Source organism: Ixodes scapularis, unplaced genomic scaffold (assembly GCF_016920785.2).
Source record: "Ixodes scapularis isolate PalLabHiFi unplaced genomic scaffold, ASM1692078v2 ptg002705l_1__unscaffolded, whole genome shotgun sequence".
Taxonomy (NCBI): domain Eukaryota; kingdom Metazoa; phylum Arthropoda; class Arachnida; order Ixodida; family Ixodidae; genus Ixodes; species Ixodes scapularis.
Genome location: NW_024610263.1, coordinates 2,715 through 74,803, shown reverse-complemented (window position 1 = coordinate 74,803; position 72,089 = coordinate 2,715). Strand labels below are relative to the sequence as shown.

General features: G+C 44.5%; 1 pseudogene; it reads left to right on the top strand.

Moving 5' to 3' along the window:
• Window positions 1-20,600: 20,600 nt before the first annotated feature.
• LOC120848194 lies at window positions 20,601-48,201 on the top strand (annotated as a pseudogene).
• The last annotated feature ends 23,888 nt before the right edge of the window (window positions 48,202-72,089 follow it).

Genomic DNA, 72,089 nt, shown 5'->3' with positions numbered 1-72,089 from the left:
AAATGTTTCACGTGACACTAGTTCTCTCGGCACACAGCTCGTGCAAAAGCGCCTTGTTGTGACTGGCCTCCATTGCTGCCAGGGAACGCTTTTTTTCTCCCACGAAAACAAGGGTAAAAAAGAAGCTTTTTCCCGGCACTGTTTCTACAATCTATTGCGGAGCACAGATTGCTACCCATTGCAAAGGAACTTTCAACCTTGAAGCTGCGAAAAAATTATCTCGATCGCAGCCGTCCGGAAAGCCACTTCGCGGCTGCCCGAGTCGCTTGTCCGCCTGCACATGCGTGACTTACGCGGGTAGGGAAAACTAGGGATTTTTCATTGTTGCCAGTAGGAAGTCGCCTCCTGGAACCCTCGCAGCCGGCGTAACTTGAAAATTTAATAACTTCACGAAATAATTTCATTTCTTTAAAATATTTTGGTTATCAGTTAAGAAAGGGTTATTGATGCGGTCTGCAAATTTCCAGCCTAATCGAAGTCTACCAAAAAATCGGCGGAGTTCCCCTTGAAAACATCGAGTGCACGGAGTACACAATGGAGAAATTGCTCGCTAATCATTCTTAGAAGTGTGAATTGAGCCCCTTCGAGGCAGTTTGCTGCCGCAGCGTGCACTGTAATCCGCCCGAGAAGAGAAAACAAGATAAATGACCAGTAGGATTTCTTTCTTTCAAGGCTTCTTGAGGCAGAAAAGGCTAGGGAACCAGTATTTTTGCTCTTTACTACCCCGTACGAGACTCAGACCCGACATGCAAGGAAGTCGAGGCCTCTTCATGTGCCCTCTTTCTGCTTCCTTGTGCCTTGGGTTTTAACTGTGTTCACAATTCACGCTCGCCTGCATGCCTACTCTTTTGGTCTCTTTTTGTTCACTGTGTTACTGAAGTTTTCTGTTGTTGCTGTCCCAGAATTGCTTCGTGGATGCACAGAAATACCCAAGGTGCTCGACGTCTGCAGCTCATCGGTATTGCCTTTCCCGGTACCACGGCAGGAAGGAGGTGGCCTCTCTCCCTTCCAAGCAGCTGCGATATACTGCAAGCACTGGGTTACAACTGCTGCTAGCCCATGGGTACCGTTCTGCATCCTGCACTGCATGTAGTTCAAAAAGCCATGTGAAAGGCAGGTGTGACCTTTTTAGGCACGGTCACTTTGTTTTGTGCATTTTCTGCGGCTTTTACGGGGCAGCTTCTTTTTAAGATTCAATAATGATGATATGGACTCGAGTGAGAGAGGGGGTTTTCTGAGAAGACCAGCCTCTGCTAAACCATTGGGACTGGTATTATATCTATAGAGTTCATGTACGCCTTACGTTATGTACTTTTTTATTATTTTTATTTTACATGTTAGTTATACTTCGATGTTACACGACAGCCACTAAAAATGGGGGAAAAAACAAAAAAATGTTGACTTGTCGGATTTTTTTTTTCAATGTGTTGGAAGACGGAAATAATCTCTGGAGAAGGGGAACAAGAGGAACAAAGGTCAAACACAAATCTCCAAACACAGCTAGGTGACTGGTGCGCGACCGAAAAAATCCGCCTGGTCCGGGTATCGAACCCGGGACCTCTCCATTACAGGTAAAGCGCTCTACTAACCAGGGGTTAGGTGTTAGACGTCAGTAGAGCAAACGGGTTTTATCAGCTGTCACCGGTCTAACACCAATAAGGGTGAAGCTTGCAATTCAAGGTTATGATTATGATGCAATCAAATGCAAAGGTGCAAGCGAGCTGGACAAGAACGACGAAAATAATCCCTGGAGAAGGGGACCAAGAGGGACAAAGGACAAACACAAACGCACGGTCGCGCACCAGTAACCTAGCTGTGTTTGGAGATTTGTGTTTGTCCTTTGTCCCTCTTGTTCCCGTTCTTCAGGGGTAATTTTCGTCATTCTTGTCCAGCTCGCATGCACCTTTGCATTTAATTGCATTATAAAAATGTTGAAAGAGTCAATGATGTGGTCGGTCATTCATGTTATTTTTCCTACACGCACGTCCAGCCTATGTTTACGTAAAGCCCCAATTGCCCCTTAGCAACGGAAATAATTTGTGCGAGAGACTAGGCGGCAGCATTGTGGAAGGAAACTGGCCTGATTATATCGGCCATGTTTAGAGACTACATTTGATGACAGGTTATGAATTCAGTGGCAAATTCCCCCCAAAAGAATCTACATCAACTCCGCCAGCCAATCGCTGCCGTCAGTTGTCGTGACGTCACGTCCAGCAAAGAAACTACAAACTAGTATTTTTTTTTTTTTTAGTGGCAGGTCTTTGCTGTTGATGCCACATAGCACGTCGACACTCGAAGCAATTCTTCCGCTCTTGACCTCTCCGGTTTCACCTTGCGAAGTCGTGACGGTGTCTGCTTTTGTTTGCGGTATTTCTCGTGTGTCGACGTGAGAAGGCAGGGGTTGTATCGCCAAGGAAGTAGCAATCAATCTGTGCATTTGCTCCAGTGACACAGTGTTACAAACCGGACTTTGCCCTTCGCCAAGGGCAAAGTCGAACGACTGGCCCTACAGTTGCCAGCATCGTGCATTATGATTTGTTACATGGGTCCATACCAGTCATGCACACGTTACTAAAAATAAGTAATCGATTACAATTACTATTACTCTTGGCTAAAAAGTATTCGATTAGATTACTTGATTACTCGACAGCAAAAGCAACGGGACATTACTTTAAGAAGTAATCGTTACTTTTCCGATTACTTTATTGTGTGAAGACTTACAACTTTAGCGCTCATAACAATGAATTACCTCCAACCTCGAAACCTTGCTTGTCGCAAAGACCACGTAGGGGAAATATGGGATCTTGACGTGTATTTGAACTGGCTTTGTTATATTTTGCATCCGCTTTAGACATTCTTCGGTTCTGGCTCTCCTAGCGGCTGCGAGTAGGTACCGTTAGCAGGATTTTTTTTTTCGTATTTCTGTGTGTGCGCGCGAGGGGGCTAGTTTGAACGAAGGACTTACAAAGCTACATTCTGCTCCCTCAAACTTCGTCCTGAATGGCCTTTGTCATGCACTGGTGCTTTCCTGGGGCTTCCCAATCCCCAATCCCAGCTAAAAAAAAAGAAAAAAAAGAAAACCTGACATTTTACAGAAACTATACATACAGAGAGGTTGACCTTGTTTCCTAAGGTCCGTAATTTTTTTTTCTTTTGGAAAAAGACGCAAATTTTATTTCTGTCATTTCAGAAAAAAAAAAAAAAGGTGTGTGCCGGGGGGGGGGGGGGGGGGGGAGGTCCCGTGGAAAATTAGTAACGGTTACAAGTAATTTTTATTACTTCAAAAAGTAATCAGATTACTCTTGTGATGACTGCCTAATAAATGTAATCAACTGATTACAAAATTACTCCAAAAAGTAATCGATTACAATTAATGTGATTACTTGTAATGCGTACGGTACAAGTATGGTTCATAGAAAGCAGATTTTTGCCAGTTTCGTCTACGTAGGCCTAATTATAAGCAAGTACAGGCATAACACATTGGTGAAAGAGCTGTGACATTAAGTTTATTCATCCGGCAAACAAGTTGTCGATTGTGGACTGTTTAGACAGCACATACAATCTCAGAACAAAATTTTCAATACCAGCCAACGCAACTAGCTCTTTACAGGACTCTTCCTTTGCAGACAGAAATTTGTGGAGTTGAGCGATGTGCTCAAAGCTGTGGCTGTGACAGCTGGTAGCAAGTCATCCCTTTCTTCATCGTCATCTTCATTGTCACTGCTGCACTGTGCTGGCATTACTTCTTATACTATGTCCTCTAATGAGTCATCACGACAAACACACGCATCGTCGTCAAGACTAGCATATTCCGCCAGCTCGGCGTTCACATTATGTGCTTCAAGGCCAGAAGGCATGATGCCATTGAGCTGGTCCTTATCCTCAATATCGTCTTGGTCATCATTGCAAGTCTTGAAGCACATAATGTGAATGCTGTTTTCCGCTAATGTGTGCCCGCTTGAGCCCCATTGAGTGCGCATCTTTCCGAGCACCAATGCACTGCAGAGAAGCAACACTGGCAAAAGCAAGCTCCGCAGGTATTGCTTCTCTGCGGTGCACCGGTGCTCGAAAGAGGCGCACTCAATGGGGCCGCGAGAACAAAAGAGTATGAATTAAGCGAAAATGCCGTTCGAATTAGGCGACTTATAATTACATTAAAAACATAGTGGGACAACCAAAATTTTCAAATCTGTTTGAATTAACCGGAAGTATGAAATATCCGAGTTTGAATTTTCGCTAGCCTATTGTATCAATTACTTTCTGCAGCAACTTTGTACTTAACATCGCAATAAAGGATTTTTAGGCTACCAGAAAATACCGGCCAAGCGCTCACTCAAAATTTAGAGATAATCGAGAAAAAATGGGGGTGGGCACTTGTCCGGTCATCAATTTTACATATAAATGCACTGTGCATACTTTTTCATACCTTAGAAATTTGGATATGGGCGCTTAACGTGCAATGGACGGATGCGCGGTATACTACGATGAATTCATTTTTTTCGGACTGCTAGATTAATCTGAGCTTTGCGTGATCCCCATTGAGTCCGAAATATTGGTCGGTGACTATCAACAAGGCCAAGATTCCGAGACATTCGGGCTAGTTTCAAAACTTCCCACCACGCGGCGCTCAAAGACCAACCTGCAGAATATTTTTCAACCAGAAAAAAAAAAGTTCCCCTCGCCACACTTCCCATTTCCTCCTCTCCCACAGTTGACTTGACGGCGGGGAGACTCCTTTTGTTGCTGCATCTCGGGGCCAGATAAGCCAAGATAAGCGCATAATGGGCGATTTGCGGCGGGAGGCACAGCGACCCCTTTCCTCCGGCGATACCAGAGAAGCGCCCGAAATCGAACTCTCCTTTCTGCAGCATTTCAGAGCCTAGCCTCTCGGTTTTGTCTCTGAATTTTTGTTTTGTTTTGCGATAAGCATGCTTGGCTACTCCGAGCATTTGACTGCTTCTGCCGTCCATGTAAAGTGACCCAAGGCCATGTGAGGATGGGCATAGGCTAAGGGCCATCGTCCAAGAACCCTAGAGTTCGAAGGAACTACCGCATTTTCCGGACTATAGCCCGGGCCCGGTGCATAGTCCGCAGGGAAATATTTTGCGTCAAAAATAAAAGTGCTTGCTTAGATAGTCCGCACCCGGTACACAAACGGCACCCATTGCAAAGCCCGCACTTAGCACCTAGTCCGAACGTAAAAAGTATCATACTCAGCAGACCTTGACAAACGCCTACTGTATTAGCTCACGGTGAAGCTTTATCGTACGTAAATCAACATTAGTATAGTCCGTTACTCATAAAATCCTTCATGATTGTCATAGTGAAGGATCTAGAAAAATTATATCATTGTATTGTCCGCACCTGTAGATAGTCCGCATCGGGTGAATTTTCAACTTTTAAACTTATATAGTCCGGAAAATACAGTACTACAGAGTGTATTGTGACCCTTGGGTACTTGAAGAGGAAGTTTCGAGCCTTACAAAAAGTGTTTACGGGACAGGAATTCATGCCAGCGTGCGTACTCTAACATGTCCGGTGCTTTTACCCCAACCCACCTGGTGTTGCCTAAATGGGACACACGTTGAAATAAACAGTGCTGGGGGCTGTCAGACCGTTGTTTTTGTTCTGAAATTTGACCGAAACTCCAAACATTGAAATCTGCAAAAATCCATAATACGAAGCAGAGCCTTTTTTTTTTTTTTCGGTTCCTTGCATTTTTATATTGCGTTTTGAGATCATACTAGTGACCAGTGCCGCGTTTAGACGTCATATTGCACGTGGCCACACCGGTGACTAGAACTCCACCTTTCCTTCCGTAAACAAAAGTTTAAAGCACAAGTTCACCCGTCAAATTTTGGGAGTGTAATTACAATATTGCGTTAATTTTTCTCAACTCATTATCTCTTCTCGAAATGGTTAATCACTTTAGTACAGTCGCCCTCTTGAGATTTCTAGGCGAGAGATGGCAAAAGCATTTTCCAAAACTAACTGTTTTACATTACCGATTCCTTTCTAAAAATCACTAAAATTTAATTATATCACATTACAAATTACTGATTACTAAAACTATGGCCATTCTCTTCGTATTACATTTAATTTTTGCAGGTAGAGTTTGCTTGTCGATAATGAAATATCAGTCTGCTGTTGCAAACAGTGCAATGTAGGCGCAATATAATATATTACTGTCATGCCGCAACCTTGTTCAGGAAGCCGCCGATGACAACGAGGTTTTACGATGCGCTAGTAACTCCAAAGTATCTGAATCAGTGGTGTCGCCATGCTGTACTACAGCGCAACATATGAGATGAGACCATAACCGTGCTCTCGCAAGCTCGTTCTTAATAAAAAAAGATAATATTTTTCTCTTTAATTCTCTACTTGTGCTTGTAAGTTGCAACACAGCAAGAGCTACTCAAGTCTATTGTAATGTATGACTGATATCCGATAAGCTGAGGTGGCGTAACCTGTGCAGCATAAAATGCTTTGACGGAATCGTTTGTTCTTAGGTTCACGCGTGAGGTGCGAGCTAACCTAACCTATACCTACAGCCAAGAATAAAGGCTCCGAGCATTAATTGGAATGCGACGGAAGCACTTCGACTTTCCGGACTGCCGTGACTATATCTGGAATGACTTCTCTAATCGAGGTGAACACACGCACACATATACCGGAGGCACTGTTGAAGTCTCAGGGGCTCGGGTTTGCGTATAGATTATCATTTGCGCCGATACCCGGTTTTCGCTTTGCTAAAATATTTCAACAACTGCCAGTCTTGAACGGGTCAACAAAAGAACTGATCGTTTTCACGTAGTTGGGTTAAAACTATGTGGTTAGGCTACTGTATGGGTGCACTAATAAAACCAATTATAATGACATCTAAAGCGACAATCTTTTTCCTGTGTACTTTATCTTGTAAATAACACTTTTGCGATTGACATGTACTTTTGCGCGCGTGCACCGTCGGCAAAAGTCGCACCATTAAATGATCTCCCTTCTTTTTCTTTTCTTTTTTTCTGAGCGAGAAAAAAAAAAGGGGGGAGGGGGGAGAGAAGGTTGTTGAGGGTAAAAAATGTTGGAGATATGTGCTCTGATTGTCATGATTGTGCATTTTTGATCACCCAACCTTTACTGCTCCCACACGAACGCGACGTCCCATGATGTCAACCGCAAAAACAGTTTGATCACTACTCGTACATCAGCCACTGCATTCGGCTTTCAGGTTATTGTGTACCTTCGTGCGTGTGTGCGTGCGTGTAAGTTTGATATTTGTATCTGATGTTTAGGAGTGCATATCTCGTAATATTTTCTAGATATAGCGTTGAATTTTTTTTTTGTATATTCTTTCCGGAACGGTAAATCATCTAAAAATATTTTTTTACTCGAGTTTTATAACTGGAAATATTTACAACGCTTCAAACGTGCTTCAATGTGAAAAGTTCCCCAACTTCAGCGTGCAATTAAAAAAAAACTTCGTTTTTCTTTTTTTTCTCGAGGAAAATATTTTACACTATATCGCGTGGTGTTCCATTAACATGTTGCATTATTTTGTCTCCATGCGAAATGCAGCGCTTCAAAATACACGAACTAGGCAACTTTGACACTTTTACCCAATATTTGTGAGTTGTTATCTGGCAATGTCTTCAAGATATAGCATTGAACTATTTCTGATATTTTCTTCCCAAGAGGGCCTATCACCTACATAAAAATCATTACACTCACTAATAACTGGACAAATTTACAGTGCGGCAAACAGCTTCCAGGGCCGAACTCGGTCCCAAGCAATAACAAAAGTTACAAGTAAAAAAAGAAAAACGATACCGACATTTTCAGAAGCTTTTATTTCTACGCCACATAGTTTTATTGTGTCCAGAGTTTGCGAGCTCAGGCTGAACTCAAGCAGGATTTACCAGTGAACCACTCTAAGCGATCCATTATTCCCAAACACAAAGCAGCGCACTCTGTTACGATCCGTTCTACCTTAAAATGGACCGCAGCGGACGCTACGAGCCATCGGAGGTAAATCAGTTCCGAGTGTGTGACACGTGACATGCGCTGAGTGTGGCACGAGGCCAAATGAAGCGCTCGCAGCGCTGCATTGGCTGGAACGACTTGCAGCGTCCGGTGTGGTCCATCTCTGGGTATACAGAACATAATCTTGTACCAAAGCAGTATGTCTGACTTCTCGGATTACCCCGAAGACATCTCCAAGCAGCTCACAAAAGTGTCATTGTATATTGTCAGAATGTCGAACCGGACAAAACCATTATCACGGAGTACCTTCCGCACAGGACAAGGCGAGGGGTTAAGTGGTCGCTCAAGCGTTGTGAAAGCCAGTCCTTTGAAGACAGGATATAAAGCTACGACCCTCGTGAGCCAGTCGGGGCATCGGAGCAAAGCACTTGACGATGTGCCATAAAAACACGATCCTCCCACGGAGAGCTGTCTCGTGCGTCGCTCCCTTGCCCTGATTGGCCAACGGGGATCGTAGCTTTCGCCGTTTACCAAGTTATGGTGAAACGGAGATACACTCAGTCCGTGTAGCTTTTCTATCTGATCGTTTTTTCCGTTCCACGTATTTTTAAAGTTCAATGTCACGGTTTGAGCGGAGAACGTAACGTGGCTTTTCGAAGCTACTGGAGAATCCAGTGCATGTCTGTTATCTGTTTCAACGGTCGTTTACTTACAAAGGCAAGCCGGGTCTTCCTGACAGAATAAAGTGCTCCTCGCCGACATTTACGATTCTGCCCCATTCCATGATTAGTTTAAGAAATAATCCAAATCCGAAAGCCCCGTTTCCATACCCCTGCCGCAAACCCCCGCGTTTTGTCACACATCTTCAAGATCCCCGGCTTTTAAAAACCAACGCCCGCTTAACAATTTTCCAAGCTTCTCCCCTTATATTGCTATCAACGCGTTTCTTCCTACGCATTGTATACATGATTAAGCAAGGGATGGAGTTGACGGTTTCCGGACATTTCATCGAACGCCGTTTCGTCGAACGCCGTTTCATCGAAAAAATGGACGTTTCATCGAACGCCGTTTCATAGAACGCCGTTACATCGAATCGCTGACGGCCGTTTCATAGAATGTATTTTATACAAAAAGTGTGAAAGGTGCTCTTTTACGCACGGATCGAGTGCATTTTCGTGTCATTTACCCATTTCACCGTCAGGTTTTTTCATGTCCAAACTTGTAGCCGTTACAATTTATGTTGATGCAAGAAACCCATGAGGATGTTTGTACCAATTTTTTTGTTTGTTTTTCATATTGTGCTTATCTGTTCCTCCCTCTGTATTACCCGATGGGCCTTGAGGGTATATTGTAACAAATAAATAAAAAGTCACACTCCCGGTAAGAACGCACTCCAACTCATGGAGGCCAGAAGGCGACTTAGGTTTTGCGCAGACGCAACAACCTTAGCCATGTGAGCCTCCTAGCCTCTCATGTCTTTCTAGTGATACTTTTTTACTGCCCGAAGCTTGCGGTAGATAAAGCTGAGGTGCTATTTATGAAACTACAACGAAACATTTTTTTTTTTAGTTCTAAGACTCAATGAAGTAAAAAGTAAGTACGTCACTTCAAATTTTATTTGAAAACTTTCGGGGGTTCATGTGTTCGTGCGACAGCCATTCACCGTTTTAAACGATGAGCAATTGCTCCCAAAAAGTCCCCCTCAGCCATGCTCGGTCGGTTCTCATGAAAAAGGCGGACCTTCTCATTTCTTGCCGATATGGCCTTCTTCTGGCGAGGAGGTCCTTGGGAACTCAGCATCGCCTCCAGTTTGTCTTCCGTCAGATGATGTTCTGCGGCAATGCAAGTCAAAAACTTCCAGAACCCGGGATGGGCACCTCCGACCAGCTTCAGGAAGCGGGAATGCCACCCTGGCGTTCGATAAGACGGCGTTCGATAAAACGGCGTTCGATGAAATGGCTTCGATGAGACGGTGTTCGATGAAACGGCGTTCGATGAAACGGCATTCGATGAAACGGCGTTCGACGAAACGTCCGGTCCCAGGAGTTGACAACGCGACCACAATTACTACTTTTGTGTACTTGTTTATTGAATGCGCTCTCGTGGCCCGAAGTCGTTATAGAGCGGAAGGTAAATACACTGCCAAAATAGTCTGTACATCTGTAACAAATAATTACTAATAATAAACAGAAACAAAGAAGCAGGTCACGGGCCACCGCAAAAACGTCACTGATGGCATTTATAATAAAGTTAGGTCATTGATATTAGCAACTAACCAGATGAGGTGGTTTTATCCGTGGACTGAGCAAGGTAGGAAAGATTAACTCGTATTTCAAATTAATGCTGGTGATTGGGTCCGGACACTTCATCGAACGCCGTCTCATCGAAGCCATTTAATCGAACGTTATAGAATCAAACGCCATTTGATCAAAGCCGTTTAATTGAATGCTTTAAAATAGTATTTGGAGATCGTTTCTCGTTTTCGGAAATAGTTCCTTTTGCATCGAAGGACAACTATATTCTATGCCATATTTTCAATTAAATGTCAGGACCAAGAAAAGAACTGCTTTTCTATGGCAATATAATGGTAGTCGCATGAGGACAAACACGCGTACACTATGCAGTGCTGACTACCCCGCGACAACCAGAAAGTTTCTGGCTCAGTTACTTGGTGTGCGCCGCCTATTTGTGTCACACTTGTGCTACTAAGCTTGTCTAAAGTAGGGAACACCCAAGATCACAATTGTTTTAAAGATGTCATTTACGCACGAGAAAACCAGAAAGTTTTAGATGAGGCGATGAAAGGGATAAAAAAAGGGTACAAATATTTTCGGACATTTCATTATGCACGTAGTTCGTAGCTCAGGCTCAAATCAATCACGATTTCCACAAGAAGCTGTCTGGTTTTCGAAGCTTGCTCCCAAGCCTCCCCGTTATTTACAGACTTGGGCTTGAAACATTGAACCCAAACACAAGAACGCAGTGGCGACTCCTCTCCCCCCCTTCCCCCTCGAGCGCCTCGATACCATGAGACATCGGAGGTGACTCAGTGCAGGGAAAAGTGACACGTGGCATTCGGATTTGGTGCAGCGATGCGCGCCAAGGAGCGAGAAGTCATATAAAACCCTCACAGCAGTGCATCTGCTGGAACAGCTTCTAGCGTCCGGATGTCCTACTTCCATCAAGCCCCACCTCAGCGACCCGAAGGAATTCCGCAAGCAGGCTCTAAAGCGACCCATTGTGCGTTTCGAAAACCTTGAACGGGCAATAACGTTATCACAGAGTTGGACAAAGAAGAATGATAAGTGCACCCCCCCCCCCCCCCTTCCTCGCTTTCAGCATGAATCACACACACCCCGTACCGGTATTGCTTCTTTCTTTTTTTAATTCAATATTTCCAAGCGCGGGAGGCATGGGGTAGTGCGAGAGCGCCCTGTTTCAACGACTGCTCTTGTGAAAGATTGCATAAGTTTTGTTTTTATATATTATTATGAAGCCACCAGTCGCTGCAGTTAGGGCTTAAATCTCTGATGAACCCGGATACTTGGCGTTTTACAAATTTAGAAAAATACAAGGAGAGTCAAATGGCTCTGTCTTTATTCGCAAGGTTGTTGGATTCTTCAGAGTGGGGATCAGAACAATTCAGTGTAGGAAGTTTCGGTGTAGGTCGTTTCGGTGCCGACATTTCGGAGCACGGACTTTTCGGTGCAGACACTTTTTGCTGCATGGATATTTTTGTGTAAATACACGTTTGGAAGTTCAAATAGCTGAGCTTTCCAGCAGGCATTGCGGACGGCTAGCGGACATTTCATCGAACACCGTTTCATCGAATGAATGGACATTTCATCGAACGCCATTTCATCGAACGCCGTTTCATCGAATCGCTTAGGGCCGTTTCATCGAATTTCTCTGTATCGAGTTTTGAGGCATAACAGTGCTTTGTAGATGTTTTACCTTACATTTATTAAGACTAAGGTAGTCACTTAAGAAACAGTCTTTAGGGTGGAGCCAAATTACTAGAAATAAAAACCATTGGTATAAAAACAAATGGGTACACGACTTACTGAAAAGTTTTACTCATGTACCTGTCAGAAAACATGATACTGGAGGTAAAGGACCGACACTTAGAACACTTTTGAATGTCTGCCATTTTTTTTTACCGGCTGTCCGGGGGTTTCGGCAATGTGCCATTCACACCAGCTCATTTGCACACTTACGCTTAGTTGAAGGTTTATTCACGAAAAGCATTTAACTGCCAGGGCAGCACGCTTATAATAAAACGATGCTCTGCCAGGAGAGCACACGAAATAAAATATAATGATACTCTGATTATCAGCTTTATGCTCAGATTGAACGTTTCTGCTTTTTTTTTATAAGTTTTCAAACTCTACAGAGTCGAAAGCTGCACAAAGTGTCAGCCAACATGGTTTCGGGCTACACCTGGACTGGAACCACCTCCCCTTTACTGTCAACTTTATTACCGACCCTTTTGCCTATTATGAATCATCTTCAGGACGCTTTCTTTGGAAGGCCAACCCGCACCAGACAATAGTAAAGCCCTGGGTGTACTCTGTCACCCTTTCGGATCCTCACATAACCCAAGGTTACAGGTACACGCTGTCAAACAATAAAACACTACCCGCTTCCCAGAAAGCACATCGTGCTTTCTGTTTCTTCTGTTGTTGTTTTTTTGTCTAATTTTTAATTGTTTAATCTGACATGAAGAGGGGTCATTGTTTCATGGAGGCTGTCTTCTCGAAGCAGGACATGTTCACAATGGAACTTATCTCGTCACTGCATACTGTGATTTAAAAAAATGGAGAATTAGATGACGTTGTGTATAAAAATCAAAATAAATTGCAAAAATATTGCAGGCTGTAAAAGCGTTCGATGAAAAGGCGTTCGATGAAGCGGCTTCTATAAAACGGCGTTCGATGAAACGGCGTTCGATGAAACGGTGTTCGATAAAACGGCGTTCGATGAAACGGCGTTCGACGAAATGTCCGGACCCAATATAAGGGATGTAATTATCGAGATGTCTTATTTGACTATGTTTTTCCCCCTAATGAAAATATACGATAGGTGTAATCAAGCAATTATTGGCCTGTGTGGTCCTGTGAGGACATGTTCATAGAAGACGTAAGGTACACGGATATTTCGGTGTAAACGGCCCGTCATTTCTGGCACTAGCATGCTTTAATATTTTGAAGTCTGAAGTCTGAAGTCTTTATTTCTTTCGGATCAACCGAAAGGGGAACAGAGACTAAAGGCAGAAAATGCCTGACGAAGGTCTCTGTCCCCTTTGCAGTTCGTACATAGGGTACACTGTATAGTAAACACTCATGCAGTTGTATAACAATCAGCAATTCAAATAATGTCATAGCTTTGTTATACATCATCATGAGGATCGCAACTAGTAATATAGATTGTGAAAGTAACTTTTTCACAAGTTCAAAAAATAAGAACCATCAAATTGTACATGTATAAAAATGGCTATAAAACAGTGTCACTGCCCACCAAGAGTGTCCTCAGCTCTTTTTTAAATTTAGAAAAGGAGTTATTAAAATCCACGAAGGTCCCAATTGAATTTAATAATTTGGTCACCTGATAATCTTTAGTTTGCTTTCCGTAATTTGTTCGAATCTGTGGGGGTCGTCTTAAAGAGTGCCGAAAGGTGTATCTGTGCTCTACATCACTTGTATTTTTATCATAAAGTTTCTCAGTTTTGATACGTTGCATTAACTTGAAATCATAAATTTGGTTAGCCTTGAGTATACCATGTTTTTTAAAGAGTGGCTCAGTTTGAAGGTCTTGCATATTTCCCGTGTAACTTTCAAATAACCGCAAAATTTTCTTCTGTAATTTAAGAATCTTATTGTAGTTTGTGAGCGTGGTGGTGCCCCATACTAAAATACAGTAGCATAACTTTGAGTAAAAAAGAGAGTAATAAATTTGTTTTTTTAACCATGTAGGAATCAGGTTTCTTATTTTATACAAACATCCAACTGCCTGAGAAAGCTCAGCAGTCAACTTATTTACATGTGCATTCCAGCTAAGCTCCTGGTTAAACCAAACGCCTAAAAGTTTTTGTTCGGGGACTTGCTCTATAATCGTGTTTTCGAAATACAGAGTTATTGGAGTATTATCATGTTTGTTTATTGGAGCAAAAATTATATACTTGGTTTTCTTAGAATTTAGTTGCAGTTTATTTCTATTGAGCCACACTGCTAATTCAGCGAGATAGCTATTTGCCATTGACTCTAGGGATGCTTTGGAGGCAGAGGCGAAAAATGCGTTCGTATCATCTGCGTATATAATCAGTTCTGGAGATCTAGGAATAGCAGTAATGTCGTTTATGTAAAGGAGGAACAACAAGGGGCCTAGGATAGAACCTTGGGGGACACCATATTTTACTTCCAACGTGGTTGAGACAGAGTTGTTAACTTTGACAAATTGAAGGCGATTTGTTAGATAATGTTTTATTAAAGCCAAAGCTACTCCTCGTATTCCGTACAGTTGAAGTTTACTTAACAAAATTTGGTGTTGAATCGTGTCGAATGCTTTTTTAAAGTCTAAAAAAACTCCCAGTGTGTATAATTTATTTTCCATGTTATATATTATTTTATCTTTCGTCTCAACAAGTGCCTGCTCTGATGATTTGCCCTTTTGGAAACCATACTGTGATTTGTTTATGACATCATGCTTTATAAAAAACTGATATAATCGGCTTTGTATAACTCCCTCAAATATTTTCGAAAATATTGGCAAGACTGATATAGGTCTATAATTTTGTAGATACGGTTTCCCTCCTTTAAAGACAGGGGTAACTTTAGCAATTTTTAGGGCGTCTGGGAATATACCCGATTCTAGAGTACAGTTTATTATATGGGATAAGATGTTACTTATAATTTTAAAAACATATTTAATGGGAGTGGGTTTTATTTCATCTACGCCAGGGGCTACATTATTTTTTATCTTATTTATAAGACCTTCTATTTCTTGTGGGGTGGTTGGTGATAACATTATCGAATTGGTTATAGAGTGCGTGGTCATCATGCCACCGCGTAAGGGCTCATTGTCGGATTCTAAAGGTGCACCAACATTTACGAAATACTCGTTCATCGAATTACATAGTTCTATACCGCTCACATGATTCCCATCAATAATCACGTGATTTATATCCCGGGAATGACTATGCTTATTTGTTAAGGTGTTTACGGCTTCCCATATCTTCTTGGGGTCACTCTGAACGAGATAAAACAGGTGCAAGTAGTATTCTTGTTTGGCATTCTTTAAATCAGAGGTTAGTTTGTTTCTATATTTCTTGAATGCAGCAAGAAGTTCTTGGTCTCTACACTTAAGAAAGTCGTGGTACATTTTATTTTTTTCTTTAACGCGTGTGTATAAATCGGGAGTCATCCAAGGTTTGCGAAATTTATTTCTCCGCTTGTTAATTTGTCTCAGTGGGAAAGCTCTGTCGTAACAATGTTGAAATTTTTTTAGGAAACTGGCGTACGCAAGATTCGGGTTTTCTTCTAAATATTCACTGTTCCAGTCCATGACAGAAATGTTGTCGTGAAACCTTCTCAACGATTCTTCATCTATTTTGCTGTAACTGAAAGTTTCATTGTAAGAGGCACCTATATTTCTATGAAGAGCCGAGAGACAAAAAATAGGTAAGTGGTCGCTGAGATCATGTTCAAAAACACCTGATGAGACCTCATTAGTATTTAGATTTGTTATACAAACATCGATAGAGCTACACCGTTCAGAAGTCACTCTGGTAGGCAGTGTCACTGTATTTATACACCCACAAGCAGCCAAGACATTCTTTATTTCAATAGAGTCACTTTCATTTCCAAGTAGATCTATATTTACGTCGCCCATAACAAAAAATGGTTTAGCAGTCGAACCGAGAAAATCAAGAAGGTCTTCAAAAATCGAGAGAAAAACAGACTTACTTCCCGCGGGGGGGCCTATACACAACACTAATAAGGACGCTTCCAGCATGAACGACGAGACACTCTACATCTGTGGTGATCATAGAAAACTCATCAAGTACGTACCACGATATATCATCATTAAGGTAAATGGCAACACCACCTCCTCTTTTATTTTTTCTTCCCAAGCTCGCACATTTATAACCAACAAAACCAGGCGGTTCTACATCTTGAGGGACCCAAGTCTCCGTACAAAGAAGGACATCAAACTTTAGACATAATGAATTAAAAAACAAATTAAGGTCATCTTGTTTGTTGATTATACTTCTCGTATTAAAATGAATTAAAGAAAAGACATTTTTGGTATTTTGAAATGTTCGGTTAAATGATGACTCGTCATAGTAGACACAGCCTTCCGTAAAAGTGGAAGTCATGAGATAAGAGCAACGCTTATCGGAACTGTTTTGGGACAGTCCGATTACGCGATCATTTTTTGAATATCACTTTGGTTCGTGATTCTGATGACAGCCGACGTAACATCTTTCTTTGCATACACTTTCCCCCCCCGCTGTCCAGACAAATTTCCATCTAGTCTCGCGCTTGCGGGCGATTACCGCCCCAAGTAACTGCTTATTCTGCCTCGTCAGGTGCTCGTTTACATACATAGGATTTTCGGATCCCAGTGCATCAATATCTGAGGTCGTCAGTCGCTTTTTTTTGCATTTTTCAAGCAACGAATTTCGCTTGGATCGCTGAACAAAGCGTACTATGATGTTTTTTTCATTTCTTTGGGTGGGAACCCGATGGCAAATGTCAATATCTGTGTTCTCAACAGGTTCACCCACCAGTTCACCGATTTTCTTTACGATGTCGATTGGGTTGCCCATTACAGGGGCACCTTTGATCTCCAAGTTATTAGATCTCATATACTGTTCTAGCTCTTCCACCTTGCTAGTGAGCTGACGGTTTTCAGTTTGCAACTCCCTGTTTTGCAGTGTTAGGTTTTGTATCTCCCTGCGTAGTTCCCTGACTTCGTCTGGTATTTTCTTCAAATCATCACATGTGCCACTACAAAAGTTGACACTCTCCTTGAGTCCTCTAAGCTCAGCTCGTATTTCCCTACGAAGCTCATCTATGGCTTTAGTAAACTCTTTTACGTCTTTACTCATTTCGGATGGCAAAGTGGCTGAAACAGAGTTGGCACTATAATAGCCACAGAACAAACGAATGCTGTGTTCGGCAGCAGTACACAAAAACGTTTCGGGCAGATACTGACACCGACGTCTGTCGGACTCTCACCTGCACACAGGACGATAAAGTTAGAAGCGATGTCGGCGTGCACCGCTGCCGAACTGGATGAGTTGGGCCTTCGAAGTTCGCCTTTGTAGGTTGATGTGGCTGCAGACGGCGCTGATGTCAAAGACTTTGATTGGTCCTGATGCGACGCACGGCGAAGGACGAAATCGCTCCCGCTCGATGACAAAGGCCCGTCCGATCCGTTGCGTGCGTGGGAAACTTGAGGTTTTATCTGCACACAGGACGATAAAGTTAGAAGCGATGTCGGCGTGCACCGCTGCCGAACTGGATGAGTTGGGCCTTCGAAGTTCGCCTTTGTAGGTTGATGTGGCTGCAGACGGCGCTGATGTCAAAGACTTTGATTGGTCCTGATGCGACGCACGGCGAAGGACGAAATCGCTCCCGCTCGATGACAAAGGCCCGTCCGATCCGTTGCGTGCGTGGGAAACTTGAGGTTTTATCTGCACACAGGACGATAAAGTTAGAAGCGATGTCGGCGTGCACCGCTGCCGAACTGGATGAGTTGGGCCTTCGAAGTTCGCCTTTGTAGGTTGATGTGGCTGCAGACGGCGCTGATGTCAAAGACTTTGATTGGTCCTGATGCGACGCACGGCGAAGGACGAAATCGCTCCCGCTCGATGACAAAGGCCCGTCCGATCCGTTGCGTGCGTGGGAAACTTGAGGTTTTATCTGCACACAGGACGATAAAGTTAGAAGCGATGTCGGCGTGCACCGCTGCCGAACTGGATGAGTTGGGCCTTCGAAGTTCGCCTTTGTAGGTTGATGTGGCTGCAGACGGCGCTGATGTCAAAGACTTTGATTGGTCCTGATGCGACGCACGGCGAAGGACGAAATCGCTCCCGCTCGATGACAAAGGCCCGTCCGATCCGTTGCGTGCGTGGGAAACTTGAGGTTTTATCTGCACACAGGACGATAAAGTTAGAAGCGATGTCGGCGTGCACCGCTGCCGAACTGGAAAGGTTAGAATATACGTCTAGGACATCTTTATTAAGATTTGTCATAATTATGTCTGGATGATAGGTATGTAACGTGCATAAGCATACGCATATGAAGTTATTCGCATGTGTGGCTTGATAATAATATATTCCGGAAAGAATGCCAGTTTCTAGCCTTCCCACATACTATATATAACGGCCACGTATCACAAGTGAGTCGTCGTATACGTAATAAAGTCTGAGACCAGCTGCCTTCAAAAGAAATATAATCATGCACAAAGGGTAATGTGGGACCCTTTTTGTAATGTGGACCCCTGAGGGGTCCACATTACAAAGGTAATGTGGACCCCTCAGGTAGTCTAAATTCAACCGAGGGTTGAATTTAGACTACCTGAGGATTTTGTGGCCTGCATTGAAAATATTGAGCACATGCCGCCTAGAATAGGATGGGATTGTACAAGTATTAATATTGGTTTAAACGCGCAACAGGACAACGGACAGAAAGGAAGACGCAGACACAGCAGACACAGCACTAATTACAACTGAACTTTATTTTTGTTGTCACTCAATATATATATCCCAGTGCCATCAGAAACAAGTTAAGAAACATATACAAATACACATTGATAAAAGGCAAAAATTGTGACACCACTCATCAGACCATCTCAGACGTACTAGTCATCCCTGGTTGGGAAACAGTAATTCTCTGTCCGACAAAGATACAGAGGGTGTGCTGACACACTGCAGCCCCAATGTACCAATTTCTTGGGCCTCAAGCATATCTCGTGTGACTTTGTTTCTGTTTAAGCCAGCAGTTGTGCTTTTTAACCATTATGAAGCACCAACTCACCCACCCCTCCACCCCTGGCAGCTTCATTGTGCCATGTGCACCCTGTACAGTTATGGTGCAGCGCTACCAACACTAAAAGCCTCACCTTGTAACATTTGCTTTGTGCAGCTTGTGCCGTTTCATTATGAATGTTGAGTTATGCGCATGTGTGATTTTCATCAGGCCTGCAGAAAATGTAAGTCGCTGGCAGTAAGCCTCTGAGTGAGGATGTGTACTCATTGCTCGTTGTTTTTTCTCGTGACCCAAATTGGGTTCCTTTTAGTAGCATTTTTATTCTGGGGGAGAGCTACAAATCAGGGGAGCTATGTCGGGGGTGTAGGGAGCCTGATTCTGGTCAAAAACCTCTGACTCAGATGCAAGGAGAGAGTGGGTGCATTGTTACGATGAAACTCCATCGTGAGTAACTTCAAAACAAATTTTGCAGACATTCTACACAGAGTCAAATACTCTTTCAAAATTGAGTGCACCAAACCAGTATTTACTCGCACCTGAGCCGCAAGTTTTTGAATAGTGCTGCGAGGGTCCTGCGTGAACAAAGTCCGCACTTGGTCCATCACTTCATTATTTCGGCTTGCTGAAGGCCTTCAGGAACATACGTTGCTCTCCACCAACGTGCAGCCATCTTTGATCCGGTTGTACCACTCCGTAAGGGGAAACTGAAGTGGTTCTTTATTTGAGAACAAACACTTGAATCGTCTTACATTGTCTCCCAGGACCACGAATATCGAAATTATTTTTCAATCTGATGTGGGGAGCCATTGTAACAGCACGTTGAAAATAGCGCCGAAGCCCTGTCCTTTTTTAGGCAAGTGAAAGCCTGACATCACACCCAGAGTTCTCGGAACCTCCGCTGTTGAGGGCCTTCAGCGCCCGTCAAAGCTATGCACGCGCACTCTTGATATTTTTAGGAAGGTCAAAAGAAGACGTCACAACTGATGTCACATGTGAGGGAATATACCTGGAAAGCTTGCAATTGCACGTGCTGCCCACACGAGCGACACGCGCTTGGCGGCTGATAGCTCTGTGTGTGACGTAATGACTGGCCAGAGGTTTTTCGAGTTTCCTTGCGTTTAGTTACATCTTTGGAGAACACTAATGTGATATTCGGTTTCACGACATGAATTAATGCTCGAATCTAGCTCTAATCTTTTTAAGAACCTCTTTAGCATCTCTCATTCGTGTAATGCCTATGGCATCGTCATCGAAACCCTGCTGAATCCTTCAAAGTGTTTCCACTTAAGTGTCACCAAGCTTGAAACAAAATTCGATGCTAAACCTCTGCTCAAGCCGTTACATCTTTTTGCGGGGGGGGGGGGGGGGGGGATGACGAGCACCGACTACATTTTTTCACTCAGAGGCTGACTGCCAGCGACTCACGCTCTCTCCAGGCGTGACAAAATTCACGCATGTGCATTAATGTTCCCCCCACCTTTCCCCTACAGGACATTGTCCGCGCTTAATTTTTTTCTACGGAATAAATTCAGGTCGGACTCTTTTTGAACGCCCCTCGTGTAATGCTGATTACCTCATCTGGGGAATCTTTAAACTCGGGCAGCATTGAGCTACACTTTCAATCACACAAAGATGTCTGCAATGCTGAAGCAATTGGCCGACAAACATATTGGCAATGTTTCCAGTGGCCTAATAATTTGTAGGCAATATCCACTTTCATTCAGTTATGCTTCAGTAGCATAGTTGTTACTTTATTTTGTTTTAATTAGGACAGAACAATTTAGTAGACTTTCACAAAGCTTAAGTGCCATTAACCGTTGTCCTTTCAACCTTGTAGGTTTGACAGGTTTTAAGTGCAGGGAAGAGATAAATTGGAATAGAATTTGAAAACAATTTGCAGTCTGGAATATTGAAGGTAGAATATATGGTGCATATGAGGAAGATGAACTAAGCTGATGAGGGAGAACAGGAGGGCAGCTGCTATTGTCTGCTTTGGACACTTATGATTAGGAGGCTGCAACAATAGAGATGAAGAGTTCCATGGGCCCACTTGTGCAAATGAAATATAACTTATTTACCATCATGCTAATTAGGTACTGGTTATTTATTTGTTTTTAAGATTTACCATGCTGGCTTTGACACTGATGTCGACATGTCCGAAGATGTTGTGTTGGAGAACAGAGCACAGGTCGAGATCAGGATGGACGAGGCACAGTTCAGTTGGGTGAAAATGCTCACGAAGACTGAAGCGATGAGGTCTAGTTTGCTCAAGCCATGACGCTCATGGCAAGGCTAGTTGTAAAAGAGCTTGCCAAAGAGAGACATGCTTGACCCCTGAAAAGCTGTGGAAGGTGGGATTATGAAGGAAACATTATCACATGTTTTCATATGCTCTGCACAGCACGTGCACATTCTGAAGCTGTGGGGGCTTTCAATGGTTATTTGAGGCATCTCCAAGCGGTTTGATAGACTTCTGCTACAAATTACACTTGTTAGAATTTTCAGGCCACCAGACATAATTATTTCAGATAAGATTTAATCCTTTAGGCTAAAATGTTTGAGTGGAGGCTTTCAGAGGCATTTTTATGAGCTGGATTGGTGCATATACCATTTATGCTCGGGGGCAACTCAAGAACGCATGGCAAGGGGAGAAAGAAAGAGCACAATGAAGGCCAAAAAGGAGAGGAGGTTTTTCCCCTGCCTTCAGCTTTCCGTGTGCTTTCTCTTTCTTCCCTAGTCCAGCATTCTTAGTTGTCCCCGAGTATAGGTATCTATTTTGACAATATGGCTTGTATGTTCATCATTGTGGCATATCTAGGGTCATGGATGTCGTCAATCAGGAAGAACCTGGTCCATCTAGAGCTCCGCTGAGGGACCTGTCGGAGTACAGGTTCCCCCAAGTTCCGCTGGACATCAAGCAATCATTGGCAAAGCACAAGAAGGGACTCAACCTGAAATCCAGGAATCGCATAATTCAGTGGTTGTACCACGATTTATGCCAGTACACTCTGTAAGTTAATTTTGAGTTGAATTGACTTTCTTTCTATAAGACCCCCAAAACTAACTTAGAGAGAATTCTATTGGTCGTTTTGGTGCGCGCCGAGATTTCCTTGTCTTGACAGTGCCTGTTACACTGGGTGACGGGAGGGGTAGTGGTACTGAATGAATTGTGTGCGCCGTCGGGTTTGTTCCAAGGGCACCAGTAGTGCCAACGTCTGGCACTTTTTTTCCGTGAATGATAACTGATGTTCCTCAGCAATTTCGTCTGCTCTTTTTCCTACAGGTATCCAGACAAGCTGTACGCAGAGGCTGCCAAGGGGCTTATTAGAAATTTCTCCGTCCTGGAGGACACCACAGGAACCAAATGCGTGAGTGAATAAATATTGTAATGGGTTGCTTGCTGGGCTGGTTGGTTAAATGACATAGTGAAAAACAGTGCAAACAAAATACTAGACACTAGGTAGAAGATGGACACAGGACATACGCTGACTAACAACTGAAGGTTTACTGGAACTTCCACGCGAGCAGAGTGGCCCGTGCAAGTACATGCTTTAATTCTTCTTTCGACAGAGGTAAATGAGAATAAAGAAAGAAGAAATTTGAAAAAAGATTGTGAGAAGAGAAGAAAAATCTACAGCGGCACAAGAAAACCTTAGGCCCAAATGATGCATTCGCACCACAATTAGGACCATATTGGGACGTTGTTAAACACCCCGATATGGTCCGAAAATTAGTAGAAAAAGACTTGTAGAATTTTTTTTTCTTTTTAGAATGGCACGGAACATAATAAGCTCATGGACGGTGTTCACACCGCGTTCAGGACGCATTTTTTACCTTTACGGATTGCTTGTGACACTATACTAAGGACGTTCACAATTGAGAAATTGTAGTTCCCTGTTTGTCAGATGCACTGACGCGACACTGATGCAGTGATCGTGTTCTGGTCTACAGGAAAGTATACGTGCCGCTTCCATGATCTCTCTCTCCAGCTTGCCCCTCTTGCATCCCACCACCCGGGTGTTGTCCAACGCAGGGGAACGCCCATACTCCCTCCAGTGTATAGGTAAATGTGAACTATGGCCACCGCCAAGCGAGGCCGCTTGCACGTGCAGTCACTCGTTCAAACAACGACCGGTCTTTCCAAAGTAGACCCTACCACAGCTCAGAGGAATCTCGGAGACGACCTCCTTGACACAAGGCACAAACTGCTTGGCATGCCTTGTATCAGATGAACCATTCTTAGGTTTGGTCCTGCTTGACATCACGCACAGTTTGGACAGCTTGGAGGAGGCCGTGAAGACATCGTTGACGTTGAATTTCGCTCTTACGTGCTTCAGATTATGCAAGATTATGTGAACATAGGGCAGCACTTCAAACTTGTTTAGCCTTTTAATAGTTGCTGTGTCGGGATTTTTCATCTTCTTAAGCAGGGATTCAGCCACTCCTCTCACCAGGAAGGAAGGAAAACCCGAAAGTTCCAGGCAAAGTAGCTGACGGTCGAAGCTCTCACGTGCGGCGTGGGCGCAGGACTTTTGTAAAGCCGAGCGAAGGCATAGGTTGACGATACCCAATTTTACCAATTTAGAGTGCCCTGAGTTAAAAGGTAAAATGGTCTTTTTGGTTCGCGGCGCGAGTACATCCAACAGATGTGCTCGCCGCGAACCTAATAAGCCCAGAATACCAGCAAATCTCGGCAACTGCACCCACCTAGCATCTCCAACCCTCCCTATGTCCACCATTTTGGAAATCGGTGGCGCCACCTATAGACCGTTCACTTAGGGTCATAGCAGAGACGGTAATAGAGAGAGAAAAATGCCCTCCCCCTCTCACCCCGCATGAGGTCTGCTCCGCCGAGTGGGCTGTACCTAGCATCCGGCTGGCGTGCAAACTCTGTTTAAAAATGCGTCATTTTGGAAATTTAAAGGGCAGATGCGCAGATTTTGGTTTGCCAGTTATCGTGTAATACTATGCTAGATAAAAAGACTAAAAGGGTCAAACTGCGCTGTTACCTATGTGCAAATAAAAAAAAGGGAAAACTGTGTCAGATTGGCCGGTCTCCGGCGAAAAGTAAATTCGGTTGCTGTACCTTTTTTACAATGCAAAGTTCGCACTGGTGTAGGCCTTCAGCGGCCATGAGTGGAAGTCCAAAATGATAAATAAAAACGTGCTCTCCTGCCGCAATACACGCAGTAGTTGAGGGTAGTAATGCCGGCTGACTCAACTGCTATTTAAGTAACAGAAAAAAGATATGCTAGTTGATCATTTACCGAAATAGAACAACATATAGCCATAGGCTGATTTTGTAGTAGCCATAACTATTCTAAGAATGCGAACCACTTCACAACAGCAGCCACGAGCGAGAGTTCGATGTTTCGTACAGCCCGCCGGTACAGCCCAAAGATGGAGAATGGCAACCTCTCTGTTTGTCGTCTGCTAGCGGAGTCGGGCGCGTGCCCTCTCTCTCGTTTCACCCCGCCGAACCTGCTGAATTTCCCGGATGTATGGAGAGGGCGCTCCTGTGGAACAAATTGGTGCTGCCCAGAGAGTGCTAAATGGAATGGTCTATAGTTGGAGTCCCAAATGGAGGGCGCGGTAGTCGGCGAAAATGGCAGACGAAAGGAGGCCTGTTATACAGTTTCGGTTTCAAGTTTCAGCGTGAACCATGTGTGCTGTATATTTTAAGTTTATTTTATTATTGTTTTTTTCAGCTCTATTATTTCTGCAGCTGTTTGAGATTCTTTTTTTGCTTGTGCACGCAGGACTCTTGGCACGTTGCCTTGCGTTTCAAAGCAAAACGGGAGCGCAAGAAGCTCCGGGATCAGGAGCGAGCTGCGGTAGAGGGCGAGGAAGAGGCACCAGCGCGACCCAAGGAGCAGAGGGTGCCGAGGACTCCTTGCCCAAAACGCGTGATCAGGCCTGGCACGGTATGAAGGATTGTTTGAGAGATATTTTAAATTATATTATCAAGTGAAGTTTGACACAAATTCTGTGCTTCCATCAATTATATTGCAGAATGTGGTGCTCCCAGCGGATGGAGAGGACAGAGAAAGCGTGGATGGCCATGTCCTAGAAATGCAGAGAGAACTCTGCAAAACCAGGCCCAACATGGTTTATGTGGCCGACGCCATGGCGAGAACGTTCGCCTCACGGCGACTCTGGGTGACGACGGAGCAGCCGACTGTCGCCGCTGTCTTCTCTATGTACCCAGCATATCAGCTTGGTACCATCGTGAGTATTATTGAGTTTGAGAACTTGGGTGCCAGAGAGGAAGAGTGCCATAGTGTTGACTGTTTTTGGTTTGCTTTGGTCCTCTAGCTGCAGCAGGAGTTCACTGCTGCTACAGGGAAGTCAATCCAGGACAGTCTCGACAGCTGCCCTGGCAAGGAGCAGCCTCCGGATCCTGGAGGCTGCTTGAGGGAAACGTCATCTCGGCGAATTTTTTGAAGACCTTGACCGCAGGATTGCCATGGACGACAACCGTCCATCTGATGGTAGGAATTGATCAAAGTAGTCAAGGTGAACAGAATGGATATGGATTGCAGGAAACTGCAATGCTCAATGTCGCTACGTGCGAGTTTTAAGAACGAAGGAGAGGAATAGTCATTGGTCTACAAAATTCTGGTACCTGAGGCCAGATTTACAAAGAAACATCTTATCTTACGACATCTTAGCTAAGAAGTTTGTAAGTTACGAGCATTGTAATAAGAGGCGGAATCGGTATTCACAGACGCGTTCTTAGGGGAGAGGAGGAAGGCGCCGTTTTCGTTCAGGAAAACTACAACTTCCGGCATCTCGCCAGTCTCTGAACACCGCAAGAGCAGACTGTTGCTATGGTGAGGGCATCTTGAGCGTCCCAAACAGCCAATCAGGAAGCTTACCGTGCTGGAGCAGACGGGCATTTCGAGAAAAACAGATGCAACGCCAGTTGCGGCATGCTCGTCTCATTATGCTTGTTTGTTTACTGTGCTCATGCAGTATGATGCCGATACCTACCGAAGAGGAAACGGTCTCAAATGTTCAGTTTTATCGAGGCCAAGAAAAGATTTGTCACTGGCGCCAACAAATGACATTAAAGCAAAATGAGACGGGCCGCATTTGCTTACTTAGTCGCGCGCAAGGAAACAAATTTTCACAGTTTTCAAGATCTCGTGGACCTGGAAGGACGTAGGCGACATTGCATAACATGAATTGTAGAGCCGTAGCGCAAGGATAAATGCTTGACCTGCCTGCCCGTTTTTACGTACCACATGCTGCGAAAGAAATCTGTACGGCATTTATTTGAGCTCTATGTCAAACGAAACGACGCATCCAATGTGCGGGACCCTAATACCACTTTGCGAATGCGTCCACTACCAACACACATTTCCCGGGACGCCACTGCAGTCCACCTTTTTAGAAAATCACGACCGAGCGATGGAGGGGACACTTCTAATCACCAAATCAATACCACCCTATCCATACGAGAATGTTCCACCATGCAGGTCCGCTCAAGAGTCATGCGGGCGGCCCCTTCCGCTGATTCACTATGGCGCGTCTAGCCGTCTCACCCTTCTAGGCCTTGTAAGACAAATTTGGTTGTTAGGCCGAATCCTGGGCTGTGTCCTGAGAGCGTATTTTTGCATCCTCCTTTCTCTTCTCTCGCTGCTTGAAACCGGAACGCACGATAACATGCAAAACAAATGGCCCTCGCTTGTACCTTAAACTCTTCGGTTGTCGCGGGACCACGGCAAGGTATCCAATTGACGTGCAGCCATGTTGACTAAAAAGTTAGTAAGACACCTTGGAGGTTGTTGTAGGACTTCATCGCACATCACACAAATTTTACGACAATTTTGTTTGGTGAATACGGATTTGTTCTCAGGTTTCGTCGTGGAGACTTTTTTCATTGTGAGATCGTTTTGTGAATCCTGCCTTTGGTCTTAATGGAATTTCAATTAAGCCGATCTACTTGGCCTTAGATTTTTCATTAAGTCACCCGTATCTTGTGATAAAAATCCCCTCAAGCTACAGCCAGCTTATGCCACCGTTCAATCACTGTCATATTTGAGTCTCTGCCATATTGTGACAGGATGGATGCAAATGCAACAACACTGGTTTTATACCGCTCCCTGAAATTTCCCTGGAGCGTGCTACAGAGCCATTCAAAATCAAGTGTCGAGTGACAGGTACCAGCCGTCCTGAGTGTTTTAAGTTTTCTGCCCGTCTCCCGGCAGCAGCCGAACTGGCCAGGCTCCAATTCAGGTAGTCCAACGCACCCGCCTTAACGGACCTAATCAAGAAGTTGTAAATACACCATATCTCTCGGATTTGCAAGCCAGCAAACATTTTCAGTTTAGAGACAGGGCAAGGACTACGCTTCCTACCAGTCTGAATATTTCATGCTACAATCTTACCTCTGCGAGCATTCTATAACTTTGTTCTGAAAGCTCTTGGTTGGTCAGTTCAGCACCTAAATCAAGGCTGTACTATCAGATTTAATGCAGTCACTCATGTACACTTCTCACACTGGCAATACATTTTATCTTGCCACCACATCGTCCAGCATTATGAAAATGACATCCACTCTCCTCCGGTGATTGGTGTTACATTTTTTATAAAACATATTTTTGTCATATTGATGGCCTTTAAAAGTAGGTTTCTTACGGCAGCTACTGACAACATCCAGAAGGCATTACCAGACCTGTACTGTACATCTTAACTTTTACGAAAAGAGCACAAAAAAGCTTCCAGTGCGGCAAAGCAAATGGAACAAAATTTTGTCTTTTAGGATGGCACATGGAAAGGCTTACTTGTGGTTGTGGGGAGCATGGGACCATGAGGAGTGGAGCAATTCACGTGACTTCCAGCGTTCTAACTACACAAACTTTTTTTTTTGTGTAGACATTTGCAGAGTGCTAGTGATTGCACTTCTGGTTATCATCTTTTGAAAAGGTGCGACATCCCATCATACTGCATGAGTGCCTTGGTTTCGATTTGATATTTTTGTTATAAAAATATATATGTAACTGCAGTGAAAACTTTGATCTGCAATGTCCTGACATGAGGGTTTATTGTGTCGCACAAAGAAGCGAATAGTATCTTTGGTGTCTAAGCTAATATGACAGAACAGTTTTGCATTTCCACATTTCAATTTGATTGATGTATGCACAGAAAACAGCCAGGAGTTTCTAATTTAATTTTAACAACGGAACTTTTTTACACTGTTCGACTTTCGAAATTTCTGCAGCCTCATTTCTTGTTTGATTTGGTACTAATTGTCTTCGTGGCTTTTGTTATTGCAGAAATGTTGACCAAGGCCGCACTGTGTGCACTGCCATCTCTGGTCAAGGAAAGGAGTGTGGCATTCCTCCGGCCAAGTGTAAGTGTTGGAGACCTGCTTGCCCCTTCAACAGCAACCCTACTTCATTTTTCAATTTTGGGGATATGATGGAGTTGGTGATCATGATACACGAGATATGAGTTGTTTTTTGGTAGTGTTTTTAGCTTTGAAGATATCAGATGTCAAAGGTTTATGTCGGCGACACGGCAAAGCCAAAACAAGAGGCGTAGCACATTGACATCACTGATAACAAACTGCGCGTTTCCGCCATGACGTAATTGTCATCCCGCGGTACCCACGACTGGCTCCGTTACACGAGAACTTTTAAGACTAAGTAAGCGGCACATTTCTTTTTTCTTTTACCGCTCTGCTTCGTATAGACCGACACGCGGGCTTGAAGTCACGGCGCTGCGGCGGCGCTGCGATCGCGCCGGAGCCGCGGGGTGTGGGCAAAAGGGCGCACGTTTCGCATGGGCGTCATAGCATATCAGCATGCCGCGAAGCCGTGTGGCCGTTAATCTCAGCGAAATGTACAAGAAAAGTAGCGGAGTGAGATTCTACAAGCTTGGAGGCAAGTGCGGCTTCCATTTCAATCTCCGGCCCGAGGCTTGCTTATGTTCAGGGAAACCGTCGTCTGATCGAGACCACCCGGATTTTGTTCTCACGGTGTTCGCGCACAAAGCACCGGCCAAGCGCCCGTCGGAGGCTCGCTACGCCCGTACTACCCAGCAGAAGGGGATCGGCAAAAGAACGGCAGTGTTGTTGGCGTTACCGAAAAAAATAACGAACTACGTTACTCGTTACTTGCAAATCAAAGGTACGCGTTACTGAGCTACGTTGCCTAAAAATAAAAATGACGCGTTATCGCTACCGATAAAAAGTAACGCACGTTACTTCTGCACTACTTTTTTAAATTATGATTTAACACGTTTTACGGTTTTGACGATACAGGTATGCATAAGCTATCAAGAAACATGTTCATGCAGAACATGTTTCTGCATAATTAATTTAACATAATTAACATAATTTGAACATAATTAATTTATCTTTTTACGGTTTCACCTAAATACTTACGAGAAAAAACGCAAAGAAAAACATGGCTTGACGCCTAAAAATACGAAAAAAATTGAAGTGTAATTGTAGTAACGAGTAACGTAACTACGTTACTTGAAATAGTAATGCAAGTACGTTACCCGTTACTGTGTCGAAAAAGTAACGAGTAGTTTACTACGTTACTGAAAAAAGTAACGCGTTCCTGGTAACGCCGTTACTTGTAACGCGTTACCGCCAAGACTGAAGAACGGACAAAGCGTTAGTGCTTGTCATGCCTTGTGGTCGTGAGAGCAGGAAAAATAGCATACCTTGACTTGAAAGACGCTGTGTGTATTTATTTAAATAATAAATACACTTCCGCAGACCCACACTGTTAGCAAAAATAACACGCCCAGACGTGTAAACCGTTGTCCCATAGCGGACACGTCGAAACGTGTTCGTTTTACACGAAGCCATCTGTGTTTTTCGTCTACACATGAGGTGCTGTTTAAACTTAACACGATACACCGTGTTTTTCTTCTGCTAAGCACGGCTGAGCGTGTTGGCTGAGCGTGCTCATAAAACATGGCGGCCAGCAGCCGAGAACAGGCGAGAGACGAGCACATGAGCCGCGCGCCTTTCAGCTGAATTGAGAGCACACAGGACGGCGTTTGTACTCGTTCGATGGCTTTTTATACACAGTAAACAGTCTCCAAGCGGCGGACGTAGCTACGTGCAAAGGTACGTACGTGCGTCGTCGGCTACGATCGAGCCGCTAGACAAAAAAGCGAACTTAAAATGGACAAACAACTCGAGCAAACTATTTGAAATCGGGCGGTAACTTGCGCCACCTAGCGGGATTTCTAGCAGCCTATAAAAAAAAAAAACGAGTTTCTTAATTCGCTACGACAGATCACAAGTACACAGAACCCTACATACATCACAGACAACACCAATACCACGCACTACACATCACCGACATAAACACAAATACAACACCCGACACTGCGCCCGACACTTCCTATTCAACATGTTTTCCTCCCCGCGGCGTATATAAGCTTGACATATGCGGGTGAGCTCTGTAGTCGCTGACCGTTACAGATTTATAGAAGAAGACACAAAACACGGCGCAATGGACAGCCGTATGTAAGAACTGTTTGCATTTAAAAAGTATAGAGGCAAAATCTATAATGTTAGTCCGTTGCGAAAAATAACGAGGGGCCCTGCAATCATATTTAAGCGTCTACCTTTTATGCGGTTTCCACGTCTCTCGGGGTTCGGGCAAGCCAGCGGGCACGGAAAGAGTAGCTAAATATCAGTGCGCCATATTTTAACCGGACGACACGGAAACCTCCTCCACCGACGAGGGCGACCCACGGTACTGAAAGCGCGCAAAATGTGACGTCTTTGGTCCTGGGCTTACTACTGGTCTGAGCCACTAAAAACTGCTTTTTGGTCGAAATACAAAATATAAGTGGCGAGCACCGTTTCAATTATTTATAAAAGTAGTTTTTGTTCACTATTATAGATGAAAAAAAGAAAGAAATGCAGTTTATAAAGTAAGGAAACAAGAAATGACCCGTCAACATACCCGCCGCCAAGCGGTGGAAAAGGCGGCGCATACTAGAAAGGAGTAGTGGGATAAGGCGCCGACACGGAAAAATCCCGGATGTACGCGGTGGCGCTGCAGTCGTCTGGACAGGAGGATCCGACCGGCTCCGAGCGTTCCGAAGGCCTTCGGCGAGAGGCATTGTCTTGCGGTTTGGCCGTTTCGCGGTATGGAAGCGCGAAGTGGCTCCCATTCTGAACTGATCTTTACCCCGTGTCTGCTGTCGTTTGTGGCCAATGAAGTGTCATACCGAATTAGTGTTTAATCGCGCAGCAAACGCAATAAAAGCCGCTTTGGCTGCCCGCTGCATACAACCTATCCAGAACATGCTTTAGTGGCGCTCTCTGGCGCCGTCGACACGGAGTGCGGTGGTCGTGAGCGCTCAATGAGCTCACTATTCCTCCTCTAGTTCACGGCCACTCAAGCCAGGACCTACGACGTCATGAAGGAGGTTATTTTTTGCTTGTTTTTGTAATTCTAAATTGCCGATAACTTTTAGAATAAAGCGAATTTCGCGAAAAGAAAAGTTTCACTAAGTTACTACGTTCAGTGCGCTCAGGTTCGGTGCAAATTAAAGATCAGTAAAAAGTCCTTGCAGGGCCCCTTTAACAATAAATCCTAAAGCGGTCATGAAGTTCAAATTTTTGTTATTTTCATGCTAGACCAATGTTATGAGCAGTCCGACTAGCTTGAATCAGATTTTAAAAAAAATATTGGTATTTTATCATTATGTAATAATAATAAATGGAAATGTTCCTTGCGCAAAGCATTTTTTATATATTCTTGTGAAGGGCATCCACTCAACACTTCACTTCCGCTAGTTGCAGTACGGGAGCAGACGCCTTCACTTTTGGGTTGTGTTGATGCAGTTTGTTGTCGTCTGTCGTGTCGGTGTTGAGTCGAGCGGTGGGGCTCGAAAGTTGGTGGCCGGTGTTATTCGTGATGACTAGCGTGGGGCGCTAATTCGTCTTTTTTTTTTTTCTTATACTGCCACCACTCCGAACTTTGAAGATACACGGGCCCGTAGCACTGCATTATGCTGAATCGCGAGCTCCTTCTCTGTTGACGTCGCTTTCCTGGCACCACTCGTGGATACTGCAAGCGTTTAAACAGTGTGCACCGTCTCGCCTAAATCCCCGGTGACGTACTCGACCTGTTGAAACTTTTTGCTTCCGTCATTTTGGAGTACGCAAGGCAGTTATCTCGTTGCTCTGGTTTCGGTTATAAAAGCAAGGCAAAACGCTCGTAGTTCCCACCCTCAGTACACGTTAAACATCTTCCACACTTTGACACCGGATAACTGGATGAACGAGGATCTATATTCACTTCAGAGGTCACTCTCGCCGCTTCCTCACCGTTGAGCAGCAGGATGAGCTTTCGACAAGCCGCGGCTTGAGCATCAACAGCCCAAGCGCACTCGGTGCCGATGCGGGCGACGCGGGTTTCTGTCAACCGGGAGGCCAGCACAAACCGTGACCATTCCAGCTCTTCGTCATGACACGGTGTTGCAGAGAGCAGGGTAAAATACAGCTACACGGATCACCGAAGCAAACGACTGCTATCTTAAATCTTGGCTTGTGATTGCGCCTTTGTAGTAGATCATCTTATTCGTTTTGCTAGAGAGACGCAAACGACGGGCATAACAATGATGAAAATAATCCCTGGAGAAGGGGAACAAGAGGGACAAAGGACAAACACAAATCTCCAAATACAGCTAGGTGACTGGTGCGCGACCGAAAAAATCCGCCTGGTCCGGGTATCGAACCCGGGACCTCTCCATTACAGGTGGAGCGCTCTGCCAACTGAGCTAACCAGGGGTTAGACGTCAGTAGAGCAAACGGGTTTTATCAACCGCCACCAGTCTAACACCAACAAGGGTGAAGCTTGCAATTTATGGTTATTATTATAATGCAATTAAATGCAAAGGTGCAAGCGAGCTGGACAGTAATGATGAAAATAATCCCTGCAGAAGGGGAACAAGAGGGACAAAGGACAAACACAAATCTCCAAACACAGCTAGGTGACTGGTGCGCGACCGAAAAAATCCGCCTGGTCCGGGTATCGAACCCGGGACCTCTCCATTACAGGTGGAGCGCTCTACCAACTGAGCTAACCAGGGCTTAGACGTCAGTAGAGCAAACGGGTTTTATCAACCCGTTGATAAAACCCGTTTGCTCTACTGACGTCTAACCCCTGGTTAGCTCAGTTGGTAGAGCGCTCCACCTGTAATGGAGAGGTCCCGGGTTCGATACCCGGACCAGGCGGATTTTTTCGGTCGCGCACCAGTCACCTAGCTGTGTTTGGAGATTTGTGTTTGTCCTTTGTCCCTCTTGTTCCCCTTCTCCAGGGATTATTTTCATCATTACTGTCCAGCTCGCTTGCACCTTTGCATTTAATTGCATTATAATAAAAAGGGCATAACAAAATCGCTTGCATATTCCGCATATCTCACAAAAGCATTTACCCTGTCACCTTGCGAAAAGCGCGAAACACGGAGTCCGCACCGTCCTAAGCTTCCGGTTTTTTACCTGCTTTAGAGCAGTTTGTACCTGCTAGTAGATATGCCTACTGAAACTGAAACAGGGCAGTGCCAGAGAGAAAGAGACAAAGTTGAGAAAGCTTTCTCGCTCTCCAATTTCTCAACTCTCAAGTGATTGTACCACAATAAATGCACCAACGCGTCTTCCAAAATAAAGAGCATTATGTTCACAACATAAAAAATGGTCTCAGTACATGCATCTGTGGGCAGGTAGGAAACCTTGCCCTAATTTATTCACGCCGCATGATTGTCGCAACAAACTCGTTGCAGGACCGAATCATCTACTCGAGCGGTGTGCGTCCTATGCAAACGCAGTCCAACACGAAGCGTAAAATACGGCAGATTTAAGACAATAATCCGGAGCCCATTATTCAATTAAAACAACATAATTTTGTTGAAAACGCCCGCTGCTTCTTACTCACGGTATGTGTCGGGATACTTCCACAGTTTGAAACGGAACGAAGGAAGATTTACTTTTAAAAACGCTCGCTGCGTCCTCCCGGACCAGCTGGACCGGATCAGCTGACGACGACGGGACTGTACCCGTTGAACCTCCACCACGCAACAAACAATTTGCGCTTCGTGTTAAAAGCGTGGTTCAAACAGACCCGGAATACAAAGCACCGCACCACACACGACGAATGTTTCAGCTCTTTTTCGCATCGCCGGGTTGCACCAAACAGAACGAGATCGCCGAAGTCAACGCCGCGCTGTCGTGAACCTTGGCTTGTGGTTGCGAACTCGTGGACCCTGTGACTCCCTTCGCTTTTAAAGCACACACGAAGATTACGAATGCTACTTTCCGTCTTCCAGGAACATCACAGGGGCACTTCTCCGGTCACGTCTTCACTATGTGCTCGCAAACTCCGAAGCTCTATGCGAAGCTTCTCGCGTCCCGTCCAACCAAAACAGTAGCGGCGCCATGCGTACTAACCAGGTTTTCGCCGGTCAAACAAAAACAACGAAAGCCAACCGGCGCTTGCTTCCAGCGTACATTGGCGTTGCGCTTGCGCCGTGGCCAGATCGCTTGCAGTTGAAGGTCGAAGCAAAAACGAAACCAACTGCAATGTCACGTGTTCACATCGAGGACACGCTTTTTATATCCATTTTAACTGTTTGGAACGAATAATTAGACCCATGACTTTATTTGTGGTGTTTAAGAAACTGTTATCAGGACCCCTAAACTAAATACAAACATGGGCGACATGAGGGAAGCCGCATTGCCATCGACCAGAAGATGGCGGCGAGCACGGTAAGCGCGGGTTTCGCCAACGTCCTGCGACATGGCGCAATTGCTCTTGGTGCATATCTGTCTCCGAGACATGTTTCTTTCCGCGGCATTTGTCTCGACGGTCCTTTCTAAATGTGTCCCCAAGCATTCCGGTGCTTCGATAGCCGGCAATGCCGCGGTCGTCGCCGGGGGCGATGCGTGTTATCGGGGTCGGCTACACGGTTATGCGTGTACGACCGAACCAAAACACGTTTTTTACAACCTCACATGATTTCTGAAGGAATTATCCGTTACTCATCGTGTAAATTTATGGTAATTTGTGTAAATAGCGTGTTTTTTCACCCCAAATATTCGCCAAATACACGGGACTTGCTAACAGTGTAGACACGCCATGGCCCAGCTGCAACGTAGTATAGTTACGGGAGAGGCAGTGTCACAAGCGATAAATTAGACGCTCCCAGTCCTAGTGTCCGTGGCAGAGTACGCAGTTTATGCCGCTTTGAAAAAGCCGAAATGTCAAAAATGCAGGGCGGCGCTTTCCGAAGAAGATGAGACGGCAACAGTTTCACTTGCGCAGGAGACTCCTTTCCTCAACTATGTTCGCCGTTAGTGCCATGAGACACAATGACGTTGTTGCTCAAGAACTCTCCATGGAGGTTGCGATCCAGCGTCAGCTCGTCAGCGAGCTTTGAATGGAACTGTTGTCTACCAACGAGACTTCTGATTTCGACGCATGTGAAGGACACACAAGTGAGCTCGTGCTGAAGAACTCGTTCTGGTGCAGCACAAACATTGTGCTAAAAAACTATTGTGAAAAGGTGAACGAAAAGCTTATGAGGCTAATTCCAAGTCAAAGAAAAGAAAATGTGAAACCCTAAAATCTAAATAATTATTTTATATTCAGTGCCACAGTTGTCATAGCATTATTATTGCGTACATTGCCGTACATGTGCTGTGTCTTAGTGTCGCGAAAGCTACAGAGCGGCATCTAAGTTACTTGTGTTTGAATTGTGTCAAGATGGATACAAGAAGAAAGTATGGATACACGAGAATATACAATTTGAAGCTTTCACAGGTAAGAGAACTCATATTCACAGCATCTATTCGTAGTGTGAATGAGCGCGGGTAGGTGTGTGCATGAAGCTCTCACAGCTGCTTGTGTCCCTTACTGAAAATTATGCTTTAAAGGGGTACGGAAACGAAATTTTAGAGCCGATCTTTCTGCATAATTATGGGCTAGGGACAGGCACCACCTCGGAAATATCAATATCGCGCTGTAAAACGCAGGAGAACTAACTTTAAACCTAATTAAACGATTTCAAATTCACATCTGGTGGATGGTGGGAAAGTTCTCGTGATATCACTTGTGGCATAGGAGCAGCGCCGTTCTGCGGCAATACGGCGTGCTCGTTCTCGTTGCGGCTCTCTGCACCACACGACCCGAGCATGCTTCTGGCCCGGCCGGTATAAGTTGCTGCGAGTTGCAAGCCGACGTTACAAAAGATATGTTTGAACTACGAGAGTGTCAGCAAGAGCCACGCAAATACCTGTTCACACTCGGAGCGGACACGCGCGTTTGATCGAAGTGCTGGATTCGCTCTGTTAGACCGCGTTTTGGTAAGCGCTTCTGGACCGATCTTTTACGATTGCAACTCGATACTGACATGGCACTCGGCAAATAAAGGTTGGACCGACATCGCGTATCTCTCACGAACTGCTATAGCTCGACACGTAGCGTCGTGTCAGAATAAAAATTGCAAACTAATAACAAAGTGTACATAGCGTGTTGCGAAGGTAATCCGTATGGCGTTTATTTGAGCTCTATATCACACAAAACAAGGAGATAGAATCAATGAGAGTCCCTTTTCGACGACAGCGTTCGTCACCGCTGTCTCGGAAAACAAGAAGATCGAGATGACAAGGGGAAAAGATTGACCTCTGAAATTTAGTTCAGGGATCAAACTACTCATCCGGGAAGGGTCCACAAGGTAACGCGGGTATATTCCATTCAGCAGGCCAGCCGGTCATGGGCAGATGGTCTTGGCCAAGGACCGCCGGAGCAACGGTGCGCCTAGTCGGGTCGGTTGAATCGTGGCCGCGTTGTAGCTCTTTTCGGGTGTTTGTGGATCCTGCGTTCTTGATCGTCGTGGTCTGTTTCAAGTACTCCTTCCTTTTTTTCTTGCTGGTTGAAGTCGGGACGCACGAGAAGAGGACGTAGAAAAATAAATGTCCGTTGGTCGTCGCTAACAAGTAACTGAGCGACGCTGTCGGCCATGTTGATTTGATCGTAAAAAGTGCGTAAGACAGCTGCGGAGCTGTCGTAGGATTCTGTCGTAACCTGCGCAAAAGTTACGACAATTTCGCTTCGAGAATACGTGTTTTCTCTCAAATTTGTCGTACGCACTTTTTTCGTCGTAAGTTCGCTTTGAGAGTCCGGCCTCAGAGCTGGTTTTGTCAGTGGTGCCGTGGTTGCCGACTTACCGCGGTGCAGCGCACGTGCAGCCCTTGCACATCTCAAACGGCCACGTTGTCACGGGTTGGATGGATGGATCGATGAATACGGCTGAGCCCTTTGGATCGGGCGGTAGCTTACGCCACCTAGCCATTTTGTTTTACCATTTAAGCTTAGAATATTTAAATGTGAAATCTATATTCACTCCGCAGTGCAAAGAAAGTGAGGCTATGAAACCCCCTTGCCATCAGTGAATAAGAAAATACCTAGTTTTCTCTCGATTTCTGCCACCATTCACTTAATCTTTGCTTGGTAATCTCTACAGTCTTGAAATCCACTCTCCCTTCGCTGTCTCTAAAATCCAATGACTTTATTAAATCTATGTTGTCTTCGGTAGGCATAGGGTGAAGCCCTTTACAGTAGAGTATCAAGTGCTCAGCCGTCTCGTCCTCCTCTCCACAAGCAGTGCACACTGTATCCAATTCCTGGTACTTCGCTCTGTATGTTCTGGTTCGCAGAACACCCGTCCTCGCCTCAAACAGCAATGAGCTTCCCCTAGAATTGTCATAAATGCTTTCTTTGGCAATAACTGTTTTGTTTAATCTATACACTCCGCGCGACGCGACCGACGCGCCGCCGCGCGGCCGTTGCCGATGGTAGGCAGTGAGAGCCCCAGCGAAACGAAACCACGCGATTACGCCGCGTACATTGGTACGCATTGAAGTTGGAGCGGTGTGGTTGCGCTGGGTTGACAGCATACTTGGGTAGTAATTCAATTACAGTAAATAAATTACTGTAATTTAATTACTTTTCCTAGTAATTTGTAATTGTAATAATTACTTTTGGCTAAAAGGAATTGTAATTGTAATTTATTACTTTCTAGCGTCAGTAATTGCTAAATTTCAGGCACAATTACAATTACTTTTGCAAGATTTTGCGGCGGTGGCGCTTTTCCCCCCTGGCCACGGAGACGAGAGCACAACCGAAGCAATAAAGGGAGAGTCTCCCAACCTGCTCAAAAAAAGGGGAAAAGAGGGATGGGAAAGAGAGGCTGGGATAGAACGGAATGAAGGATTTTATAGACTGTAAAACGATTTAATGAAGAATTTGAGAAATAATTTGATAAATGAGGGCTTCATTCGCGTCCGTTTTCGTTCCTGGGGTAGTTGAATCTTACTCTTCGTCTCGTTCGCTTCCTGTTGCTCCTGTTTCTAGGGGTCTTTCTTACTTCTCATTCCCACACGGGGGCATGGGGGTCGAAGTCGAGCTGGTTGGCTCCGATCACATCATCCGGTCGAGGCGAGGAGGTTCGAGGTTCTTCTTACGCGTCTTCGCCGCTAGCATATTCGCTTACATATTTCAGTCAAGTTTGGGGACTTTTTTGTTCATGAAATTATTCTCTTTTCTTTATGAGTTTTTCACGTCTTTCTCCTCTATCTCGTATGTTGGTACCACTAACAGCGGGTCGTGCTACTCTAACATCGAGGCGAAGAAGCGCAGTGTAGCAGCAACAGTTGGAAGTAAGGCAGGGTGAGTCGTGTTAATGAGACCTGCTGCTTCTTTGCTTCTTCGCCTGACATGACGATCCTAAATTTATTATATATCTCAGGAGCTTATTTTTTGGTGTTAAGGCCTGTTCACACATACAACGGAGCGCTAAGTTAGCGCTACGTGAGCGCTCCAAGGAGCGCTCATGTGGCGCTTCCTGGCGCGTGACTTAGTTCTAACACAGCGCGCGATTAGCGCTTCTGTAGCGCTTTGTTAGCGCTCCAGTAGCGCCTTGTTAGCGCTCCAGCAGCGCCTTGTTAGCGCTTCAGTAGCGCCGTGTTAGCGCTTTAGTAGCGCTTCTTGTACCGCGGTGCTGCGGATTGGCGCGTGCACTGCGGTTCCGGTTCCTGTGCTTGGGTGTGAATCAGCAGCACAATGGCGGACATGTGGGATGCTGAAATAGAAATGCGACCAATGCTCTTACATAAGCGATTAGTGCATATGTGTGTGGACGGCTTAACGCCCAGAAGAGCCTTCTGGGTGCGCTACATCTTTCGCCACCGAGATACCGACAGGTATACCTAGTGAACCTTGTTCCTAGGCTGAGGGACCGAGACACAGAGCTCTTTCGAAGGCGATTATTTTTATCTGCATGTCTTTGAAACCAGGGTCACGCATATCGAATAGAAAGCGATGAGGTCGTACCCAATCAATTAGTCGCTCAAAGTCCATGACTCTGGGTCGCCTGCCCGACCTTTTGCTTGGAGAGCGGCTGTTTTACTTCCTCTTCTTTCAATGCCAAAGGAAAAACAACAATAAAGGAATTGCCGTGCACGCGCTGTTCCGCAGCAGCAAGCACGGCACAAGGAGCGTGCAGGGCGCTAACAGAGCTAAAGCCCCTCGATATGTTTCCGTTTGTCTTGCAAGTAGCGTCAAATGCGCGAGCGCACGAGCCCCATGTCTCGAGCGGCCCTTGGAAGCGAATGGAGGCGAAGCGCCCTCTCGTGGCACGTGCCTCGCGCGTTTCCACAACAATGGTTGGCGGTACTTGTAAAAAAACGCCTTTATCAAGGGGCTTTAAACAGAGCGCTTCTGTAGCGCTAACAGAGCGCTAACAAAGCGCTTCTGTAGCGCTAACAGAGCGCTAACAAAGCGCTTCTGCAGCGCTAACAGAGCGCTACTGAAGCGCTAACCGAGCGCTACATCACGCGCTAGGAAGCGCCACATGAGCGCTCCTTGGAGCGCTCACGCAGCGCTAACTTAGCGCTCCGCTGCATGTGTGAACCGGCCTTTACCGTGCACTGAATTAACCCAGAATCCCTGGCAAGAGAGTTGCTGCTATTGTGACACTAGTTTTGTGGAAGCGACCGCAGTTCGCGTGCTACGGTTACCACATCCGGCATGTTACAAGTCCACAGACAGGGAGAGGCAGCGAATCATCGAGTTTTATGATACCAGTACTGTCGCATATTTGTTTCCTTGTATTATTTTTAAGTTTATTTTTTGTTGGTTTGACTTGGATACCATTTGCACAAGCTCTAAGGAGATTCACCTCGCACCTGTGAATTTTGTCGCCATTTATTTTTATTTTTTGAGAATATAAGAAATCAGGAGTTCATTACTCCAAACTATTAAGTTCTATAATCCATTTAACAAATTTCATAAAAGGAAAGTACAATGCGTGACATTTATACAGCGGCCATATAACTCGTTTACAGTTATATGGCCCAAGGTGGGTAACTCTCAGAAATAAGGAATTGTAAAGTAATTGCATTACTTTTAAAAAGTAATTTGTAATTGCAATGAACTACTTTCGCGTAGTAGTAATTGTAATTGTAGTTAAACTACTTTGGGAGCTAAGTAATTGTAATTGTAATTAAATTACATTTGGAAAGTAATTTACCCATGTATGGTTGACAGCATGAACTGCTGCGTCGTTAAGTGTTCCAATATTTATGCGTCGTATCTCGTGGGGATGAAGTTTCACAATTTTTCACCACGACGATGTTTTGTGGGACAGCGACAACGATGGACCCGTGCCGTACGACGCGAGAAATTTGGTCTCCCGATCATGTCTGCCACTGTGTCGGCACGGCTGACATATTCTACACTGCCGCTTTGCGCTCTGCGTTTGTTTTTGTACCAGTAACGCTACATACCTCAGCTGGAACTGAAATTCCATCCCACTCTCGCGGGTATGCAGTGCGAACTTTGTTGAAGGAATGCCCTCCAAAGAAGTTTCGTCCCCATCGTACGTGACGATGATATTTCCGGACTAGTACGGCACGCAATCTGTACTTCACGAAGAAAGATTCGGACGGTACAAAAAGTGACAAATATGAATCTAAGGAAAACTACAACGAAACTTGGAATCACTGGACAATCGATGTTTGCGTATGAAAGTTTATGTGGTGTGCTTTCTTTTTTGATCAGCCTCCTTTTGGATGTGGAAACGCTGACACCCCGAGTCTTGTAGATAACAATTTTGTTTCTCGACTTTAGAGCCACCTATGGTGAAGTTGTTCGACCTGGAAGTACCGTCAACTGGTCCCTTCCTACCTGTAAAGTGTGCACCTCCCGGCCATGATGAATGGTATTCTCTTGACAGCCTTTGACGGTCAAAACCGGTTTCCTAAATAGAAACCGGTTACGCCGCCCAAAAATATTTCTACCTGGTTAAACTATGCCATTTCTTTTAGATATAATAAGTGATTTGTCAAGTTACGGTTGTCAAAGTACCTGTGTGCTGAAAATCAGCACCTCGCACAACCAGATTACTACACAACAGCAGACCGCAAAAGCATTTGACAGCCAAACCGTGTGTTGGCCGGCAACTTGGTTTTCTCGGCTTTGAAACCACCTTTCGCAAAGTTGTTTCAATTGGAGGTACAGTGCACTAGTCCCTTCCTTCCTGTAAAGTCTGCATCTCCCACGACGAATGGTATTCTCTTGACAGCCCTTTCACAGTCAAAACCGTTTCCCTTTCAGTAGCGCCGCCTAAACCGAATTTCCACCTGGTTTCCCTATGCCACCTATTTTTTATATTAAGTGCTGTGTCAAGTTACGGTTATGTTCCAAGAACCTGTGTGTCCAAATCTGCACTTCGCACAGCCCGGTTATAACAACACATTTTGGGTCCAATATTGGATATTCCAGACAGCTTTATTCCTTCATTCGTTCGAACCATAACTTTCACACCTTCTGTCTTCATAAAACCTGGCCCACTTAGTGCACAAACTTAGTGAACATCTCACTCGCCTCCAAATATCATCGTCCCAGCAGTCCAACGTTTACAGCGACGAGCGAAACAAATTTCTCACTGAGAGCAATTATGGTGGCGGCCGTCTTGCTTTTCGGAAAATTGCTCAAACCGGTTTTTCGACCACAACTAAAGAAATTAGCCCTAATAACGACTCAAACTCAATATATAAGAAGCGGAGAACAGCTAAATGCCCTTTTTAAATCTGCCCCAGCACCCATGCAACGTCACCCTCAACTTATCGGCTCAAAAAGCAAAAGTTCCGTCCGTGCGCGCTTCGCCGCCACAGCTTGGCATGCGAAAACGTGCTGACCGCGCCTCACAGTCGAACGCCAGCTCCTCCGCTAGCGGTGCTACGCGCGTTTTTCAAAGCGCCCCCTATAGTTCCCGCACGGAGCGTAGCTTTCCAGAGCCGTCTTTGTCTGCATTCCCTCTAGCCACCAATCTCTTTCTGTGGCCTTAACTTTCTTCTTAACTGAGACTTGCTCTTCCGTATCTTCGCTATAGCCCAAAAACTTTCCTCTTAATTTCCTAGTGCGCTGTCTCCACTTTGTGTCTACACTCCTCATGTATAAATAGCTGAAAACCTTTCGTGCCCATTGCTCCCCATCCATTTGCCTCAACCTATCCTCAAATTCTATCTTGCTCACCGCTCCCCTGCTTCCAAATGACGCCCATCCCATGTCTCCTTGTACTCCCTGGTTTGGCGTTTTGCAATGTGCCCCCAAAGCCAGTCTACCTACTCCGCGCTGTTTTATTTCTAGTCTCGCATGCACTTCGGATTTCATGCATAGCACTGCGTTTCCAAAAGTCAAGCCAGGCACCATGACCCCTTTCCAAATCACTCTCACCACCTCATACCTGTTGTAATTCCAAAGTGCTCTATTTTTCATTACAGCTGCATTTCTGTTGCCCTTACCTATCACTGCCGAACCCCCGCACAAAGGAGATCGACGTGTCGCTCCTTGATTGGCCACTTCGCCCCCGCCGTTATCTTAAAACTAGCGGACAGCAGTATCTCCGCTCTCTTCTTCCTGGGATTCGGCGGCGGCGACAACGGGGAACCGTCCGATGCACCGGTGAGCGCTTTGTGAAGGACCGTTCGACCGTGGGCGATCTCCACACCGACGGCGTTCACCAGCTTATAGCCGCTGTTTTGTTGTTATTTGTTTCATTGTAAATAAACAGAGTTTATCACCGTTACCAACGTGACTGGTGTCTGTTTGCGCTCAACGAGCAGCATGCCACCCGAGTACGAACCCGCTTCGCGGTAGAGCGTCTCGCCGCGAACGTGGTACTCCCAAAGGCAGTGGCCCCAAGGAAAACCACAACTTAAATTGGTTAAGTGCTTCTTTAATCTTTTAACATACAATTGCTAACCAACAAATTAAAGCAAGCTCCTCTGTTCCGTGCAATTTGCTCCGTAATCAGTTGGTCAACTTGACCGTCAAACTATATTTTCGATCTGATATAGATGTTTGGTATACTATCCGCATCACGTGAGCGGATAGTTGAAATAGCTGCAAGGCTATGTCCTTTTTATCAAAGTAGACCATCTGTGGTGAAGCGAAGGTTCTTGAGAGGCAGGTGCTTTCTTGTAGCCCTTGTGGGTTGCTCTTCACACTTCCGTTTGTAGAGCAAGGTTTAGCATGGTGACGGAGTATCTTTTTGGTGGTAGTCTTTATCCGTGCCACAGTTTTCAAGGGCATAAGAGAATTATTTGGTTGACTGACACTTAACTTGGTATTCTGAGTCAAGCAGGTTGTCATGGTTGTGCTCATCTTCTTTGTCAATGCTTTCTAAATATTGAGAGGTTATTGTGTGATTGGCCACTAATTGTAACTTGGCTTTGTTACAAGTTTTTGTCCTCTGATTCCGAGTTATCAGGTCGTAAACCAGACCGAGGTGCCTGCAATTTGACAGGCTTACTGTGCTGCAAGGTCCATCTATCTTAACAATACCTAGGTGGTTGAAATGAATCTTCAAGGCTCTACTCTAGTTATTTGTATGATTTTATTATTTTTGTTCTAAGTGATGGCTTCTTTTATGCTTTGTATTTTCAGAAGTGGGCCTTTAACTCCTTCAGCTGGTGCTGCAAGCCTGCTGGCACAACTTGTGGCCCAGGTACCAGAATGAAGAGCTGAAAGCACTGTTCGAGTGAGAGGACCAGTGGCCCTTGCGCAGCTCGAAAACCAGACCGGGCAGTCATCAGCTATTTATGCTCTACTTCCATTAGCTCCAAGATGTTTCGTTGGCACCATCTAATGGTTTCCGTCCGTGACGTCACAAACAGAATTTCCCTTGTCCTGATTGGCAATATTTGCCTCTACCTCCCTGTAATTGGCAGGATTTCCCTCCCTGTTAGCCGGCTTTTGGGTAAGCATTATCAGTATACAGGAAGCTATGGTTCGGCGGGTCGCAAACCTCGACTACAGCGACGCTTTTTGTCGTGCGCGTTGCTAATAGTCTGCGTCACTAGTTGTGTGCAGTGCAAGCGAAGCAACGCCAGGCAAAAAAAAGGGCAAGCACTAGGAAGGCTGGACAGAAGAAGAGGGCGAGGCGAGAAAGAGAGAGCACTAGGAACGTTAGAGACGAGGGTAGGTTTCTCCCCTCCCCAACCTTCCTGGTGCTTGGCCTTTCTCCCCTCGTCTGGTGTTGCCTTCGTCTGTCCTTCACGTAATTATAGTCTGTTACAACTCAAGAAGGTAAGGCAAGGGAAAGGAAGGCCGGGGAGGAGGAAGCAGACGAATTGCTGGAGAGGGGAGGAGGAAGTTTCCTCCTCTTCTATCTAGCATTCCGTCTGCTTCCTCCTCCCCGGCATTTCTTTCCCTCGCACTATCTTCTTGAGCTGTAACTTACTATAATGAAACAGGGTAGAGGGGACAAGTTGCTTTTTGAAACAATCAATACTCATGAAAGATTGATAAGAGGCTGTTGGTATGTTTATTTTAATCTTTAGTGGAATAGACCGATCTGACCTAGAATTCGGTGCATGTGTGAAGCCGCCATAACTTTAGTTCACAAGAGGCAGGTGGCAGTGCTTCAGACACCTCGTGGCGTCTCGCGCTTTGCACGCGCAGAGCTCCAGCGAGGTTGGGGCACATGCAGAAAGACGAAACTTTCCTTGATGCGTTGCAGCAGCAGTGGCTTAGTCAAACTGGCCTGTGAAATCAGTTTATTACAACTAAAAAAATTGAAATTATTTGTATAAGTTAGGTAATTCCTTGTTCAATATCTGCCAAATATAATTGTTAGGTGTACATCCTTTAAATGGTTACTACAACGAAATTTCGGCGCTCATTTTTTGGTCTATATGTGTTCAAAAAAGCAGCATCACATCGACCATACAATTATCTTGTTAAGAAAGTCACGAAAAGAAATTTTAAAACGAATTAAACGATTAGCAAAGAGCACCTGGTGGATGTCGCTAACGCCTCGCTTGTAATGCTCGTCTAGGAACCTTGACAGCTAGTGACTGAGGTTGCCTCGTCTCCGGCCACGACGAGAGAAGAGGGGCAGGAGGAACTCCCCTCTTCCCGAGAATGCCTTTCGTGTGTCGCAGAAGTCGCTATTGTCCCCCTACAAGATTATAGAAGATTAACCCGACACTCAAAATTCGTACAAAAGCAGCCGCTTCGGTGGCTGGAACGACTAGGCCATCCTCTCGACGTCAGCCTCGCCGTAGCTTTGCTCGTCTTGAGACGACCTACGTCACGATTGCGTTGGATGTCACGTGGTCTCCGCTGGGCCTTCTCCGAGCGCTTGCCAGAGTGGGCCGTTTATAACGAAAAATACAGCAACCAGGCTCAAAATACAAAAGTGCGATTGTCAATTACGGATATTGTGGATCATATTCAACCTACTTTTGAACACGACGGGAATATTTCAAAATTGTTGAAGTATCCCTTTAATATAGAAACCTGCAGTTTAGATTATAGACACACATTTTCGGGAAATTGGCATTTTAGCCTCAATATAAACTCCGGTCCATAAACATGCAAAAAAAAAAAAAGACTACCACAAAGGTTGTATGTGTATCCAGAATTCGCTCTTGCCAAGTTCGTTGCCCGTCTCATTATTTTGGATGCGAGTTCGCAACATGAAGAGAGATTAGTGGACCGCGTAGGTCATACAGTGTACCGGCAATTCACCACTGTCTCCATTGCACCTCTTGAGAAGACATGCGCACCTAAAGTTGTAGGGTTCATAGGGCTTGCAAGCCAAAGGTCATTTGCCCCTTCCAGGTAGTAGGAAAGTTTGACTCAAAGTATCAGTTCAAACCCCCGTCTTATGTTTTGGGTTACTAAACTGTTTTGTTCGCAAGGCTTGTAACTGAATGTTTTTGTTTTTAACCTTCATTCATTATTATTATGGACGACTAGCGTTATGAACGATTTTTCTGGGGAATGGAGGTGTCCATATTACCAAGACATGGCTTATATGTAGGGTTCTGCATTTTCTGATCAATCCAAAATACATTTGCCAGCAAAAATTTGGCCAATTCGGATTTATCTGAAAAATTTAAAATTTCGGGGTCTGCCAATAATAAACACAACCGGTCTTAAATTGTCTCTGGATACTCGAACAGGTTTCACATTTATCTTCTTTTTTCAGTCCCAACTGTTGATCATAAGCGTCAAAGAATTGTTTTTGTTATCAGAACCTTGTCTGTACCTTGTTTTTCTGTTATCAGAAAAACAAGGTACAGTCATGTCTCGTTAATATGGGCACCTCCATTCCCCAGTAAAATCGTCCATAATAACGAATCAAGGTCACAACAAACATTAAGTAACAAGTTTAGCGGATAAACGTAGCTCCGTCCCCTTGTGCTTTATCATCCTCTTTTCCGCCTTCGAGCTGACCAGAGAAGCATCCTCCAGCATTGCCATTTATCCACAACGAATGTGATTTATCAGTCATGTTATGCCGAAGTGGATAACATACCTTCCGATTTTCAAGCCGGAAAAAACTCCACCATCTTTAGGTGCCCAGGTTTTATCTCAAGACGGACAACGGACAATAGTGAATTCAGGGTACACTCTGTGATTCACTAACCTTTCTTTTCTATTGGGTTTGTAAACCCGCATTCAAAATAAAAGTATGGGCAACAAACAACAGAAATTAGTGATCTCCCTGTATGCATGATGAGACTTTGGCGGTTCCCTAACTTTTTTTTCTTTCTTTCCTGTAAAAGTAACTAGACGGGCAAGGAACGGCAGACAATGGTGAATTCTGGGTACAGAGGGCGACCTCTGCGGGTCACTAGTCTTCTCTCTTTTTTACTTTTTTTGCTTGGTGGACCCGTGCCCATAACGACAAGACAAAAATGCCTGTATTTTCCCATTTCGTCCCCAAAACAGCCATCCATAGTCTGGACTGCGGGTTTCTGTAATAACGAGGCAGAATTGCTCGGTGGGAGACTGGTCGCCGAAAATTTCGTCCTGCAGCGGGGTGTCCATATTTACGGGGTAACGAGACATAACTAGCATCCGTACGACATTAGACGTATAAGCCTCTTTTTTGAATAGGCTACTTTGCCAAGTTCCGAACTACTGTCTTATATTTTTTATTTGCGTTTACAAAAAACTTTGAAACTCGAATTTGTGTTAAAAAGAAACTCAGAAAAACATCCTTCAATTTTGCAGAAAATAAACTAAGGATATGCAGAACCCCACTTTATGGCTTGCAGTGATGTAATCTGATATGCTAAAAATATGTCGTTGACATTTGGTAACTGACCTTCCATGGCATTCATAAAATGAGTTAGGGTGCTAGCAGATCTGTGTGATCCACACCTTGACTGCATTGGTGCAATACTGAGCACTTCTGTATAGCAGCTAGATTAACACAAAGTGTAAGACAGCTTGTACATTTATTTTTCGAAAACTTGGCTGTAACTTATGCTTGTGGCTTATTCTCGTGGTTCTTTACTACAAAGAAAAATTTAGCATTGAAGAATTTTGTTCAATCATTTCTTGAAATATATTTTTTGTATTCCTACATTTCCTTAGGACCCAGCAGAACTTCCACCATACCCGACGGTGGTTTACGAGGGAGACTTTTACCAGGTGGAGTCGTTCATCGTTTCGGTTGACGAACTGCGCGTTGAGGAAGCGACACTGCTGGGTGCCATCAGTACAATGATGGCAATGTACTGGGTATTTAATATGGAGTTTTTACCAAAATCATCAAAGACGCTCCAGCTGCTATCGCACATGGTTGCTGTAGATTGTGCCCTTGCAGCTAGCCCACTTGTGCTGGTGGCGAAAGGTATAATTGATGGCTAGGGTAGCACATGCTCTGAAGTTGTAGAGGACACCAGCGCAAAAGACAAGTAGGAGAACCAGGACAGGACAAATTAAACCGCTACTATCAAATGTCATTTTTTAAAGTAGAAAAAAAAACTGAACAAGCTTTCTTTTTTTGTGATAGAAAAGGAAGAGGAGGTTGCTGTAAAAGCAAAAAAAAACTAAAGGATTTTTTTTTTATGAAAAGCTATAAAGGAAAACAGGACTGGGAAAATGGGACTAGGGAAAGAAAATAAGGAAAAAAAAACAATTAGGAACAAAAATTAGAGGTTTAAAGAAAAATCTAAAGGAGAAATAAAAAATTGAAAAATTGTAGCATTTTGGGGAAACAAATTGATGTATTGCAGTTCTCTCTCAGTTAAGGCTACTGACGGTGCGCTAATGCAAGCGGCCCCCCTCTGGCTCTGATGATTTGAGCCGCTTAGATCTCCATAGCTCTCGGGTTGTGTTGTTGCTTGAGGATTCTGGTTCTAGGAAACCCAGGGGTGCATTTGCACTGTCGGATATGTAAAGCGTGTTCACATAGTTCGATGTTAACACACCGGCCAGATTGGCCCACATGCACTTTCCCTCAGGAGAGCGGTATCTCATAGACTACCCCTATACGGCAGGTGACATACTTGTGCATGTGCTGAACCTTGCATTGGTCTTGTAGATGTTTCTCAGAATTGATCTTAGGACACAGCCTCTTGAGTTTGTGTTAACATCCTCTCGGGTTGTGTTAACATCAGGCTACGTGAACACGCCCTACATATCTGAGACTGCAAATGCAACCCTGGGTTTCCTAAAACCAGAATCCTCAAGCAAGAACACAACCCGAGAGTCAGTATGATCTATGAGGCTCGAATCGTTAGAGCCAGAGGGGACTTGCTTTAGCATACCGTCAGTAGCCTTATCTGACAGAGGACTCCAATACCTCAATTTGTTTTCTTAAAATGCTAGAATTTTTTCATTTTTTATTTCTCCTTTAGATTGTTCTTTAAACTTCTTTCTTTTTCTCTAATTTTTGTTCCTAGTTCTTTTTTCTTATTTTTTTTCTAGTCTCATTTCCCTAGTCCTGTTTTTCTTTAACTTTTAATTAAAAGAACATGTTTTTTTTTGGTTTGACAGCAATCTTCCTCTTCCTTTTCTATCACAAAAAAAAACAAAAAAAAAACTCCAGACTTGTTTTTCTTTTTCAAATTAAAAAAAAAAGCCAGTTGATAGTAGTCCCTTGTCGTGTTCTGTACTTCTAGGGGAAAGGGCCTAGTGGGCTAAAGCGCACACCCAGCTGGACGCGCGTGGAGCGATAGTTCGCGCTGCAAAAACCAGGGATCTTGGGTTCGAGCCCCACCCCTGGCCGTTTCAATCTGGATGAGCATCGTACCGGCGTGCGGTCGTGTATCACTACTGCATGATGCACGTTAAAGACCCCAGGCTAGCAGTCATACTGCACTGGCGAAATTGCTTATCTACAGTGTAAACCAGTGTTACCCCATCCTGGCGGACCGACCTGACGCTAAACGTCCAATTTGACTGACTTTGTTCTTCTACTTGTCCGTGTCTTTTGCGCTCTTGTCCTCTATAATGCATTACCAACTAGCCAAGCAGTTCATTCTGATACATGCTCTGAAGCTGTGGCCATAGGCTTTCTGTGGACCATAAAAATTACAATCATTACGAACTTAAGTATTTTATTTACTGCACGGGGCTTAACGTCTGGACTTCTTTTTTGAGTGACACTCAAGAAGCAAGTCGAGACTTCAAAGGCAGCGCAGTAAATACATTTTTTAGTGCCTTCCCACAGGCCGTAAGCTTTTGTGGCCACTAGTAAGTGTCAATATGTTGAAACGTGCCTGTAGTTTGAGCTCTGCTGATGTTTGGTCCACCACTTGTTTAACGTCCCACATGCTGCAAATGGAATTATTCTAAGGACGAATTGTGTTCTACTTTTTTTTTCCACTCTATATGTGCAATGTTTTCCTTGTAGTGTTTGAGAGAATCGCTTAAACCAATGCAATAGGATGCATCTTTTTTGTGTTTTGCTCAATGTATGTGCAATGTTTCAAATGTAGAGGCCAAAGAAACAGCCTGGACCAATAGAATAAGTTATTTTGTTTTGTGTGGTTTTGCTCACCGTGCTGCAGTGTTATTTGTATAGAGGTCAAAAGAACAGCCTTAACCAACAGAGTAATTAATAGGTTTTTTTTTGTGTTATGCTCACCGTATCTGCAATATTTTTTGTGTAGAGGTCAAGGGACCACTGTGACCGATAGGATAAATCATTCATGCCTTCTTTTATCTTTGTTTTGTTTACTGACGTTTCTCGTATAGACGTCAAAATGTTCTCAAGAGGGCTTTGTTACGTCTTGTGCAGAGGTTAAAGGAACTGAACCATGCAGTACTGTGCTTCGTCGCACCCTGTGATATACTTGTCCTAGTTTTCTCAAGCATCTTAGTGAAGAGCGATAGTTTCTCATCTAAAGTTACATATTTTCCACTTGTATGTGGTTTATGAGATGTTTTTAAGCATTTAATATCGTTGGTTATTTTGTCAATGTATGCATTTCAAATACAAAAATGTCTTCTGGTTTCAGCTTTTCAGCTCAATGCTCTTTTTAGTGCTTTTGTCCAACATTTGCTTGTGGGCTTTAAATGAATGTTCCCATCTGGAATGACACATGCAGATTGTTCAACTTTCATGAAGTAATAAAAGTGTATGACTTGAGCTCCATTTTTTTTTTTAGGATTTGGTCTTTTTTCCTTATGCTCTGTTCACAGCTAAGGTGACAAGTCGATGCAAGTGACATGCTTGCTGGATGAGTCAATTGCCTGACTGCTCTCTGCGGGAAACTGATTGTTGACTGGTCTAGTCAGCACGGTATTCGCGACTCCAATTCACTATAGGTGGCGCCACTCGTTTTCCAAAATGGCCGGTTTAGTGAGGGTCGGAGATGCGAGCCGCTGCTGAGCCTGTCTGGTTTGCGGGCTTCACTGAGCGACACAAATTATTTCTGGTAATACTAGAGAGCTAGGGTGTTATAAGCGCAAGTTAGCTCATTATCCTGTAAACAAAAATGGTATTTAGCGTACTATTTCGGCCAGGAGGTACGTTTTAATTTCGAAACAAAACCGAAACTTACCTTTATTTTGGATTTAATTTTAGATTCTTACATAACTTCGGTCTTAATTTCAGATTTTTTCATAACTCAAATTGTGTCTCATACCGTAATTATTTAGTTAAAGAGGTTGTTCGCGGAAACCTTCGTCCCTTTAATGACAGGGTCTTTCATACACTTTAGAGGTAACAGAGAATGTTGTAGTTGTTGAAATATTCAGTGCTGATTTTCGTGCGTTCTTGCTGCCTTTTCTCGCTGACATAATTGTCTTATGAAACAATTAACTGCGAGCCTTTCAGGGGCTTTCTGGGTATTTAGAAGACTAATTGCTTTAATATATTTCCCAGAACAAGAATAAGCGAATAAATCCAATTTATGCGATATGTTCACAAAACGTATGAATTAAGAAACGCTGTTCTGACTAGAAAAATTCAAACACGGAATCCGAGTCAGGCAGCTGAAGTGTGCGTGTTTTTAAAGCAACGCGTGACGCATATGAGTTTATATTGCATCCAGTCTTTGACTGTTGGTCTATCTTGATAACAAAGTGAGAGGTCTTCATGTGCTGAAAAGAAAACAAAATGACACCTTTCAGAAAAAACGATTATGGCTAAATTGCGTATTTCTGTGATCGTAGCGTTAATGCGGGGCATACATTGCCGCGATTTGTATTAATATTTATATAAATATTAATATTACGATATTTTAATACGCGATTTTCAAGCTCTAGAATAATTAGATCTAATTTCTAACGCGCAACAAGTCTGACAATCTAAAGTGTGCTAACTATCATCGCTGGTTCCAATTGCAGCATTTTTAATTACCAAGTCATAAAACAAATAAAGTCTAAAATAATGACAACATCCTAGCTAATGTGAGAAATTCATGTAAAATTAGATTAATTGAGGGTGCCATCAAAGTAGCGACTTTTGACAATTGGCAAAACTTCCAAAGTCGCCGCCAATATCCTTCCAGACCAAACCAGAAGGAAAAAAAACGGATTATTTTTTTTAATTATTACTGTTTTTTTTAACATTAATTTCCTTTCGTATTTTCTCGTCGTCGTTTTGCCATCCTCAGCCTTTCCAGTTCGAAGGAACGCCTACCTGATTGCGCGTCTGCTCACTGCAGCACGTTTCGTTGGTGTTGGAAAACGACGAAACACTAGTGAGTTTAAGTATTGCCTATACGAGCGAACGCAAGCGCTGTGTGTTTGCGTTAGCTTTGCATGTTCCACGATGCGCGCGTGCGGAACCCGAAATTGCGGTCTTGGATACGCACGCGCAACGTGGAGCAGGCAACGATACGCACGCGCAACGTGGAGCAGGCCACCCTAACGCAAACGCACAGCGCTTGCGTTTGCTTCTATACGCAATACTCAAACTCTCTAACAAGGTACAATCCTATACCGTCTGCACCACCACATTGCGACGGTGAAGTGTGTTGTTTGCATTGGGAAATGACATTTCGCGAGCCAAGATCGGGAGCAGTTCCGCCGTGCCCGCTGAGCAGGAGAATCGGGGGACCCTCACTAGAGCGCTTCCCGTTTCCGCCGCGGGAGGGCGAGCTTCGAGCTGGAGACGCGAATAGCATCATCCCGCCAGCTTTGCAGTGAATGGAGTATAGGGGATGAAATAAAGGACTAAATACAAGGGATCAAAGTTACTCCTATGGGACTAAATACAAAGGATAATATTTACTCCTGCAAGATTAAATGCTAGGGATAAACATTTCCTCCCTTGGGACTAAGTGCTACGGATAAACATTTCCTCCCTTGGGACTAAATGCTAGGGATAAACATTTCCTCCCTTGGGACTAAATGCAAGGGATAAACATTTCCTCCCTTGGGACTAAATGCTATTGATAAACACTTCGTCCCTTGGGAATAAATTCTAGGGATAAACATTTCCTCCCTTGGGACTAAATGCTAAAGATTAACATTTAGTCGTTTGGGACTAAATGCAGGGGATGAACATTTAGTCCCAGGGGTCTAAGTATAGGGGTGCAACTGTTACTCTTTGGGGCTCAAATGAAGGGGTTCAACACTTAGTCCTTGAGGGAGACTAGCGGGTGGCGTGCAACAGTTACTCCTGTCCCCGAGGGGACTAATGGTAGTGGCAGCGCATTTACTCCCCGGAGGGACTAAGTCACGCTCCTTTTTTTTAGGGTGTACAATTCCACCTCCCTGCCTCGTTCCCTCCATTCTGTTACATTCTTCCCACACATAGGGTTGCAAGGTGACTGCTCCATGTCTCTGAGAAGTGTTTCCACGAACCCATACACCATTAAATCCTCCTTTCTTGGTTGCCCCTCTACCTCTTCCCATTTTAACCTATTTCTACCACCCTGCATGTTAATATATCCAACGTCTGATTGTGCTGTTTGTGTATACCTGTTCTTACGTTTTCTCCTCTTTTTAACCCTGGGTGCCTCTCCTGACTCTGTTGGGTTTTCAGTTACTTCAGTGCCCCCAGGGCCCTCGGTCCCCCTAAAAAATCAGTCACCATGCGGCCCATCTTATCCACCACCCTGTAACCCGTGGCCTCACTGTAGTGAATGCCATATGTAAAAGGGCGGGAACCAGCCTCGTACACTTCCCTGTTTACTTCCTTTACGTCGTACCGAAGGTGTCGACTCATACCCTTAATTACTCGGTTGGCTTCGACAACCCTCCTCCCCGTCACCCCGGACTGCCCCCGAACTTCTGGAATGGTGCACAAAATCACGTGCACATTCTCAGACACGTCCCTCAGCTTACGCATTCCCACGTTTAGCTGCTTTCCGAGGTTCTGGCTCCTACCCTTCAGCACATTATTAAGCCCCGCATGAACTACTACTAGGTTCCTCCCCTCCCGGTTATCCCACACCCCCTCACGTGCTGCGGTCATAGCATCCACCATACACTTCCCTGGCTGGACCTCTACGGTTACCCTCTGGTCTCCCTTTACACTGTTATGTACACCCCTCTTAACGCGTGCTACGTTAGAGCTACCAGTACTCTAGATCCCCCAGGGTTGGGCAGAAATACTCAAAAATGTATTTGGAAATACAAATACTGGGATACATTAAAATAGTAGCTAAAATACTGATACTGAAATATATCTGTAAAAGTGTATCGCGACACGTAGTGGAAATGCATTTTAAATAGAGGCAAAAAGTATTTGGAAATACAAATACAGGAATACATTTTAGGGAGGGCAGAAATACAAATACAGAAATACTGATACTGCAATACATTTTTCAAATTTGTTTGAGACGCCAAATGAGATGAAGCTTGAAGTGGAAGCTTTCGATTCTGAAATTACTTTCCCGTAGGCTTGGCACTTTGCCTTGAACTTACTGATTTCGGACGACGAGGAGTCTTCAGTGTGCTAAAAAAAAAACAAAAAAAAAACGTTCCATCAAAGACTGACCGCGGTCCCTTTCCTGACATCCTGTCTGTCTAAGGAGGGATGCGAAAAGACTTCGACCCCTATATAAATTCTGTCATCCTAAATTCTATCAAAATGTCACCATGCCCCTGTTCAAAAAGGACGCCCCTGTCAACATTTATCACATGACGTCACGATGGAATGAACTGGTATTCTTTGTCTCTAGGTGGTGGCCTTGAACATGAAACTTTACCTCGCTGTTGTATGAAAGGACAATACGTGCTTTCGTTATAGGTTACCTCGTTGAAGATGATGCAGGCAGTATCATTTGGAATTTTCAAGAACTAGTGGACCACCTGAAGCATCCTGGAACACGTCTTCTGTTACGATTGATAAAACGATACGGTGGCATCCCTGTTTTGAATGTCCTTCCTACCGAACCTCCGCCACCGACGCATGGATTGCAGTCCTCAAGTTAAGTCTTGCATACTTCAGATAGAGACCTCATGGGTGGCGACCTGATATTGCTGGCACAGGTGCGAGCTCCGAGAAACAGCGCGCTCGAGACGAGTCGCAGGTGTACGAAGTCTGAGTCGGCACAGCGAGGCCACGTCTGACCTCCGTCCTGGGTTTCGGATCACCAGAGCAGCGGGTCACTTTCACGTCGGCTGATGACGTACAGTGTACTCAACTGTTAAACATAACGCGGGAGCGGTGGCCGGAGCGACTGCATGTGTCATCTACCGGCTCACTCTGGAAGCTTATGCCGCTGTTGTTTTCTGGAGTTACACTCCCAGCTCCGAAACAATCACCGATGTGTGACTCGGCGATAAAAAAAGAAAAAAAAAATCTTTTTTTGATTTTTTTTTTTGTTTAAAGAAGGTGGCCTTTATTAGAGAAACTGCAAGATCACCGAGATATGGTAGCCCGACATGGTAAATGCGTAGATGTGACTAAAGAGACTGGAAAAAACAACAAAACAAACAAGTAAAATTTTAAAGCGTGAGTGATAAGGAAAGGAACGTGGAGGTCGTGCGATAATTGTATCGGGGAGTGGCGACAATCCCAAGAAGAACCGGCTTATTCTCTGCCGCATCATTGATTTAATCACTAGACAGCTCTGGTATCAGTTTCGGCCACCGCTCCCGCGTTATGTTTAATAGTTGAGCACACTGTTTTATTGAGCCGTGCAATATTACCGGCGCAGCCGCAGACGCATTCGAATATGTGTTGAACTTCACTGCGTCAGTCATCCTACTATTTCAAGTCAACCACCGCCAGGCTCGTGCTGCAATGGACTGTGAATCAGCTTTGCCGGCTGGGTGTACTGTGTACGCTAAGGCAAAAGAGACGATTAGAAGGGGGTATTGGATGCCAGCAAACAATTACTCAAGAAATCCCTTCCTAAGGACTTGCGGCAGAAGAAGCTCTGACCCCACTCCTGGCACGCCACCTGGTTCGAGCTCCCGACTACGCAACACTTCTCAGAAGAGAGAAGAAGACGCATAGAAAAATAGTTTGGAGAATCCGAAGGAACCTCGTGTCAGCGTGGTAACAACGCCCCAGCATTTCCTTGACCCTAATGTCCTCAGAAGAAAAAAAAAATTTTTTTTTCGGTTTCTTTTTTTTTTTTTGGAGGTTTGGGGGGGGGGTATTTCTCAAGAAATGTAACGAAATACATTTCACCCTGATTGTATCGCGATACAAAGAAACATTCAAAATGTATTTCGATACAGGCATACAGATACTGGTCAAAAAAAGGTATCGCGATACAGAAATACTGCTACAAAATGCATTTCTGAAATACTATCGCGATACATTTGTATCGCGATACTGCCCAACCCTGAGATCCCCCTGGTACCTGCGCGCCCTTGTCCTGCAACTTATCTCCTGTCACCTGACTTCTTGACGCCTGCTGCTCGAAGGCGCCATTGAGCTGAGGGTCACTCAGCTGTCCAGCGTCGTTGAGCCCGCCAGCCAACAGGCTGGACTCCCGACCACCAGTGACCCCAGCCTGCAGACTGGTGGTTCGTCCCGCTAGAACTGACACTCCCTCCTTTCCTCCCTCGCTCGAATTACCCTTTCCAGGCGCTCTACCCTACTGTCACACTCCCTCTTACGCTCCTCTAAACTCGCCTTCCATACTTCCCCCAGCTCTTCCGCCTGCTTCTCGAGGCCGACCCGCTGCTCCCTCTCATGATTAAGCTGCCTACACTCTCAGAAAAAAAGGAGCCAAATGAGCAAAAAAGGGTTCTTTTCGCTAAACAAGAACCGATTTCGGGGAAGATCCTTTAGAAGCGTGCTTTCTCAACCAAAAGCACCCCTCGCAAAGTAAAAAAAGAAATGCAGAGCTAGCTTCCGGCCTGGAGAGAGCGAAAAGGGTTCTTCTAGCAGCCAGGAAAGAGATAAAGCGATCTTTGGAAAAAGGAGGTCACTTAAGTCTTCTACCGGATAGAGGGACACAATGACCAGGCTCGAAAGGCTTTGCACGCGAGAAATTGGGTGCGCCATTCTGTGGAAACAAAGCTGCCCGTGCGAGCTGTCAAGTCCTTGAAAGCTTAGAGAGGTGGAATGTCGTAGTTATTTACCAAGTCGCGTTGTGTTATTTACCAAACCGAGACAATCTTCGCCTCGGACCGCAGATGAAACAGGCCGGGCCACCTGCTTCAGCGGTTTGAACACTGGCGTTCGTTTGCAAACGTAACTGCTCGCCGTGTTTTATTTAGTAAGAAATGTTAGTATAAAGCTACTCTTAGGTACTCATTTGTAAAAACCAGACGGGTCACTGAATTAAAGTTTATTTGAAGAAATCTGTACCTCCGGAAATCGATTGTGTAGTTTATTTCCCCCAACCCCTAAAAAATGCATACAAATTTTCAAAGGTGCAAAACTTCGATGAATGAGCAACACACACAAAAAAGTGCATGTTGCGATGAATGAGTGATACGGTGATTAAGCGGCGTCGTGTTTTTTTTAGTAAGAAAAGCTATTTTTTAACTTGCTTTCGTGTTTAAACAATATACGTATAACTGCGCGTATGAATGAAAAAAAAATAGAACAGAGGAACGTTTTTTTGTTTTAGTATAGAATGCAGTTGTCCTAGCTTGTGGTCATGAGTCATGACACCACCCGTCTCCCAATACGGCGCCTCTGATTGTTTCGCGGCACGCGTCAAGACGCAAAAACAGAGTTGGGACCCATCCGCGAGGGGCATCAAAACTCCTGCTGCGCGGAAGGTTCAAGTGATGTGTTGCAGTCATCTTTATCTTCAAAAATAAATCAGTCTTTAAATGGTGGTTTTTCGATTTCAAGGAGCAGTTATGTCTAGAAGGATACCCCGAAATAATCCCATAGGCATATTCTATAAGTGCGTTTTGTGTGAAGCAAAACTAAACTTCTATATGTTGTGCGTTCAAATTTATGTGCAGTGTAAGAAATGAGTGCTCCGTCCGCCGTTGAACCCCGCTCGCTACTTTGAGGTCGCCCACCAAGAGTTAGGAGAATGGGATGGCATGAGGAAAAAAAAAACAACACAGAAACGTGGTCGTTGCTGTTCTCGTAGTTTTCGCGAGCAATATGGCATGGTAGGATGCACAACAAAATGGCCTCGGACGAAATGGCCCTGGACGAAACGGCCCCGGACAAAATGGTCCCAAGTGCAATCCCGGAGAGAATGGTCCCAAGTGATTTTTAGACACTCATCTTTTAATAAGGTGCTACTCTGAAGTTCTGTTAAGTACATTCAACGCTCTTATAATGCAACTTTTGTAGAGACTATAAAAAAAAAGAAGCTCAATATAGACGCGACAATGTTGTAGAAACACACACACAGGGCAGGCACCTGTCTCGTGTGTGCTTTTCTTCGACTTTGTACCGTTTATTTTGCATTCTTTTTCATTATGCCGATCAGCCAACTAGCCCAACAACCTATTTTACTGCTTGATACAACTCTTTCCGATCTCCCGCTCGAAGCTTTAAATTGATGCGGTACAGTTACATTTTGTGAACTTAATGTTTTACTTTAAAGGAGTTCCCTCTTGTAGCTCTGTTGAACACAGAGCTACAAGAAGACGTTTTGAGTGAAGCCAAACGTAGCACACATTTACAACTAGTTTCTTTGTGTAATGAAATGTTTATTTCACAAAAAAATGTATTGCATTATACGAATATTTATCTTTTTATATGTTGGGATTGTACCAATTAAAGCTAATAAAAATAAGGAGCAAGAAAAAATACGAAAAAAAATTATTTGAACCATTTTGTCCGAGTTTACTATTCGAACAATTTTGTCCGGGGCCATTTTTCCGGTTTTTGGGCTGGTTCTATGTTTTCGATTCCCATTTCTAGTGTAAAAGGGATAAGCGCCGCCTGCACGCCCAGCATTTGCGTGACGTGGCGCTTAACTGAGCTAATATTTGTTCAGAAATGGCAATCGACGGTTCGGAGGTGGCTCCGATTGGAAGAAAAATTCTTTGTCAGCGACATCAATTTGCTCTCTCTGATTGATTTATTATCACTTCTCCTTCGAGTTCCAAATAGGCTCGATTATCATTCAATCTTGTTTCCAGGCCCTCTATTTTGATAAATTCCTATAAAAAACACGTCACTGACCGGACACTGAATCATCGAGTCTAGGTGCGTTGTCGTACTGCCGGCACAGGAGTCGCTCAGCCACCAAATAGGCCAACACGCGTTGCTCAACACAGTGTGTTGATTGTTTCCGTTGCCGGAAGGTGTCACGCCGAATCGAGAATTTCGCTCTTGTTTATTTTGTGTTTATGTTTGGCAAGAGAGTGAACTGCCAACAATTTTACCGGCGGCTGACGGACATGCTTGGTGACGTGATCGCCGTGTTTCCTGACAGACAAGGACGGAAAAGCGATGACATCTGCATATTATCTTCGCCAGCGAACCATGGTTCAGGCAGCTCAACGGCACCCCAGAAGATAAGCCGTAATGTGTTCAAAAGCGACGTTTCGGGGGCTAATCTGCTTACCACTAGGCTGACAGTTCGTTGGGAACGTCATGCTCGTTTGACCAGTGAACCTTCTGCCTTGCACCATGTGATCACAACCGCATAGAAAGGTGTCAGGTGATAAAAACCAGGCGACCAATTGGTCCGGCAAGCACGTAGCTTCCACCGCGCTGTCAGCTTAGCGGTGAACAGGAATGGGTCGCTGAAGGTCACTAGAGCCAACAGGATCTAGTTTCGTTGCTCGAGGGAGTGCCACACTCGCTCGTACGAGTGGCGGATCGGAACAATGTTTGACCTCCTCTCCCTTTGGGTTTGAAGCTCTAGAAGGAAGTACCTTCCTCCCTTTCCTCTTAGCCATCACTTGCAACATGTCAGCGGACGTGAGCACATGGACGATTGGAGACGTCTGCTGGTGGCTTTTTGAAAACGAACTGCATTCGGCCTGTTCATCATTTCAAGGTAAAACTTCTAATCAGGCAATATTTATAATTTATCTTGAAAATTGCTATAAGTACAGTAGTGCTCAATATGGCCGGAAATTGTTTGATGCATAGGCAGAATAAGTAGGACAGGGGGCGGCTTCTTATTAATTAAGCTACTTGTCGTTTGAAATTTGTTTTTATGCTATTTTAACTTGGAGTTGTCCAAACAAGCACGTTGCAAAAAACAAAACAACATTATTTTACAGTCTTGTATGTTGAACTACACAAGAAAAAAAACGTTTTTGAAGCGAACACTGATTTTATTACTACAATACTGACTATATATAATTTGACAAAATACTGAGTTCAAGCTTTCCGCCAGAAAGATCTCAAGAACAGAACTTCGAATTTACAGCGCGAATGAAATGAGCAATGATATCTCTTCGTAAATGTAAAAACGTATGTTACCGGGCTTTAATTAGCTAATGTATCCGTATTTATGGCCCCAATAAACGTGAGCGAATAGGCGCTGTAAACGTTTTTGTTTTTTGACCGGCCAGGGACATGGCACTCTGAGAGCCAATCACTGCAGTTTACGGCACCGCTCAACTAATGAGGATGCCGAACATTTGGTTAGACCCAAAGATGCTGTCTGCGACATCAGGGAATGCAAAACGTCCCGCTTGCTTGCTTAATGTAACAGCGCAGATTGCATTTCTTGGTCTAAACGTATGTTCCGCGTCGTCATTTGCTGAGAGGACTTCGCAGGTTGCAACGATTGGCTCTCGGAGTGTTGTGCGGAAATAAACAGGCGTGAACTTTTTCTGCATTTTGTGTTTGCACAAATGTGGATGCATGCTTGAAAAAAATAACTGTTTTACTTGGTCCTATATTCAGTGCTGCAACTATTATGTAAATAGCTTACATGCGTAAACGGCGCATCAACGTAACAAATTGTTTTTGTTTTAGGGATTCGTTGATACTCACAAATGTGAAGACGCCGTGAGTGCTCGCCGTCATGTTTTGCTCATGAACGAAGAGATAACTAAAGCGCCCCTGAACGTCGACTTGATACAAGACCGCATGATGCGGACGTTTCAGTCTTGCCAAGAATGGATCCTCAGCGATGCTGGAGCCCTCACAGTCCTTGAGGAATTTCCGGCAATGACGATTCCCGGAATGGTAACTCAATATTATCTTTTTTATATTTAGTCTTAAAGTTTCGAGATTTTTACAGGTCATCAGGACTTCAAAAGTGTCTTACTATACTCTGTTTCACCTTCAGTCCGAGCGCAGCGGACGCTAGGAGTAATCCCAGCCAATCCAGCGTGGGGAGAGTGTCATGTGACCTTGAGCTCCCTGTGTCGCTCTGCCCAACCGGCAGGTCACGCGATTTTCTCCCGGCGCTGATCGGCTGGGATAGCTCGTGGCGTCCACTGCGCTCGGACTGAAGGTGGAACGGAGTATACCCGTTTTATCGCCTGTGAATGAGATAGGGGCTTTTGATACGTGCTAAATTAAATAATTTTACCTCGTAATAAGGCTAGGCAATCAATTACTTAACATTCCGTTTAATTAACTATTGTTTTACTTTGAATCAAGTGAGTTTAACTGGCATATTGGTTGGATTTAGAGTTACGAAAAGTCTTATAAACAAAAAAGTAAAAAGAATATTCATTTAATTCTTTTTGTGTGTTTATAACACAATTGTCTCTCATGGCTACTTAAGTGTTTTATATGATTATTATCTAGAGTGGTTTTGAAGTTTAAATAATAACGTACAAATATTTTATTTTAAATGTTTTCCATGCTTTTCTTGATATGAGCACAACGGCAAGTTGATATTTGAACTTGTTATTGTACAAATATGTACATATATTTTATTTTAAATGTTAGCCATGCCTTACTTCTTTATGAGGCACTATGACAAGTTGTTATGTACTAAGCCTTATAAGACGTGGTAAAAACTTGTCAAAGAAAAAATCGGTTGTTCTAGGCCTTTTCTGGACACAATATCTTGCCTCAAGATCAGCGCGACCTATAAATTGATTAACTAGTCAATATAAAAGAAAACGTAAATCGAAATTATTTTAATTGACGCCAAGCCCTACTCCACTATAGTGACAGTAAGTGGTCATTTAGTTAATATATTTGTATATATATATATATATATATATATATGTGTGTGTGTGTGTGTGTGTGTGTGTGTGTGTGTGTCTGTGTGTGTAAACAATCCGTGTGTACAAATTCATAGCGCATAAATGTACTTTTGTAAACCAGCAACACTCTCCATTCGTTGTTTATTTTTCAGTTACTACAAGACGTTAAACTGCCGTTCGGCAAAGACACCCGGAGGACATGGGAGCCAAGATTGAGGCATTTACAGCTTCTACACAGGTGTTCCTCAAAGGAAAAGAACGTCACTCTGAACCTCGAGGAGCTGCTTGAAGGTATACTTTAGTTGGTGTTTTTGTAATCTATCACAAGTTTCAGACTGCGACGACGCAGAGGTTTACCTTCGTCCACCATAAATATGCTGGGTTAACTTACTACCTCATTACGAACTGATGACCGCTTATCGGGGCCATTCGTTTAAGACAGGGTTAACTTATACCCAGAAACAACTTTCTGTGGCGTTTCTGAAGTGAAGAGTGCGTGTGCATAGCCTTGATTGGCGCTTAAAGGGACCATGAAATGATTTTAAAATCGAGTTTCATCCACCGCACGTCGTAAAAGGTGTGAAAAGAAACACAAAAACACAAAAATAGGGAGCCCAAAAAAATTATTTGCTATAGAACATTTAAAAGAAAACTGGACTCTTTTGCGCCTTCCTTCCTTCGCCTGTTCACTACGATGCATACGCAGAATCGGTGCACGTCAGCCGAATCCACATCGCCTATTGGGTAAGAGCCTACCTCACCAGCACCGCGATCGTAAACAATAAATAGCCGGCGAATGTTTCCTAAAAGTTTTGTTAAATAATATTCAGATCCACATTTTGTAGCATAATTAGAGATGTGTGGCGAAAATTGCCAAATTTGATAATGCTGAGAGCCAAGCGCCATCTATCGTGTGGTAAACGAAGCAACTACTGCGCGTGCGCAGTAGGGCAGGGCCGCCAGTTACTTGGGTGACGGCGACCGACGAACATTTATTTTCTTTGTTTTCCTTCCTCTCAAAACTCTGACTGACTGAACGTTTATTTTTCTACGTGTTCTTCCCGCGCGTGCCGACTTCAAGCAGCAAGAAAACAGTACTTAAAACAGACCACGACGAACAAGAACGCTGGATTCACCGACTCCGACGAAGCGTATAGGCCTAGCAGGCATTCCGACTCGGCGCTGCGTTGCTTCGTCGCAAGACCGTCTGCCTACGACCGGCTGGCGTGCTAAATGGAATATGCCCGCGCGACCCTTGTGGACCCTTCCCGTATTATAGTTTGATCACTGACCTCAATTCTAGATTAAAGGAGCTGTGCAACAATTTCAGGGCTTTGCTTAAATAATTGTGGAAGTTGATGCCTGACACTTCTGCAGTGAACTACAGAAAACAGATTTTGCCTGGATACCCTAGTTTTTACTTAAAAAAATGAAAAAGATCCAGGTTTTCGCCGCCTCTCAACTCGTGCATCGTCTTCCGGGTCACGTGCACAGTGACGTCACTAGAGTAGGCGCGGAGTTCCGGAAAAGTTCTCTCTTTAGAGCCATCAGCGAGAAGCGAGAACTCATCCGCTGCCGACCGCGTGACCACCCGTCCTTGCCCGTCCGGCGCTGTCCCCCTCCCCCTCCGGCTTCTGGCGGCTGTTCGCGGTTTTGTGGACCTAGGATAGATGGCGCCACTAAAACTCCGTATAATAAAAGTTTTGTGGATGATACCAGGGTGTTGACGCATTTATATATATGTTGGAACGACAAGATTTGTAAAAAGAGTTACCTTTTATCGAGCAGGTATTCGCACAACTTGCTATCTTTCTTACAACGACCCAAGTGACGTCACGCTGCTTGTTTCTCATGGCCGCCGCTCGTGGCTGCAGGTCGGGAAATATTCCAAGTTTTGCCTCGCTATTACGCGGCGGAATCGCAACATTGCGATGAAAGGAGGAGTGTTTTCTGCCATTTGTGACACAGTGAACAATATCAAAAGCAGAAAATGCCAATTCTTTCAACGTTGAAATCGTTGCACAGCTCCTTTAAGAGGTGAGGAGGTCAATCTCTTCCCCTTGTTTTCCGAGGCAGTGTTGACGAACACTCGTCGAAAAGGGACTCTCGTCGATTCTATCTTCTTGTTTTGTGTGATATAGAGCTGAAATAAACGCCGTATGGATTACCTTCGTAACACGGTATGTACACTTTGTTACATGGTATGCCATTTTTATTCTGACAGACTGCACGTGTCGACCCCGGTCCAACCTTTCTTTGCCGAGTGTCGCGTCAGTATCGAGTTGCAATCGTAAAAGAACGGTCCCGAAGCGCTTACCAACAGCGCGAATACAAGACTTCCATCAAGCGCGCGCGTCCGCTCCGAGTGTAAGCAGGTATTTACGTGGCTCTTGCTGACACTCGTAGTTCAAACGTATCTTTTTTAACGTCGGCTCGCTCCTGCATCTCCGAGGCCGCGAAAAACGCCATCTACGTCGCTTTGCAAACGACTGACACGGGCCGGCCCTTCTGCCAACAATGACGGGGTGGTGACAAGACTCGCTGCACTTCCCAACAGGCATACCGGCGTATGGGACTAGTCCCATGCTGTCGCTGTAGCGCAACATATCTCATTGAATTTCGCTCAGCTGCGATGCGGCGATGAGAGGCGCCGATTCAGGAAATACGTCGGTGACATCAGCGCAGTAAAACCTACCGGCGCACCCCAACTCGTTGCCGCTAACACTCCCATGCTCCTACTGCCGAGAGAACTTCCGGTTCCGGAAACGGTCTACGTCACGGCTTCTTTTGCGGTCAGTTGGAGAGAATGAAAAAGTCGATATTTCAATAATTTTTTGTGTAAAAGTTAATAAACCGAGACGAAAACGGATGCCTGTTCGGCATTCAGTGAACATTGACGGTTTAATGTAAAAGTTATCTGGAAAAAGTAAAAAGGTCATTTCATGGTCCCTTTAAGATGCGCGGGCGTTTTTAACTTCGACTACATTGCCAAAAAAGTTGCCCAAGTCACCCCCGAGTATAGTGCATTGTCACAGATGGTAATGCAAGCTTGTCAGGGTTATATCTTCAATATACGAGCTAGTAATATAAAACATATCCTTGCTTTATTTTCTAAAAATAATATAGAGGAAATATAAGCGACTAAAGACAATGACAGGTTAAGAAAAATCTAAAAGAAGAAAGCCGACGGACGCTTGGAATGGAGAGAAGGTTTCTCCTCTCCCCTACAAGCTTCTGTCCGCTTCCTCCTCTCCAGCTCGTAGATTTTTTCTTAACCTGTTACTGACTGTAGGGCAAGAAGGATTAAACATGCTTAAAATTCCTGTGCATCTACTTCCCGCAGAACACTCGAGAAGCCAATCACACCAATCCACGAAGAGAGCTCGGCGAATAAAAAGGCCAAAGCATGTTTAGACATATGAATGAAGCGAGAGATGTCACTGAGCATGACGGTTGACGTGCTGACTTCATGCTCAGTGTCACGTTGCAGACTTCATTTTTAAGTCAAACATATTTTCAGCTTCTCCATTGGCCGAGTTTTCTTCGTAGATTGCATTGATCGGCCCCTCGAGTATTCTCAAGGGAAGTGGACGCACGGGCATTTTTAAAAGCAGAGAAAATGCGGTGGCACGTTGGGCATTGTTTTACGTGTGTATTGCACATATATTGTAATTCATTGACTTCCGATTTTCTTCCTTTACTACTTCTTGGATGGAAAGGGAACGCTTGATGCTGCGTACCATTTTTCGCTTTTACACATTGTTGTAGCTAAGAGCTTCAAAGGGGACGCTTCGTCATCCGCTGGTCGCGCTCTCTAGATCGCACTGATTGACCCACTAAATGTTTTGAAGGAAATCATATCTGCGGGTATGTTTTAGAGCGTAAGGCTAAACGAGAAATAAAATGCTTAGTGAAACCTATACAATTATAGTTGATCTGAAAGCGCGGCGAATGAGCAACTCGCAGCATAATAATACAGAGGAAAATACATGTGTTCATATTCTTGCTTTCTTGTTGTAGGAAGTCCGGACACTGATGCACTCATCCATCTCCAGGAAAATGAATTTGACATCTTTTTGGACGGTGTCCTGACAGTGAGTGACATCAGAACGACAGTAGAAGCTGTGTGCACATTGCTGGCAGTGATAAGCGTCTCGTCTTGAAACTGTTTCGAATTTTGCTAGCTTTTTTACTGCGAACAGAAAAATCAATTTTTGCTACTCCAATAAAGTATATGATTGGACATGATGTTTACTGTTCTGCCTGTCACCTAGTTAATTACGTACAGGAATGAAGTGTGTTGACTCTGGCCAGACTGATGTTTGTCAACCTGTCGAAAAGGCCCAGTGCTAGCGATTAATGAACAATCTAAAGACACTTTGGTTGGTAGAAAAAAATGCACCTTGTAAAGCAAGAAATACGAAATACGATTTACTAAAAACTAACTAGGAATGTAAAAAAAACGCATTTGTCATAAGAGAGGGTTAGAAGTACAAAATATGGTTTACTAAAATAACGCCAACATAATTTAAAGAACTCGGGATTTATTGAAAGAACCAAGGAGGGTTCCGAATAAAACATGAAATAGGGTTCATAAAGAAAAACCAATGAAGGATCCGTAAAGAACCTCGAAATAAGGTTCATTAAGAGCACGAAGAAGGGTTCTGGAAAGAACCCAAATGGGGTTCATTAAGAAGAACCAATAAAGGATACGAAAAGAACCCTTAAATAGGGTATATTAAGAGCACCAAAAAGGGTTCTGGAACGAACCTGAAATAGGGTTCATTAAGAGCACCAGAAAGGGTTCTGCAAAGAACCCGAAATGGGGTTCATCAAGAGCACCAAAAAGGGTTCGGGAAAGAACCCGAAATAGGGTTGATTAGGAAGAACCAAAAAAGGATCCAAGAAGAACCCCTAAATAGGGTTCGTTAAATAGAACCCAGAAGCGTTCTGAAAAGAACCAAAAATAGGGTTCATTAAGAAGAACCAATAAACGATCCGAAAAGAACCCCGAAATAGGGTTCATTAGAAAGAACCCTTTTTGTGGGTTCTTTTCTGCACCTTTAAGGGTGCCGCCCATTGGACAAGCGAAAGAACCCTAAAAGGTGCTAGTTGGCACGCTTTTTTTTTAGAGTGTAGTCAGCTCCTCTACCTGGGCCTCGAGAGTCGAGACCCACCCGCTTCTCTCCTTCTGCCTTAAGCTGGGCCTCAATCTCCCGAACTCTACCCTCCCATTCCCCAGTTACCTGCTGAAGCTTCACACAAAGCCGACGCTCGAAACTCATCCCCGCCGCCTCCTCCAGGCTCCCGAAACCCGTCTCCTCTAGGTAACACCACCTCCCACACCCCTCGCACTGCACCAACCCGTCCCCACCCTTGTCATGCCGACCCAAATCTAGACCCATGTCTAGACCGGGAACAAACCGTCCCTTCCCGCCAAAAATTCAAACAGAGCCTACTTTGCGAAACTAACGTTAACTGCTGCTGTTCAAACCTAAAGGCCCGTTCACACATTTGCGTTCGGAGCGACCACTATGCTTACGAACGAATGCAACCGCTGCGACTTCAACGACAACTGTGCGCGACGTGTACACACACATGCAACCACATGCAACCATACGAAGCAACAGCCAATGAGAAACGAGCTTCAGCTCTTGCTCCTAGCCAATAGGAAGCGACCCAGCTATGCTTACAAACATGGCGGACGGTTTCGTGCCCGACGCGGGGGTAGCGGGGTCCTCACCGGAGCAGCCCGAGGGTTCGGCTACGGCGTACAGTCACGAAGATCTGCTGTGCGCCTACAATAGCTGTGTAAAGGCTGGTTCAGACATCTAAAACGAACCCGTTATCCGCGACTGCGTCCGTTGTGACCAGAGCGACCGGAACGATCGCTCTGCGCCGCGCGTACACTCCTGCTACCACTGCAACAAGCGCAGCGGGTCGGCAGCACGGCGACCGCCTCTCCGTTGCCGTCAGCTGTTTCAGCGGTGCCTCCAAAAAGAAGGGGACGCGCTGCCACTCACTTGCGTAACAGAAAATAGACAGACCGTCTTCTATGACCTCAAGCTTTATTACTCTTTATTTCAGGATACGCTTGCAGGGTAGTGCATTAAAAAAAGAAAAATATGCAGTACGCCGTCTTGGACGATCACCACTTTGCCAACAGTACAAATCTCGCCACACGCCTTTTTTACGATTATAAAAGACGATGTAATCTTAGCAACGATATAGCAACGTAGAAATATAATTTGACAGACGATGCGAGCGTTCAGGATTGCTAACACTAATCACCTTTTTCGGGCGATGAAAACGAGTAAAAAATTCGCATCCTTTGTACGGTACGCACCAGTAATACCTTGAACTTGAGCACACGCAAGGAATGCGCCAAAAAAGAAATCCGGGTGATGTTTGAGGACACAAATGCTAAGAAAGCACCACTGTAGTCGAAGTAAACAAACACGACGGCACGGGCGTTTCTGCTGTCTTGAGAGTGCCACCACGAGATCGCCGCACAAGTAGGTGGATCTTCCCTTCTAGTACGTGCTGGGTTATCCTAACGACACACGACGAAAATTCACAGTCAAGGATAGCCCTTTTACGGGGAACGATGAGCCTTCACCACACCGTCCTGCCGACGATCACCACCGACGCCATGTTTGCAAATAGAAGGAGCCTGGAACGACCGGCATGCAACGCGCGCGACCGAGCTCCTTGACCTGTGATTGGTCTGTCGCTCCCATCGTTCCCGAACGTAACGAAAAAGTTCAGCCCGGCTCAACTCCTTGCGTTGCGAACGAACACGAACGAAACGACCGTTTGGCGCTTCGTTGCTATGGTAACTTGTCGCTCCAACCGGTTGCATTTGTTCGTAAGCGTAGTGGTCGCTCCGAACGCAACTGTGTGAACGGGCCTTAAGGGGGGACATGGGTCTTTGGAGCCAAAAGCTTCCTAAAACTGCATTCTTTTCAAAACGGTGATGGCTGTTGTTCTTCTGAATCTACCCAGCTTCTAATTTCGTGGATAAGTATTCGAGCTATAAAGCAATTTATAATGTCTATGCGGGCTGAATGTGCATTAAAGTTGACTCTAAAACATTGTTTTCACATAACACAATTTTTGGACTCGTTGAAAATTTGCAGGAGGGATATCTCAGCCTCTACAGCAGTCAGAAATATAACCTTTCTTGAAATGTGTTGCTAAAGGTGTGACGCATACAATGTTGAGAGCAGATTTTTTAATATAAGTCTAGAAAATTTTTTATTTGATCTTTTGTTTTATTACTTGTTAGCCACGCATTGAGCACTGAACTTCAATATGTTTTAAAATCACTAATAATGGGTTTATCTTAAAAGTACTTCCAACATTGTATTCTTTACACTTTGTACTATCTGGTCATGTGTTAAAAAGGATATTTTGTTGAGCAGTTTTGTTTCCTATCATTCCTCCAAACAAAGGCAGGCAAGTTTTAATTATCTTCAGGACAATACTACTGAATGAAGAAATTACCAGACATATGAAATCAGCACAAAAAGCTGAACAAGCTTGTGCAGTTTCATTGAGTTTGGTCCCAAAATAAGGAAAAAACTCCAAGACCAGTGTTCCCGCTTAATACTGCTACCGCGTACTCACTTCCAAGTTCCAATCAACTCTCAAAAAAAGAGAGAGAAAAGAAGAAAAACTGGCACTTAGCTTCGGATGCTCGAGGAGTACCAGGAAACACGTCCGCTCACCGCAACTGCCGCAACAACGAATCAAGAAAAAAGAAGCGTCGTGAAGGGGATCGCGCCGCCTGGTGGAGGGCAGACACACCACTCGCCTCGGGTAGTGTGTCTGTCCTCCGCCAGGAGGCGTGATCCCCTTCACGACGCTTCTTTTTTCTTTATTATTTTCTTTATTTTTGCACTATTTATTCAGGGAAGCATTCTCGTTGATCTCCCTTCATTAATACTGGTCGTAGCTCATTACCGCTAGCACCGATGTGTTCCTTGGTCTTTCTAGACTCTACGGACACCACTTTGAACATGTGTAATAAAAGTTTTCGCGAAGCTACGACGCTTTTACCGTGGGCATGGTCATGGCGGCCAATTCTACTTCCCGAACCTGTGTTCGGACCTTCAAGGCTTAATTTTCGTTTCCGAGACGCGATGTTGGTGTCAAACGTGAGCACGCGTTGCGTAGAAGACCCGACGACTGTAGTTTAACTCTGATCGAGTGGATATTTTACTGTACGAGCACTGATGCGGCTTCCCACAGGAAAGCAGTAATTTTCAGGTTCGATATTGCTCAGCGCTCCTCTGTCGTACGTTTTCTTGACAAACTTGTTTTTGCTTCTTGCATAGCACCTCCCAATCTACCAGCGACGAGTTATTTGGAGACTTTATCTGCTCCTGATTTCATATGGCGGAACCCTTGGTCCCCTAGCCGAAAGATTAATTTTTTCTCGGCTTTGGGACGTTCTTTCGTAAAGTTTTCGAGCGATGGGCACTACATCAAGCAACAGCTGACTCTGTCAAGTTTGACAAGTTTCTGAACGGTGCTCGAGCCACTTACGTTTGACGCTAGAGTTGCCGGCGGACTGTTTCTTGCAGGGGGGGGGGGGGGGGGGGGAGGAGGGACTTATTGCTTTCATCATTTTGGAGTACACAAGGCAGCTATCTCGCTGTTCTGGTTTCGGTTACGAAAGCAAGGCAAAACGCTCGTAGTTCCCGCCCTCAATACACGTTGGACACCTTCCACACTTTGACACCGAATAACTGTATGAACAAGGATTTATATTTACTTTAGAGGTAACTTTCGCCGCTTCCTCACCGTCGAGCAGCCGGATCAGCTGGCGGCAAGCCGCGAATGAAAGGCTTGAGCATCAACAGCCTAGAGCCACTACAACAGCCCAAGTGCACTCAGTGCCGATGCGGGCGACGCGGGCTTCTGTCAACCCACCCTTAGCGAAAAGTCGTTCAAAATCAGTATACTGAAAGTATACTAATAGTGAACTTAGGGTATGTACTGAAATCGTACTAGTTTCACACTTTTATGAAACAAAATAGTACACCTTTAGTACATCCCAAGCACATATGTAGTATACCATAAGTGCACCTCGAGTGTACTTTTAGCATACTATAAGTGCACGTTTAGTACACTTCATGTATGCTTTTAGTGTACTAGATGTACACTATTAGTACATATATGCGGAGTGCCCCAGATAACTTGCACCAAACTTTAAAAAAACAAAAACGGAGCGTTCTGCGGGAGTGAAACCATCTGTACACTGTTAGAAAGTCTCTTGCGAAAGTGCACGAAATTGTTTTAGTGCGCCTATTTATTTAATTAACAGTAAGAAGCTAACTTTTGAAATCTTTGTTTAAAAGCCGAGGTGTGAAATGGAAAGTTGTAGAGCGCATTAAGAAACACCCAATTAAACCATTTTCAACAAGGTGCACTTTGCATGCTCCTTTTTCCTAGCCTTCAAAAAAAACGCCCGCGAAATACAAAAAAATACCCCGTGACAACTCGCTTCACCAATCACGGCGTGCGATCGCGCCGCGAATATGCGTTCTTTGAAGGCCGGAAAAAAGCACGAAAACGTATTATGTTTCAAACACTTTAATTGGGTGTTTCTCAATGCGCCCTGCAACTTTACAATTGATATCTTGGCCCTTAAAAGAATATTTGAAAGGTTAGCTCATTAATCTTAGTTATTTGCATAACCAGGCGCATTAAAAAAATCTGTGCATTTTCTCAAGACACTTGCTAACGACAGTTGATTTCACTCCTACAGAGCCATCCGGTGTTTTTTTAAGTATGGTGCAAGTTATCTGAGACGCCGTGTATGTCGAACGTTCTGAATGGAAAAAAACGGTCT